The sequence below is a fragment of the Zeus faber genome (assembly GCF_960531495.2).
Source record: "Zeus faber genome assembly, chromosome: 2".
Taxonomy (NCBI): domain Eukaryota; kingdom Metazoa; phylum Chordata; class Actinopteri; order Zeiformes; family Zeidae; genus Zeus; species Zeus faber.
In genome coordinates this window covers 8934514-9005275 of record NC_137189.1, presented here as the reverse complement: position 1 = coordinate 9005275, position 70762 = coordinate 8934514, and the positions used below count along the sequence as shown (strand labels likewise).

Genomic DNA, 70762 nt, shown 5'->3' with positions numbered 1-70762 from the left:
TATTATTTAATTTTTCCAAAAAATTCTGGAAAAATTGTAGGTTTATTGTATACTGCCAGTTTTTCCTAGATGTTTTTTTTTGTTGTTGTTAAGGTGTATTGCATATTGCATATTTCCTTTTTTCTGTTTGTGTGTTTCTCCCTCTTTTATTATTCTATTTTTTTGGGGGGGGGGTTTTTTGCTCCTGTGCATGTGCAATACCACTTGCCGTAAAGCATTGCCGTCCGTCCGTCGCAATGGCGTTTGCTTGCGACGGCACTTTCCGGCAGCAGGGAAATCGAGGAGAAAGCGCCGACAAAACGTCACAAGGAAAAGCAGCGTAACCTCTGCAATTCTCCCGTCTCCACGCTCCTCGGCGCGGCAGCGTATATATGTTGTGGAAAAGCTTTTTAACGTCGTGAAAGAAAACGCCTTTTGACGTTTTCCCCAAGCGCGAATCCCCACCTTAATGCGGTGGGATGGCTACGGTGCCGCCCGGGCCTAGTAGTTCGCTACCCGCATCCCCGGCTCAGAGTGCCGCTCTCCCCGGGGGAAGGAGCGCGGAGCGGCGTGGGGAGGAGGAGCCGGGTCGCGGCGGCAAGGCGGCGGATCCCGTCGCCGCTGAGAACGCGAAGGAGTCGCGGGTCGCCGAGGTCAAACGGTCGATCCAGAAGAAGCAGAAAAACATGCTGGTGCACCTCAACATGCAGCACCGGGGGCCGCCGCAGCTCAACGGCTCGGCCGGTCCCTCGGAAGAGGCTGACAGCCGGCCCGACGACCCCGCACCGTCCGTGGAGAGCGGTGACAGTTGCGACGAGGGGCTCACCGACAATGGCGAGCTGTGCCAAAACCCAGGCCACGAACCCTTTTCAAACACCAGCAGCATGAACGGAATGCTGAGCATCACAAGAACTGGGGCTCCCCAAAACCAAAAGCGCCCCGAGTCCCCCGGAGATCACCCGGAGGACGGAAGGCCGTCGGGTGACACCCTTAGTGGCGAGGATCTGGACGCGGTGGTGGTGCTGGCCGCGGGTAACGAGAGTCTGGGCCCGGCCCCCCGGCCCCCCGTGACGGACCTGGCCCGGCTGGATCCGTTCCCCCAGCCCCCCGTGACGGAGCTGGCCCGGCTGGACCTCACGGTGTCCGAAGAGAGCCACGGGATCCACTACGTCCGCTACGAGTCCGAGTTGCAGATGCCGTGGATCATGAGACTGATCACCAAGGACTTATCTGAGCCTTATTCCATTTATACTTACAGGTACTTCATCCACAACTGGCCGCAGCTTTGTTTTCTGGTGAGTCTCACATTTTTATGTAACAGATACTAATCTTTATTTTGTGTGGAGACAAGACTGGTTTATCTATTCGGTTATATACTATGATAATGTCAACATACAACCATGTGCACAACATGTGTAGTTGTGCACTGTGACCATGTGTGTGACCAGGTCTCCTTTGCAGAAGACATCCGTAACAAACCTAGCCCCATGTTGGAGAAACCGATTAAAAAAATGAAGTTTCCTCCAGGATGTTACCCCGGTCATTTAATCTGCTTCTTCTAGGCTTTAACAAGGACACCATGGAGCGATAGCCCATGGGGTACCTGCAGCAAGCCCCGGGCTGCACTGTTGCTTTTGAGCAAGGTTGCATACCGATAAATCACCTGTCAGAAGCAGCTGAACATAGTTTTGATGCCTCCCAAACGCATTTAGCCTACACACACTTTTAGCTTACACACACACACACACATACACACACAAATATCCTGCGGTTGACGATATGGTTTGGGGGTTTAAAGCCTCGCACTGTCGCGGAGTAGTAGTGCAGAGTAGTGGAGTCCTCGATCGTTTAAAACAAAATGAAACATGTTATTTTTACTTTTAACAAATACAGTGTAGTCCTAATAGTCTTGTTTGATGTTTATCCTTCTTGCTCTTCGAATGGAAACTTCCTCTTCCAGTTTGTCTAGAATGCTGGGTTTTGACGCAAGAGGAAGAGGTCAAAAGTCAGCTCCTACCACCGTTTACCTTAATCAGTGTGTGTGTGTGTGTGTGTGTGTGTGTGTGTGTGTGTGTGTGTGTGTGTGTGTGTGTTCCGTCCCAGGCCATGGTGGAGCAGGAGTGTGTTGGAGCCATTGTTTGTAAACTGGATATGCACAAGAAGATGTTTCGCCGCGGCTACATCGCCATGTTGGCTGTCGACTCCAAGCACCGGAGGAAAAGCATCGGTAAGAGCTGAGCGCGCCTGTGTCTCAGAAGGAACAAACTGACACGACGCCGAAATCCCGCCCAAGGACTCAAAGCCGGGGTCACTCCCTCAGATGTACTGTATGCTTCTGAATTTTTACTGCTTCCTCTGACTGAAAACTAAATATGTTTATGGAAATTTGGCGGCTATGTAATGCACACACTAGAGATATTACAATACCAGAAATAAATGGGGTTGTCAATTAACAATTCCATGTCAAATTCCACGTTTCGCCATACCAAACCCCTTGAAAAAACAACTACTTTTTTTTTTTTTTGCGTACGCTTTATACTCTCTACACACTGAAACACTTTTGTGTAAACTTGTATGGGTGGTTCAAAAAAACTGGAACGGTGACATTTCCTTCCAGCATTATGTCATGTGAAAACGAAATGGCTACAGTAACTTTAAAATGTATATATCCTTTAATAATTAACATACCATAATTCTTGTTTACTCTAACCAACAGTGCAAATATACTGACATTGTGACAGACATTTATCGGAAATATTTATTATAAAAGTTATAGACACCTGACTGAGTAATGAAGGGGGTGCTTTACTTTGGGCCGTGGTTAGTTAAGTCATTTTGATACTTGTTTCTTTTAGGAACATTGTCGGTCAGACAGCAATAATGGGTATGGAGTAATGCACATTTCAGGATAAGAACAATTTGATTCGTTATGAGAGTTGTCAATGTAACGTTTGCATACGTTGAAACTAACAGACGCCTGCTTGAAGTCAGAATAATTTGTGGTGTCATTCCGTCAGGTCAGTGGTTTGAGCATCTTTGATCATAACTTCGTCATCTGCCTCAAACTACTTCCGTACGTCTTTCTGTTTTTTTCCAAAGTCTTAGTTTCCCACGTTCATGTGGTCTTATCTCTCTTTTTTTTTTTTTTTGAATTGGTTGCCACTGCTGTGTGATCTGCTAGATAGCCATCAAGTACCCAGCACTACTTTACTGTACAATAAAAAGAATGAGAACTGTCAATTTTTTCAGAAGTTTGGCATCGAGTTGGGACCAAAATATCATCTCTTGTGACATTCCTCGTGCCCATATTATGTCAGGCTTTCCGACTTCACTCTGCAATCGCAGCCTTTCTGCGTCTAGTTTGCCTGTTCTGCGTGACGTGAAGCCGGGAATAGAAAGCTAGAAATAGAATGGAAGTATAACAAAAAAAATCGAATGGCTTCCATTTTTGGTCCTTATTGTTTTGCTCCTCTGCTCACTGTGGCTGAATGTTGCCATCCCTGCTCTAGGTACTAACCTGGTGAAGAAGGCCATTTATGCCATGGTGGAGGGCGACTGTGATGAGGTAAGACAACCTTCCCCCTTTTCACTGTAGGACAGACAGTGGACCGCATGGGCACCAACAGGCCTCCACCTCAAATTACCCAGGGTCCCATTGGCATCTTTTGTCACGGGAGGGCCACTGAACTACATGAATGACCAGTGAAATTGGCAAATTGGAGATTACAAACTAGACAACCAAAACAAAGACGATGATCAGAACAGTGAAGATCATATGCACAATACCTTTCTATTTAAAGTTTAAAAAACGTTGAGTTCACGTTTGGGGGCCTTGATTCAGCTTGAAGGGCCATATCTGAGCTGTAGGAAAGATGTTTTGGACCCCTGCTACCTGCAGTCGTTTTTCATCATGACATAGTTCTTCATCATGATTCCCGAACACCGTAGCTCATTGCATTCAGGTGCGTTTTGATGTGGTTTTTATTTTATTTTTATTTTTTTCAACAGCAGATCTTCTTAAAAACATTTTTAGCCTTTTTAAAGAATGGGTTATTTATTTTTTTTTTTTTAGGGTTTTAGGTAAAACGTTACACAGGGACCATATTCTTATTGATGGTTGAGGTTATCCGAATTGTACCGTTATCTGTATCATACAGTAAACTACGAGAAGTATATTAATGCTTAAATCAAAAAGTAATTTTCTTAACTTGTCTAAAGTGAGCTTATATGAAAAGATTTACTTGCGGTTCCGTGAACTGGAAGACCTGTTTACTGGAATCCAAAAAATCAGAAATTATGTTGAACCACTGCAAATAGTATCTCGAAGGCAGCTGTACCAGGAGCTGAGAAGGTAGCAGCATAATTACACCCTTACTATTATAGCTTTTGGTGAAGACGTGGTGTTGTGTGTCACTCTAGTGAATGAATTTACACAGAACGTTGGTCGGAGGGAGCGCGGCTCTTTTCCTTTTACGGTCGTCTGAAGCAACAGTTCAGACTCTGGTGTGACGTTCTTCCTCCTAACCCTTCCTTCCTCGTCTGTGTTCAGCGGTAACCTTGGGTAGACCCTCACCAGCTCCAATTCATGGAGTTTGTTACAGTGCCCGATTTCTTTCCTAGGCTCAGTTTCCTCCTTGGTTCCTGACCCTTCCACACCAGACAAACCATTCATGAACCTGCTCCTTGACGACTGATATGGCTGAATGCAAATCCCTAAATAGAGCAGCTTTATGAGCTATAGGATCCTATGTACAGATGTGTTTGGTTCTTTTGTTTATTTTACTCTCTGTGATTCATAGTTATTTTAAGTTAACCACATCACTAATAGTTACACACAGTGATGAACAAGGGAACATTTTCATCACAACCAATCATCTCAGTGCACCTCATATATATGTCATTATTTGCTGTAGGGGCACAATGGATCACAGAACCCACTGTTCGGATCGGATCACGTTTTTCAGTCACTGACAAATATAACTTTGCTTTCCATTTATTCCATAAAACACTGAAAGTAAGGTACTTTTGCCTATGATCTTAAATGAAAACATTTAAACATTTAAGATGTCCAGTGCTTAAATAAAATCTTACTTAAATTACTTCTCACGTATTTAAGTAAGATTTTATTTAAACACTGAAACATTTTATTCAAACACAAAATTAAATGTTAAATTAAAATGCAAAATGAGACCCGCATGATGCCCTCTTCCTTTAAACATGGTAGCGAATGGAAAAAATGATTGGATCTGCCCCCAGCAACTGAATTTAATTCCAAAGAAACCACTATCATGTTCAATTTCTCACGTTTGTAACACACCAAATTTAATGAGAATTGGTTCAGAATTAAGCGAGTTACACTGGATTTAGTAAAAAAGTTTGCATCTCTCAAACCACATCGTATTTTATTTTCTAGAGGATCTTGACCACTCCAACATGGCCGACAAGCAAACGCATAGTGGCGACATACATGTACAGCAGCTCATTCACCACATGTCGTAAAGTAGCAGCAACATCGTGCTACTTACCGTAAACCAATCATTGCGCTTCAAAGTAAAACAGCACACATTTGCCGTGTCTCTTCTTTTCACTGCAACTCTGCATCACGATTTATGGAATTGTCACTCTAAAAAGTAACAGCAGCAGTAAAACTGTATTTCACTATGATGGTTAAATTTTGCAACTGATCCGCGGTTCACATGCGAGCCGAGCCGTGGGGGTGGGGCGATCACGTAGCGGTGTAACGGAACGTACTTCCCACTTGCTGAAATGCATGACTTGGAGTCAGGCTGGGCATTATTGTCAAAATCCAATATCACAATCATCTTTGACAGATGCCTCAATATGGATAACTTTATGCTTTTGGCAAAAATAAATTCCCATGACTATTGCTACTTTTGTTCAATATTTCCGCAAGTTGTTTTTACTAAATGTAAGGTAGACTTATAAGATAACGCTTTATTAATCCAGAGCGGGACATTCAGGTGTTACAGCAGCAAAAACAGTGCAGTCAAGAAAGAGATAAAACGTATAAAAAAAACACGAAGACACATGACCATCGCAATATTACCATAACCAAAATCCTGACAATATCTATTCTCATATCGCAATATGAAAATTTGTTTATGTAGTTCATCTCTTTCATCACAACAGCACACAAGTAGGAAGAGCGTATGCCGTAAAATCACCATTAATCGGCTGAAAGCCAAACCTAAAATGAGGAAAAACATCCCTTTCCCTCCATCCTTCCACTGACACGGTGCTCTGCCCCCCACAGGTGGTGTTGGAGACGGAGATCACCAACAAGTCGGCTCTGAAGCTATATGAGAACCTGGGCTTTGTCAGAGACAAGCGGCTGTTTAGATACTACCTGAATGGCGTGGATGCTCTGCGGCTCAAACTGTGGCTCCGCTAGAGGCCGAGACACCGGGATCCCGGGAAAGGGACAATGTGTGCTGCTCAACTCTCGCGCTATCAGCTCGACGGCCTCCTTTCTCGCCCAGTCATTTCACTTTTAGAAACACAACACACATACACACACACACACACACACACACACACAACACACACAGTACATTTACGCCTGTGTACAAACGATACTATGCATATCAGTATGCATAGACACACTCAAACACACACACACACATACACACACTCTTGTTTTGTCCTAACCTCTTTTTAAGCAACTTTATTTTTCTTTTGAGGCCCAGTTTGGATTGAAATCGCACCAAAAGTTGTTTTGTTTCTTTCTGCGAAGAGATCCCTGAGTACCGTCTGACCACTTCATCATCAGAGAGATGGGAGTGGTCAAGTGGGGGCGAGGTGGTGTTGCGAAGGAGGGCAGTGTCTCTGAAGTGACCTGGACTTGGACTCAATGACCTTTGACCCTCAAGCTGTCGCCTCCATGTCTATTCGGGATCGGAGGCGGCGGCCAGCCGGGTGGACGGACAGGCTGCAGAACACAGGACAATAGAAAACATAAATACACTCGAGTCAAATGAGGAAGGTGTGGAGGGAGAAATAGCGAAAATCTGGAAGAAAATATTTGTGGAGTTTATTTTTGTGTTCATTCTTTATTTTATTTTTTAAATCTTATGAGTTTGATGGGGTGACGGGAGAGCTCTAGTGCGGCTGCTCATTGTACTGCCTTGTGTGTGTGTGTGTGTGTGTGTGTGTGTGTGTGTGTGTGTGTGTGTGTGTGTGTGTGTGTGTGTGTGTGTGTGTGTGTGTGTGTGTGTGTGTGTGTGTGTGTGTGTGTGTGAGTGAGAGATCGTCTTTTTTTTTTTTTCTCTCTCACCCGATTTTCCCGTTGCCCACATCCTGGGCGCCACCGTCACATGACTCAGCCTCGCGGCCCTGACGCCTGTAAAGACATGCATGCATTTATTTTTATCGTGAGTGCGGAAATGAGCGTGCGGAGTATGTATGTATGTACGTATGTTCATTAACGTGGCCCAGACTGTGGCTCAACCCTCCTGTTCCCCTCGTCTTCTCCTCCTCCCCCAACCGTTGTGTCGCTGGTGTTTGTGTAAAGCGGATGGTCTAAACAACTCTCTCTCTTTAGAAGCTTCCAACTTTGCCCGACTGCTTGATCCGCCGCCATATTGATTTAACGTCTCACTAAATCTCCAGTTCCCTAAACCCAAGGAGTGTGGGGGAGTAGTGTTTATATATATATATATATATATATATATATATATATATATATATATATATAAAATCATCCCCTCTTTCTGTTTGCAGATCAAAGCTTACCCTTCCCTCCCTCCTCCCAAATGCACTGCCAATTGCTGCAGCACTGCGAGAGTCCCCACAGCAGAACAAAAATCAGCTGGTTTAGAACCATTCAAAGGCTGGTGTGGAGCAGGGCACTCTAGCTATTTGTTCAATCAGATTATTGAGAGTTCCCCTCCCTCGCTCCCCACCCCACTCGGCAGCGCTCGCGGGGACGGTGCCTCCTGGCGTCTTAGTATTTAAACGACGAGGCGCTCTTTCAAGGCGTTTGTTCCATCCGTCACAAAAGAACAAGTATTCTTCTAGATCACATTTCAATCTATTTTTTTATTTTTAATTTAATTGTTTCTTCGCGTGGATTTTGATTTAGGTCGCCTGCTATACAACGTGCAATGCTTCTCTCTCTCTCTCTCTCTCTCTCTCTCTCTCTCTGTCTGTCTGTCTGACGCTCGACCAACTTTCACCATCGTTATTGCGATCTCCTTACCAGGTGCTGCGGCTCGATTCCACCTCCACCGCAGCAACGATCACCTGCATCACGCAGCTTTATTTTTTACCAAGTAAAATGAACAAAGGTCAGATGCGCTTGTTTTTGGCTATAGCTACGGTGTGGTGTGTATGTGTACGCGTCTGAATGTGTATTTGTGTGTGTGTGTGTTTTACAGTGTGTTAGTTTGATAGCAGTGTGGAATCAGTTATGTTTTAAGTTGTGGCGCTACTTTCACGAAAGCAGGAAAGCATAACTTTCTTTATGGTGCAGTTTTGTTCCAACCCGCTGCAAAATTTAGGGAAAGGCTGGAACAAAAAGTAAAAAATGAGTAATGTAGATCTCCTGCAGTAGGACTAACTGCGTTTGTGATCCAACACAACGCAACAAGACAGAACAAGAGGCGGCAACGTCGTTGACGTTCTAGAAAGAGGATAAAGCGGAGGTTGGAGTTATGTGGTGGGTGGAAGTCTATGCAGTTTGATCTGGCGCTATAATTCCCACAGGTCACTACGTCAGGACTCGGCTCGCGGCTAAAATACACGTGAGGGGTAGGAGGCTCGTTGTCGCACTGCGATGCGGCCTCACCTCAAAGACGACTGAATATCGCAACCTCAGCGACCACCTGACGGTCGTTTCCACTGAAACCGCTGAAAAAGGCGTCAGAGCGGCGACGGTCACGCGGTTTCTACATTTCGCTGCATGAAGGATGTGACTAAAGGAACAGAACTCGCAGCGCTGACCTTTCGTTATGCTTTTGTGAATGCCATCCCGGGACCCTCGTTCAGTATTTGGGTCACCCCCCCCCCCCCCCCCTTGTGAGTTTGGTTCAAATTGGGGACGGAAGGGAGAGTAGTTGTTTACGGACTCGCCACCCGCGCAGCAGCCCGTCTCTCTTGAAGGCGACCAAAAAAAAAAATCAGATAACCCTTTTCCAGATTTGTATGTGATTGTTTGTTGGTTCTATTGAGAGCACCTTTTGTGATTCGTTTCGGGGACTTTGATTGATTTCAAATCGGTTTCAATTTCATTCGTTTTCCAATCCACCCAGAGGTTTGACTAAATTGATGAGGATTGAAAAGATTTCACCTATAACCTTTAATCGCTCCTATATATGAAAGTATAGCAGCAGTTCAGCTGTGGCTAATTTGATTTCTATATGTTCTGCGGTCACAATATGTGGCTTCTCAAACAAACTATTATCTTCAGTTTTAGGATCTCATTTTCTTTCTTGTCTTTTTTTTTTTTTTTTTTTTTTTGCCTTGGAACTGTCTGGCTCTTTCTCTGTTTTTTCATTGACTACTTGTGGATAAAAGGACTTGACACGAATTTAAAGAGTATCCAAGCTATCGTGTTCTTTTCCAACTAGTTGCCAGGATGATAAAAGGGTTATTATCCAGCGAAAGGCGCCCGTTTCTCTGGTTTGGCCTTGAGTGAATCGGTCAGTTCCCACCGCCCCGCCCCGGCCTTCTTTTTGATTTCTATCTCAAGTGAAACTCAGGCAGCGGTATGCAACATCCCAGCATCACATCCATTATCAACAACAACAACAACAACCAAACAGCTTAGCCTGGAGGACTCTCCTAAAAATGGGAGGTGGGCGTTGGGGGGGGGGGTCGAGCTATACTTTTTTTCAACCTTTTTGTTTTTTTTAGACAACAGCACATCAACACCAACTGAAGGGCTTTGTCATCAATCCCAGTTTGGAGCCATCGCCTGTGGTGTCGCTCAAGATTCACTGCTCCATTTATTCTCTCTCTCTCTCCTCTCTGTCCGTCTCTCTCTCTCTCTCTCTCTCTCTCTCTCCCCTCCAGCCAAATAAACAGGGTTTCACCACTAAAGAACTCGACATTTCTCTATCTCTGATGGATACCGTTCCACAGGTACCTTACACTAACCGCCTCCAGAACCAACACTCCTGTTTCACTCTCCACCATGAAGACGTCTGTCCACCTGCGTTTACTTTCTCATATATCCCGATTGTATGACGTTGATAATCAATTCACACATCCAAATTCGGGGGCGTCCTGCAGTCCTGGGGGCAGCAGCACTTGCGCCCGCCCCAAGCCGCCATCCCTAAGTGATGCTGACAGTAGAGAAAAGGGGAACTTTGCATGTTTATTTTTATTTTTTTCCCCCAAACCCCCATCCCCGGATCGGCGTCTCTGATATTAATTTTGATCTGAAAATGTCCAACGATAGCTTTTATTTAATGTGGAAAAAGAACACAGAAATAAATTATTTGAATTTTTTAATGCTGTAAGCTGGATTTTCTCATCTGTTGGTTGTCTCTACTTGTCCTCATTGGTGTTTAAGGGTTTTCCTCATTGAGACTGGACAATGGGTGACAAGCTGTTTTGGTGCTTTAAGGAAGTCACTGCGATGTAGAAACGGTTGACAAGTGTTTATTTGGGATTACATGGTATTTATTTTTTATTTCTTTCATATTTACAAAGAGACCAAAATGTATGCACTATATTACAGCACAATGAACCAGGGACATTATTGCATTTTCACAAGCAATGTTGTCTTATAAACCATGTAGGAGAACTGTGACCATTACAAAGAAGGATGTAGCTCATTCACATATCCATATGGGTTTCAGTGGTTTTTCTTAAATTCACTAGATGGGACATATTATGAAAACACGGCTCCACTCTCATTTTCCCCATCAACCCTGTTATTGTTTCACTTGAGAGCTGTGACTGGCCTCTGTTCAGCCGAGCCTACCCTGTTGACCCTGGTCTGGATAGAATCACAAACACACACACACACACACACACACACACACACACACACACAAAAATTCACCATTGTGCAAAAAAACAAAAAGATCATATCTCCCGCATCAGCGTTCACAAAGGCTGCAGAAGGCCAGTGAAAGGAAACGCATGAATCTCACCCAAACTGCTGAAGCAATGTTTGTTCAAGCCTTTCCTTTCTTTCAGCTGAATAAGTAAGTTAAACTCGAAAAATTTGTTATTTACAAAGGAAAGATTGAAATATGGGTCAGCAAACAGATATATACTGTAACCCCCAGAGGCGTCCTATTTTATATTACATGCTTATGGTGGGTGACAGTACACGTTTGACCATATTCCAGAAATGCCCATTACAGCAATTGAAATGCACAATTTGTCGATGTCTGTCTTATTGTTTTCGGAGCAGATTACTGTACATGGAACTCTGTGAGGAGCTGAGAAGGAAACCATATCTACACACAATACCGACGACTCTTAAGTCACCTACATACAATATGTACAGTGTTTGAATGATATCTATATGAAATGTGTTACGACCCGTCATTTTGCAGATAATCCTCGTACCCTGCTCAGCCACGTCATTTAACCTTTTATGTGAGAATTTTTCTGGTTTTTTTTCCAAACACACCAGCCTCCTTTTATGTACATTGGTTTGTCGCTTCATGGTCACCCCCATTGCACTGTATGTCACGCGACCGCGTTGTCTCAGAAACACATTTTCATGAACACCACCTTTTTCATTGTGAGATGCAAGGCAGGGCTTTGAAAAATGGGGCCCGACTCCTGTCAGGATTTGAAAATCGGATGAGTCACTGCCAAACAGCCCAGGGTGATTGAAGCTGCGGTCGTCATAGCAATGGTGATGCTCGCTGCGGTTCAATTACGGGAGCGTCAGCTGTTGGTCACTGACACGGACGTCTTGATGGTTGTCGTCAGAACTCATCCTCGGAGCTGTCGGCCAATAGCATGGCTTGATCCTGACGGCTGGTTCCAGTCTCTCTGGGTTGCTGAGGATTAAACCACCGGAAATATGCCAAGAACAATTAAAGATGTCAAGACACATCGTTTACATCATTCCTTTGACCTTCGTTGACAAACAAAGTGTATAAACAGCTTGGTGTGTAATTTAAGTGGTAACGTGTCAGACATCTTGGGTTCCGATCAAGGTGTGACGTTGATATTCCTCATAAAAGCCCCGCTGACAACTTTTAACACACCATAAATCTAATAAATAGTCTTAGAATCCTTCAGACATATTTCAAACAGCCTAACAGGAACTGCAAGTCACTCAGCAAAACCACAGATGAATTAGGAAACCAAAACACAACCTCGGGCCAATCTAAATTATTTGCAATTTTACCATCAGGGAGAGAGGAGGGCCTCGACTGTGCGACATTCAAGTTGAAGTGGGTCTTCTGTCATGAGTCATCTTTGACAGTATTCACTCAACCACTATAGTATGTACCCAAACTAATAAGCCATTATTTTAGATGGAGGAAGGATGAGTGTGGCATATTGACCTCTGGCTGCCTGACCTTCCTCCTCTGATGTTTGAAGCTGTTCCTTCTCTTGCGATGGATCAGCCGGATGCTGTAGAGGGCCCCTACGATCAGCAGAGCCCCCGCAATCCCAATACCCACAGGGGCCAGCATCCCAGACACATAGCCGGCCTACGGGGTGGGAAGCGGATTACCAGTTAGTATCAATTCACAAATAATTTGGGAAACAACTTATTTTCACAGATTTCAAGAAATGGGCTCAACACTTTTTTATGGCGATTGGAAAGATATTTTACAAGGATATTTTACATCCAGCAGGGGGCAGTCTTACCTTTTCCCTGATCAGCTCCATCCAGCTACGCACTGGAAAAGAAGAGAAGAGACTAGAAAACTGTGTGTGTGTGTGTGTGTGTGTGTGTGTGTGTGTGTGTGTGTGTGTGTGTGTGTGTGTGTGTGTGTGTGTGTGTGTGTGTGATGTATTCTTACTCAGCCCCTGGTTGCGCTGCACCCAGACGGGGGGCGGAGGGATGAGGCTGTAGGGAGGCCGTGTTGACGCCGGCTCAGGCATCTCTGTCAGGTCCTCGTCACTTTCCTCCTCCTCCTCCTCCTCCTCCTCCTCCTCCTCCTCTTCTTCCTCCTCCTCCTCCGATTCCTCTGTGTTCTCATCCTCCTCATCTTCATCGGGCTCCTCTGCAGCCGACAAAGCATAGCTGCAGCTGCTCGCTCCATTCCTCCTCTGCCCATTTCCCACCAATTCCAAATAGTTTTGCCGTCAGCGTGCCCTTCCATGGGTCAGACTGGAGCTGAATTTCTATCAGCTCTTGCAAAATGATGAACTGTACAAGCATCGGGTGATAATTATCATAGTGTCTGTGGTATTAGAGGGAGTGTTTTGAGCGGATATCATACTTTAAAATACAATATAGTTAAAAACAATGAATCTGAATTCTATCTTTGAAAAATTGAATTTTCCATATATTACAGAAGTTATTGTGATATAGAGAGGGGCAGGCAAAGTATCAATACACCACATGGAAAGGTGATTAACTTTGAAGGAACTAAATCCCAATCATATAAGCAGCTGTATGGATGAGTTAAAACAAAATATGCAGAATTGTCAAAATGTTCTAATTAATCATCTCAACAAAGACAAAATGTTGTGAGGTTGAATATGATGGATTGCTGCTGTTCTGAGGGCAAATGGAGGCTTATTAGGTCCTTGATATGAATATGTTATGAGGCGTTTCTGTTATTCTGTTCTCCTGTATATCATGCTGCAGGTACATTTTCCGATCACCATCATGATCATTTATTCTCTCATGTCACAGATATCCCCAGATATATATTGGTGATCCCTCGAGGTAATCAAACATTATCTAGGTATGCATTACTTACACTTTTTTCAAATTACAGACATTTTTAACTTGTGTGATTGTCCGGTTCACAATTTGCTGTGTAAGAAGGTGTGATTGTATTGACCCGATGCTTGGAAATCGCTAAAATGGGAGAAACATGATCTTAAATCATCCACCGAACAACTTCCACAGTCAAGGAAAAAACCATCCTCACCCTCTGACTCCATCGCCTCCAAGCCCGAGGTGGATTTGGACGTGTAGCGATGGGTCGCCTCCGTCGCCGCCGTCAGGGACGACGTGGAAGGTCCTGATGTCGCGCGGGTCTCCTCACCGAGATTCTCCGTCCTGTCCGAACCTTCACACCAATGGAGCCGCATCGCAGGGGAAAGCAGTGAGGGCGACGTTTCGCCAAAAATCAATAACCTACATTCTTCTTTGGAATGGGATATTATCTATCTGCATCACATTTTACACAGATTCAGGTTTTTGAGACTTGGTTTGTGGAAGGAATGGAGGTCAATGGACGGTGGAATAAAGACGATCTTCATTCTTCACACAGCCGCCACAGAAGCTATCAATGAAGATGAATTGCAGCATATGGTCTTATATCGAGGTAACATATAAAGTCAAAAAGATTATTATTATTATTATTATTATTATTATTATTATTATATTGCTTTGAAGGAAAACTCAATGGGATAATTGCAACCATGCTCCTCGGCATCCTCCTCGTCGGCTGAAGCTATTCTCTCAATGACGGATCAATTTAAAAAGTAAGGTTTTGGTTAAAATATACCAGGTTTTTTCCTGAAAGTCTGCTATCATAATTTGAGTTACCTCTCTCTGTTTGGTCCTCTGAGGGTCCCAGCTCCGCCCCGGCCAGTGTCGGGGAGACGGACGGACTAGAGGGCCTGATTGGCTGGAGCAGCTCGGAGGCAGATGTCAGCCAAGGTGACGTCCAGTCTGGCGGCAGGAGGGGTGTGGGGTGCAAGGGATCATCGCTGTCTGTCTCCACGGTGACCAGCGGGTCAAAAGCTGCCTCCGACAGGAGCATTCCTCCCGTTGCCATAGCAGCGGTGAGGGGCCGAGCGCCACCCGGTGCCGTGGTGACTCCCGCCGCCGCCCCCTGTGGTGCCACATCGTCGAACGGATCAAAGATGAGGGGAAGGGCCTCCGAAGACATGGTTCCCTCCGTGGCCTCGTCCTGGTTCAGAACGCCCTCCGTGTCCACTGGGAAGTACAGGAGAATGGTCAATACAAGCACGGAAACATGAGAACCTGTCTCCCAAAGGTTGGGTTTTGAAGGGGACTTGCATTTCCGGAGGCAACAGGACGGATAAAGAATAGGGTTGAAGGTGTGATTTCCGTCAGCAACTGCATCATGACTTTTAAGCTCCATTCTGTACCTCACGCGTGGGCTCTGCAGAGAGTTCTGATCAAAATAGAAAGCATAAACGCAGCCTCGATAAATATATTCACCGTAGGGAGCAATTCTCTTCAATAGGTATGTCTTTGGACAACTTATTTTGAATATCTGCGATCCAAGTTCACACTGAAACGAGGCGCGTTTGAAAACGGCCTCATTTCAGATGAGAGGTTAACACAGAGAAGCTGTCACAGGGGAGAGTGTTCACGCTTAAAAGCATATCTATCAGGCATTCCCTTTAGTCCAAAGTATTTTCAAAAGCTGGTCTTGAAGACGGCAATCCTTTTACATAATACCCTTTTGGGAATTTAGTTTTTTTTTTTTTTTTCTCCTCTCCGTTGGGGAAAACTTCATCAAACAGACAATCCCCCTCAGGATGCCAGGAACACATATTGGCTCAGACAGGCTCTTAATCCACTTCCCTCCACTGCAGAACTGAATAATAACCTGCCCCACTCTTCACAATGTTCTGGAAGGGAAGTGGATGATGATAGTGTGTGTGGGTGGGGGTGGGCTGTGTGTGTTTATCCTCATCTATCTCCACAAGTTTTTTGCATGCATGTGTGTACATGTATGAGTTTCCTGCCGTGTGTGTGTGTGTCTGTGTGTGTGTGTGTGTGTGTGTGTGTGTGTGTGTGTTTGGTTCATGCAATCTCACATGCACGTGTGTGTGTGTGCGTGTATGTGTGTTAATTCTCTACTGTGTGTGTGTGTGTGTGTATGTATGTGTGTTAATTCTCTACTGTGTGTGTGTGTGGGGGGAGGGGGGGGGGCTGTCTCAGACGGAGTTGGGCTGCGTTCTGAACCTGCCACAGACGTGCGTGCCGGCACGCACCCCGCCGCCAGCCCTCCTGGAGCGTCCTTCATTTATTTTTCCCAACTCGAGTCAGGAATAGAAAGTAATTAGTGTGTCACGGTCCCCCGCTGGGGTTCAAAGTGGAGCGCGGAGGAGTGGGGGACTCTCTGCCGCCCCTCATCAAAGCCACTGCCTGTCACTCGATGTGTGGGTTTCATTCCCTCCCCAATTTCTAATTAAACCTTTTCCGCAAAATCTGCCCCGCCTCCCAGAGCACAGCTAACAAGGACTTTTTTTTTTCCACTCGTATTACTGTAGGTTGAGAACGACCAAAATGTGTGTGTTGCAACAAAACCCAAGGCCCCCTCGGGGTCTGTCCTGCACACGAATCTGTTTGTAGATGATTCTGCTGCACCTATAGCTGCAGCCATGTTTTGATCCACTTTGATGTGGTGTTTTTTCGTCAAGTTCACCATGAAAGCAAGAACACTCCAAGAGGGCAAAAACAGGGCGTTTTGGTGCAAAAGCAAGACCGTTTTGAGACAAACTGGTACTTCCTGATAGAATGTAAATCCCCAGATGATGTTGAAGGAATATACATTGTAACATTGTGACCAAAATCCATGATAGTGTTTGATTAAATTCCATGTTGGCTGAGCAAGCATTTAATCATAATCGTCTGTATGGGACAATATGATAAAATCAGTTTTTATCAATTCCACAGCAGCGTGTTTGCATACACAATAACTGGCTTTTACCAAAAGATTTCTGTGTCAAATTTAATCGTGGAAATTCAGCCAAATTGTTGGTCACATTTTGTAATTGTCCAATGTTTTATTAACCCCTTCCCCATCAACACTAGCCTCCTCTTAGCTTACCTCCACTCTCCCTTAGCGCCTCCGTCCAGAGGCTTTCCAGGCCGTCCTGTTTGGATGTCAGGCTGAGTCCGATTTCGGATAGGAGGAGATCCGGGAGGAGGCCCGTGGAATCCGTCGGCCCCTCCGGACTCCACTCGGACAGAGCGGTGGACGCTCGATAGGAGAGCGAGGATGAGGATGAGACGGAGCTGAGGAGGCGCGAGTCGCTGTCGGCCCAGGCTGTGGGACCGGGAGGTTTCGGGGACGATGGCGATGGCCCGCTAGAGAGAGAATCCACCAGGCCGGGGTCACTTTCCCTGGCGTCGGCGTTGACCCACGGCGTCTTCTCCAGGGTGATGTCCTTGGTCTGCCACGCTGTCACCCTCAGGCCGGGTCCATCTGAAGGTGAAGGTTGGGCTTGCATTGTGGACAATTCAGAGGAACCAAATCTCGGGGTGTTTGTGGCCCCGGTGGGTTCCTGTTTCCCCTCTGCAGAAGTTAACATCTCCTCACTCGTAACAGGTCCATCTCCTTGTGTGCCTTCGGCAGACGCTGGATTTACTTCTGAACCTACCTTCCACAGGCTCTGATCTTCTCCCTTCTCGGATGAGATCCCCAAGCTCGCCTGTGTCTCCACCTCACTCGTCTCACTGCTCCTGGCCCGCGCTTCATCTCCAGCCGCTCGTGGCCTAAATCTTCCGATGTGGGCGTCCCTGTTTTCCGCTCGTGTCACTGAAACTATCCCCCTAAGTCCTGCTGTGCGTCCATCTGGGCCAGTCCTTCCTTCTGCACTCGCACCCACGGAGAGGCCGGTCGAGTGTTCCCCGGAGCCCAAAGCAGACTTGTTTGTGTCTGAGGGTTTGGTTTGGAACACAACAGCAGGTGTCCCAGAGCCGGTACATTGTCCATCACACGCGTGGCCCTGTTTTAGGGATAGGTTTTGCTGGTGGAAATGGGCTGGAGTTCCATAGACACAGAAGCAGGTTCCAGCCAGGAGGAGGCGATGGAGTGCCAGAGATGTGAGCATCTCTACCTGTCTCAGTCCCTGGTTCAGTGGAAAGTGGTGATTGGTGGTATTCTATAAATAATAAGAATAATGGGGACGGGTAACCTAAGCAGTCCCTGCTGGCGACTCCTAAGCTCCATACAGCAGCATTTTTGCTGAGAGAAAGAAGAGGGGGGAGTGCTCGAAGGGTATTGGGCAATATGTGGTCGTGGAGCGCATTACATCTGTTTACCGTGTCTGCAGATAAAAGAGACAGAATTCAGAGAGAGAGACACACACACACACACAGAAAGAGAAAGAGAACGAGAGAGAGAGACACACAGATAGAGAAAGCAAGAAAGAGAGAGAGAGAGAGAAAGAGGTGGGGGCAAAGCTATCCTTTGCACCCTCCTGCACTTTCACAAACTATAAATAGCAGCCTTCTCTATTATCTCAGGTTGTAATCATTGGAATCCGATCGATAATGGCGTCCACTGACTCCTATATATATATATATATATATATATATATACACACACACACACACACACACACACACACACACACACACTAAGCTTCAGATAGTATTATAAACGTGCCACACAGATCCCAAGTATAAACGTTTAATCGCACGTTTAAATGTCATTGCTGACAGGGTGACACCCTTTTATTTTGCCCGATCCCAGCATCCCAACATGTTCCCAGCTGTGTCGATATGAATAAGCCAATATCAATAAAACGATCCCTCCTCTGATCGGCGTGATCGATGTCCTCAACAGGAGTAGCACAGCGCCCAGATAAAAGCAGATATGTGGATCACAGTGGGCAGTAAACAAAGACCCACTGCGGTGCTCAGTCCTAAAGTAAAATGGTTGCTTTACAACGCAACACAGACTCGTTGCCCTTTGCAAAAAACTCCAGTTTGCATATAATTTCCAAAATACATCTGTCATCTCACCCCGTTTTTCATATGCAGAATGCATCCGGCGACCGAGAAAGTCGCGGAAACGTGGCAACAAATAGACCGAGTCCACGTCCACCCCTCCCGAAAAAACAGATCGACGTTCCTCACCGGCCGGATGCGAGGCTGCTCCATTCCGCAGAATCCCTCCCGAGCACGAACATGTTGTGCATGTGCTGGGGTGCTGGGGTGCTGGGATGCTGGGGTGCTGGGGTGCTGGGGTGCTGGGATGCTGGGATGCTGGGGTGCTGGGGTGCAGCTGCAAAGCAGGACCTGCTTCACGGCGTCACGGAGGGGAACGGGCCGTCACGCGCACCTCGGCTCTCGGAGCCTTTTATGCATATTCACGTGCCGTGTGTGTGTGTGTGTGTGTGTGTGTGTGTGTGTGTGTGTGTGTGTGTGTGTGTGTGTGTGTGTGTGTGTGTGTGTTATTTATATATATATTTCGACCCTGTTGTTTGTGTTGTTTTTAAACCCTTTTCACTGTTTTCCCCACAGTGTTGACTGACTATGGGATGTGGTGCTGACTGGACAGCTCCCCAAAACATATAAAAAAAACATTCTTCTTCTCGATTTTGTTGTGTTGTTTTATCATTTATAATATGTCTGGTATTTTCTTTTGTCTGTTCATTATGTTTGCAGCTCATACCAAGTCAACCACATTTATTTAAATAAAGTTATGTTGCTTAGGGCAAAATTATTTATACAAGCTAAGTGTGTATATAAAAAAATAACCCATATAGATCTTTTTAAATCTAGATATGACTGCCTTTATTCAAAGTATTTGGAATCCCACGAACAAAAAGACAAAAATATATATAATAAATAAATAAATAGACTTGTGTAGTTGTGGGTGATACAGAGAGAACAACTGTTTCCCTTCAACTGATCGATCAATCGGCGAATCATCGGCGAAAGCAACAGTTATTAAAAATAAGAGCCTTTTCGAAACGTTCGTTCGATGTTCGATCGATTCAAACTTGACGTTGATTTTTTTTTTTTTTTTTTTTATGCTATGTTTTGTTTTTGTCATCGTTTTTGAATTCTTTTATTTATTTGGGTGAAACGTTTTTATTTCTTAATAAATCAATTCAGGCGAGTGTATATGACGTCACATCCCGAAGACCCAGCCCCAAGTCAACCGGAAGTGGACGTTTGTTTGTCTTTTTCCCCCCGGAGCCGGCCGTGCGGACTATTCTGTGGATAAGTCACTCGCATACGAATAAGATTAACAATAAAATGCCCTTGTTCGAAGGGTTGGGAAGCGGCGGAGAAAAGACTGCAGTCGTCATCGATTTGGGAGCAGCGTACACAAAGTAAGTAGCAGGGGTTAGCATTTGCTGCTAACCGACTCTTGACAGCGAGCCAGCGTTAGCTTATCTTCCTGCGCTCGGTCTGGTTCGGTACCCGAAGGCTGGTTTTAATGGCAACGTCTCTGTTGCTTCATTCAACCGAATAAACGTTGTAAATAATCCGTCTGATCGAGCGGTTTTGCCCTCTGTGGTCCGCCGTGTCCTGATTTCAATCATCGGGCTAAACAACGTTAGTACAAATCAGTGTTAGATAAATGGGCAGAGAATACAATAATAGAAAGAAGTAAATATGCAATAAACATAAACAATAAGTCTATGTAACAACAATTCACACTCTGTCAAAAATAGGCAATTGTGCAAGTTTGCATACATATATATATATATATAACATAAATTAAAAATCTGTACGTATACTGTGTATCAGGATTCAAAACAAAATAATTATGACAATAAGTGAAGTCCGTTATCAACATACTAATGTTATAGATTCATGTTAACGCCACATAAACTGTTTTCTTAAAGAAAGGACTTCTAGAGAAAGAAATGTAAATATCAGGGTTATTTAAGTACTGACCGTGTTTGGAGTTACAGTGTAGTAAAAGAACACTACCCCAAGGCAAGTCACATGGAAGTCAAGCGTTCACAAGGTTTTTCAGAATTACTTGCACTGTGCCGACACCCAACATCTCAAACAACATTTTTAGATATATTTATGAAAACTTGCACAATTTCCTACATTTGCCAGGGAGTGAGTTGTTGATACAGGTACATTTTTTGTATATTGAAAAAATATTTAGATTTTTCATTATTGTTACTTTATTATAAAAGCTATTGTTTTTGATGTGTGCTGCTGCAACACTGCAATTTCCCTCCAGAATGAATACAATATCTATCTATCTATCTGTCTATCTAAATATATGGAATGCGGTAAAACTACTTAGTCACATGAGTGTAACTGAAAATATGAGCAAATAAGTGCCTTTTTTTCTAGGTATCTATTTATAAAGCACCTTTCAAAACCAGCGTTACAAGGTGTCGTACAATCAACACAACATTAAAGAAAATAGAAGTAAAAAATTGAAAGTTTCGACAGAGAAATATAGAAAGTAACAATATGAAAACATAAAAAAATTGCACAGAAGGAAAAATACATGCAAATAAAGTGTTTATGATAAAGGTGAGTTTTTAACAGCTTCTTAAAGATCTCCACAGATTCTGCATTTTGAGGGAAGAGGGTTCCAGAGAGCGGGAGCTGTCACACTAAATGCTTGGTCACCCTTGGTTGGTTTTTAGCCTTCAGTTTGGGACAGCAAGAATGCTTTGGTCAGAAGACCTCAGAGATCTCATGGCCAGGGGACACAAAAGCTCAGAAAAATAGGGAAAGGCCAGCCCATTTAGTGCTTTGTTAGTAATTAAAATCAATTTAAAATCAATTTTGCAGTTGATGGGTAACCAATGAAGAGCAGCTAACACTGGAGTGATGTGACCTGTGTCGCGCCTTAGTTGAAGGCAACTAAGGCATTTTGGACCAACTGGAGCCAAGACACAGAAGAGCTAAACAGGGTGGTGAACAGTGCATTACAATTATTAAGACGGAAGGAAACAAAAACATGAATTGCTTTTTCCTGATTGTGAAAGTTACGTTTTTTTTTTAGTTGAAAGAAACAGGATTGGGCCACTTTCTTGACACGCAACTCAAAGTTCATGTGATGGTCCAAGAAGATTCCAAAGTTTTTTGAAGCTCGCTTAACATTTGCTGCCAAAGGATTATTACACTGCTGTACTTTATCAGAAATGCTTTCAGGGCCTATGAAAAGGACCTCAGTTTTATCAGGGTTAAGCTGGAGGAAGTTACGATTGTCACTTGATTGTCAACCCTGGTGGAAGAACATTTTCATTCGTAAGAAACAGCAAATCAACTAAATCAACAATGGCTACAACACTTGATCTTGCAAATAAGTTATAGCAAATTAGAATTTGGATTACAAGTGGTGAAGAGGCATTTTGGGAGCATGTTATTGCCAGGTGTGACGACAATCTGTCTAGGACACAAACTGAGCAGCTTTCTCTCGCAGATGTGGATTTGCGGGGGAAACGGGGCCCAGGTTCATCATTCCGAGCGAGATCCGAAAGCCGGGACAACAACAGGTCTGGTCCTATGGTTGGTTCTGCGTACGTAAAATATGGATTGTAAGGAGCTGTGGAAAAAGCAAACTGATGAGAATGTTGTTTGTCTCTCTTATAGGCCATCAAAGTGGTTCAGTACAACATCAACACAGAAGAACTATATCTCAACCTCAGAGAGTTTATCCATATGCTATACTTCAGGTGAGAAACCGCTGAGAATTACAGTCATGTCACAATAATGTTGCATGTATGAACATTTGAGATTCTGTGGAAAACAAGCATTTCTTGTCCTGCCATGTTGTACTTTTAACAGCAATATTTCAATAAAAAAAAATTTAAATGAGGAAATTATAATTAGCTAAATTACATGTATGAGAGTGACCTAATACTCGCCTCCCTGTTGAGGAAAACTGGTTCTGGCTCTAAAATGTGATCGTATTTCCTCCAACCAGACACCTGTTGGTGAACCCTCGCGACAGAAGAGTGGTCATCATCGAGTCCATCCTCTGCCCGTCCCACTTCAGAGAGACGCTCACCAAGGTCTTCTTCAAGCAGTTTGAGGTACTGCAGAGCAGATGCTTGCGGATTTATGTATGAGATGGCATCTCACAAAGTCAGGTGGTTCCTAAAAGGGAATGAATAGCATTAGCGTCCTTAATCCATGACCAATGTTTAAAGACTGGACAGTGTTTGCCAGTAACTCACATGACAAATCATCTAGGCAACATATAGAAACCACAGGGGCAATCATATAATATTTTACTAAACATATGCAACCCAGTAGGACATCAGAACTGACAACCTGAAAATGAAAAGTCAGTAGAGAGACAAGCTCCAGGCATTTGAGAGTAAAGAGAAAATTTCATTTACTACAATTTTAGGTTTCTTGGACTTGCAGCACAACTTATGCCAAAAAAATAAATTCGCTCAATATATTATAATTTTGCATATAAAAACTGCTTCGATATCGTGTCATCTTCTCATTGCAACATGCAATAAATTTACTGTAAATTGTTTGCATATCATGCAGCCCTGCATGAACTAAAGACACAGTAATCATCCAGTCCTCTCCAATCTGTAAGGAGAGCAGAGTGGCATGCTTTGTAAGTCTATAGTTCAGTTGAACTCAAGATTTAAGAGGTTTATTCGTCACATACATATACATACTTTCATACATATATGCAGTGAAATGTCAATGCAACGCACCCGGTGATTACACACAATATGTTCTAGACTGAACACAGTAGCTACCTAAGAATTTCTACTTAGCTACCTAAGAATTTCTACTTGACTATCTAACTGATTCCTAAAACTTAATGCAGTAAGTCAAATACTACAGAATAAAGTAAAATATATAGAATAAAATAAGAACTCAAAGGTAATGCAGGGTGGGGGTACAAAATGAAAGGCTTATATGTATGGGATAGACTTATGTATATGGGATAGGCTATTTATGTATATAGAGATTATGTGCATTAAATGTGATGTGAATAAAGGGAGGTATTGTTTGTGAGACATACAGCACAGTATACAACAGTACGGCGCAGCAATACGGTAACACCGAACAACCCAGAACAGTGACACAGTATGCGGTACAGTATGCTACATACAGTACAGTATTACAGTAAGGTAGTGGAGCCTATGTGTGTGTCTCAGTGGACCCCTGGTGAGGTCAGCATTGACAGTTCTTATGGCTTGCGGGAAGAAACTCCATCTCAGTCAGAACTGTGGCTATTTCTAAAAATAGCTCCACATGATATCCAATATTTATCACGTTTAAAACAGTCTCCTGGGGTCGTGTATTATCTGAAGGCACTTTTGGCTTCGGCCTGCTCCGTGTTTTCCTGAAAGGACATTTTTCACAGTTTTTTCAAAGACTTAAAAGAGTTTGTCCCTTTGAACTGCGGCTTGCTCGAAGAGGAGACTCATCTTTTTAACTCCCTTAATTGTGCTGCACTCCTTGAAAATATGGTCTGTACGCCTTTAGTTCATGCAAAACAATGTTTAAATGAGGTCCTGAATCTATGCTTTCAGTGCGCCCTGTGTCAAATGTCAAAGTTCTCTTTAAAATTTGTATTAGATAATTAACATTCTTGCAATTACTTGAGGGTTATTTAAGCCTTTGTGACTGAAAAGGTTTCATCTACATATGCAACTCAATGTGCTTAGTTGAGCATTAAATAGATTATTCTTGGCAAATGGCCATGGTCGAACGATGGTTCAATATTCAAATGCCATTTGAATCGTAAAAAAAAAAAAAGACGTTTGAATCTGAAAATCAATATTTGAAAAAACAATACGCAGTGTTTCAGCAGATATGTATTATTATTTATTAAGATGTTGCGCACATACGTCTTTGTGCGCGCAAGGGCACCCATCCGTATGCTCTGCTGCTCCGTCCGTCGCTCTGCGTCGTCTGTGTTTCGACACCCCCTCACCGCCAGCATATGTATAGGGGGAGTACCCAGTGGTGCCTCTGGATTTCCATCAACACTGCGGCCAAAGCAGGCACGAATGACCGCTTACATCGCGAGGACTACCAACTACCTTGTTTTTCTGCAAAGATATGTGGCCGATTAACATCTTGCATGGGTCTTGATTTAAAGATTCAATCCGTAGTCCAAAGATACAGTCCCGAGCCGCCCGACCATCAATGACAGCATTGGAATGTCCTTTATTGCAGAGGTTCCCAACCACCCAGCCTTTTGCCACCGGCCTGTGGGACGGAATTTGTTCAGAAGCGATCTGCTCAGTAGGAAGCGGAGTAAATTAAATACGTGTACAATAAAACCACTGTTTTTATTTGCTTTGTTTGGAGAAAAGATCACTCTGATCGGAGCTGCTGATCTCTGATACCCCTCCCCCACCACATACACACACACATACTGTAATTGTAAAACATGTTCGAATATATTCATAGTTAAGTGTTTTTTCGGAAGGAATATTCAAACGTGATTTTTTTGGTCAATATTGACAGTCCTATGGCCTACACATTTTTAAGAATATGCACTTTGAAGTACATCTACTCACATTATACGATTACTCGAATGTAGAACTGAAGATAAATAATATAAAACGTCTGCATGTTTCTCTGTACATTCATCCTCTGCATGGTTTGTTGGCTATAATATCTAAAGGTAATATTATCTGCTGGGGGTGTCCTAGGTGCCGTCAGTGCTGTTCTCTCCCAGTCACCTGATGTCCGTCATGACCCTGGGTATCAACTCTGCCCTGGTGATGGACTGCGGTTACACAGAGACGCTGGTGCTGCCTGTATCCGCTTCTTGTGGCCTTGGGTGGTGTTAAATATTAAGGCATAACTTATTTATTGACCATCTTACTTAGGTAGAACTTATTCTTGCACAGTATTTATATTAGTAGCTTTAAAATATAGTATAATTTGTTTTCTTTTCCCTTTATTGAACATTCACCTTCGTATCACAACATGCTGCCTACCAACTTAACTCTCACATCAGGTGTATGAGTGTACCCCTATTCTGCCAGCATGGGAGGCTTTGCCTTTGGGCGGAAAAGCCATCCACAAGTAAGTTGAGTTTTTAAAAAAATCTAAGATTTTGTGTGGAGCCTTTGCTTCCCAGTATGGGGCTCTTGGCCTCAGAACACTTATTTCAAAGTTGTTTATTTTTATCATTCATAATAACTAATTGGAAATCTGATGTGGTGATGGTGTTTGAGTCTCTCTTGAATGACATGCGTTCACCCACTGTGAATTCATCCGTTGATTTGTTTTTCTAGGGAATTGGACGGACTCCTTATGGAGCTGAGCACCTTGAACACCAGCAGTGGGCAGAGTGAACCTGGAGTCATGGGTAAGTTAGAGACACCAACAAGTGAAGTAGTTGTGATTGGTTCCTTTTATGCATTTTTAAACATGTAAAATAATTGTGGATAATGCATAAATTGATAATTCGACATCCGCTCTCATGTCTCTTACTAGTTAAAAGGCTGCAGATAGACGAGTGCTTTTTACTACATACTGTATGTGGCATTTACTAAGAAGTTTATTCTGTTTGACGCTCCGGTGCACCCCTCTCACTGTCTGAATTATACATATTCATGGCTCTTATTTCAGCCTTTCTGCTCTCACTTGCTTGTACTAGATTAATTATACTTTTCACCAGTCGGGTCTATAGTAGAAGGCGACCAAAACAAGCTTCATGTATTCACTAATGAGTGGGTTTGGTCAAATTATGAAATGTAGTCAGTAACGGAATGCAAACTTCATGGCAATATTTTTAGATGTGTTTCATGGGTCACCAAAAATAGTGTAATATATTTAGAATGTCTGGTTTACGTACTTGTCCAATAAGTCTAAATTTGAATTTTACACAATTTTAAGATCGAAGTTAACCAAAACATACCAAAAATGTAATTTACAAAAAGTTATTGTAATGGTAAAAAAAAAACATTTGCTGTATATGTAGTCCTCTAATATTGAAGGTAAAATTCTAAAATGTATGAAACCTTGGCGTTGACAGTGTTGAGGTCTCAGTGTTTTCGGTGCCTTCTAAGGAGACGTTTCCATCACCAGGGAAATGAGACAGTGATGGATGATCTAATCAGATTCAGCTCCGTCTCACTCTGTTATTCATTAAGCATGAGAGCACTGATATTCTGATTCTGAGAACTTCAGTCTTACAGTCTAAAAGAATCGAAAACTCAAACGATGTGTAAACAACTTTAAATGTTCACGGACGCAGCCAGCACTGTCACCTGCCGTCTGTGGCTTAACCACGCCTCCTCGTCTACCACATATCCCCACCGCCAGACTTCGCCCCACCCCTGTCAACCTCATCATCGACCTCCCCAACCTGTCGTGTGACGTGTCGTCCTGTGCGAAGGGGCAAGGGCCCTTCGACGTAGGGAGCAACATTAACACCTCATCTCCTGGTGCAAATTGTCTGAGTCGCGTCACTCTGTCATAAAACCGGTGCTGACGTCCTGGGCCTGGAGCAAATTCTCCAACTGCCCAGCGTGTGTATCTTTGCTCACAGATCCATAACATACTGAACTTAGTTCTTACTGGTGAAAGGGAGAACATCCCATGGAGGCCCGAGATACCTCCCGCACCACACACACCAGAGTGTGCAACCATTTATCCCAATTACAGCCATCGTCATGGACAAACTTACGAGCTATGTTCTTCAGCAGTCTTATTGAGCTGCTCCACCAGGCTGTCAGTCTGGGGGTTGTACACGCTGGTCTGAATTGAGCGTACGCCCAATAGCTTGTAACGTTCCCGAAGTGTATGTGACATAAAGGAAGTGCCCTGGTTAGTCAGGATTTCCTTTGCAATCCTGACTCGGAACTGAAACAGTGACTGTGCCACACTCTTGTCTGTAATGCGATGCCTCGGCTAGGGGGAGGGGTCTCTATGGCGCGTTTGGTGGTGGATGACTAAGGACGTTTGACTAATTGGCGCTCAGGACGTGCGGCACACCACTGACGCACTTCTGTCTAAAAACCTGGCCCTTAGAAGCGGGCCATTATCCGCCGCAGTGTTTTAACGTGTCCGAGGTGACGGCCATCGGGTTATGGTGAACCGCCTGAAAAAGCATTTCCTGGAGTCTTTTTGGAACCCATAACTGGGCCATGTCCTCTCCTGACTGTCGCAGCTCACGCGATATAACCTGTCCCTAATCACCGAGAAATAGTAGTGAATGAAAATCATCTGTCGGGGAGACCACTGAGACTGGGGAAGACCCCACCAGGTACTCCTCCGCTCCCAACCCCACAGCAACCACGAACATCCCCTCAACGTCACCGCATGCCATGTCAGATTCACATTACCCAACCGACCTTGAGCCCACTCCCCCAGCCTCCCTCATTAAAGTGTCAAACACTGTCCAATCTGTATCCAAAATCAGGGAGTGCGACATGCGGAGCTAACCGCATCCCCCACCTTATCCTTTTACCCCTTGTTACAAATTTCAAGCTGCACCGTCGGATACATGTGGTATCCCCATGCACACACCGAATCTCCACCTCTGACGCTTACATCAAAGCCCCGGTCAACCAGATGTTACCGGACCATCTTCTGAGAAAAGCCAGAGTCCAGCAAAGCCTAAAGTCTACCTCCTTGTACTCTTACCGGTACATTGTAGGTCCCTTCCTGACCGGGGGAGGGCCTGGTGGACCAGCGACCCGAACCACCTGTCCGACCTCCATCATGGGGCAGTCCCGCCGAATGTGGTCAGGTCACCCGCAGAGTCAGCACCCCTGCTCAGGCATTTGCGCAGCTGGCGGTGCTGCCCTGGGAGCTGACAGGGGACAGAGAGAGGACAGTATGGGAAGGGGAGACCGTGGCACCACAGGCTGGTAGGCATCCGCCCTCCCCTGCGGAAAAGAAAAGGGGTGTCCCATGGCACCAATGAGCCGGGCAGAGTCCCGGTTGTTCTGCTCCAGGCCATCGGGAGGGGCTTGGGACCTGGTGAATCCTGCGTTGGTCCTGGGACCGGATGTGGGGCATGTCCTCCCCTGTCCCCTGGGCCAGGGGAGACCCAGTGTCAGGGGAGACCCGGGAGCTTTGCCGTCAGCCACGGGTCCACCCCGTCATCCCCGGGAGCTCATCCTGACAACGAAGCAGTCCAGCTTGCAGCAGAGGAAGTCGCGCTCCAGCTCGGAGCAAGCAGTTAGTTTGCCATGCTCCTTCCATCCTCCCGACTATGCCTCTTGTGGGCACTCTACCCCAGGTAGAGGTTTAGGTAGGGAGACGGAGACTTTGGGTCAGTGAGATGCCGACACGGCAGAAGTGGAAACAAAAAGGCTCGCTGGCAAAACGGGATCATATAACCGTAAGGAACTTATCGGTGCCAGGGTGTGTGGGTCACGGTCTGGTCCACAGGGTCTCCTCTCCTGCACCATGCGTCTTCCTCACTGTTAGATGAACATCACATGAAAACCTCTTCCAGGCTGAGTCGTTACAGCTGCGCTGATGCGGAACAAATCCAGCGCTGTCACCTGCCGACCGTGGCTTACCCACGCCCCCTCGTCTGCCACAATTACATATTTAAAATGTAATTATGATCAAATGACCCGAGTTTTATTTGATTAAATTGTATTTTATTGGGGTTTTTTTTTTTGTTTGTTTTTTTTATCATATTGGCCGATTATGACTTAAGTAGAAAGAAGGGATTATGTTTTCTTGAGGATCTGTGTGGATGAAGTGTCAAAGCGTGCCTTGGACTTCTGTTTAATTTATTTCCATACCCCATAGCGGATAGGATATGTGAGATGGATACATAGATTTGACACTTTGCAGAAATCTGTTACTTCGTATCTTCATAAAAAGAAAAAAAAAGTTTCACTTGTGTTTTCTATCTTTCCATCAGGGACTATCCCTGAGGATATAGTGGAGGACATAAAAGGTAGGTTTCAAACAGCTGCATTCTCAAGAGGCATCTTTCCTTGGACCTATGTTTATCTTTTCTTTCCCTTATTTTTCTCTTTCTTTCTTCCTCCGGGATCGCCTTTTGCCTCATTTTTTTTTTTTATAGTTGTGGGTTTTTTCCCCCTCTTCTAGTATGTGAAAATCAATGCATTATGTAATAAGATTGTATATGTGCCACAAAATCCTGAATAAGTAATGAGTTCCACAAAAAGAGCTAAATTTAATTGTATTTTCCTCTCCCTTTTCTGTCGTCTAGTAAACTGTTTACCCTTTTTACTCTCTTTTTTGCTGCTTACAGCACAGCCAAAACAGGAAAAATACAATCAATTTTTATTGAGGCTTATTATTGTTATTTATTTTTTACCATCATTACTGTTTGTTTCTTGTAACCACTGTGTTTGTTTATATCTTTCAGCCAGAACGTGCTTTGTCAGTGACCTGCAGAGAGGCCTCAAGATCCAAGAAGCCAAATTCAACCTGGAGGGCACGGCGGAAGTGAGTGAACTCTCATCCTCCTGAAGGAAGCTCACGGCTTCATGAATGTTCACTGAGGGCATCATCTTTGACTGCTGTTGTATCATATACAGCATTTTCTATGTAATATAAAGAACTCTTCTTTATTTTTCGATGTACCCATAGCGCCCAGCCGCTCCCCCTGACGTGGACTACCCACTGGACGGAGAGAAGATCCTGCATATCAAGGGATCCATCAGGTGCTCCATCAAACTCCTTAAATCTGCTGCAGATCTTACATGATGCTTCAACAAGCTCAACTCAAAAAATGTATCTTTCCAAGATTCAAATATCTGCTCTTGTTCATATTCTGGGGGAAAATACAACCATGTCATTCAAAGGGAAAGTAGATCTTTCAGTAAAATAATGTTGCCTGTGTCTTCTTGTGTAAGTGTACTCTTCTGTTTTGACCATCTACACAGAAATCATGATAATTCTTCCCGTTTTCAGCAATACTTTTCTGGTCAGTGTAGTAGATCTGGTGTGATTTAGGCTCTTTCTCCGCAGAGACTCTGTGATGGAGATGCTGTTTGAGCAGGACAACGAGGAGAAGAGCGTGGCTTCTCTCATCCTGGACGCTCTGGTTAAGGTAGCCAAAAAAACAATTTATATGATTGGTCACATGGTTGATTAATCCATGCGTTCTACGTTTTGGCTCAGCAAATGAATGCATTTTGCAGTGCTTATTTGTCGAGTAGCAGGATAGGATCGATTTTTAGAGAAGTGAGCCAGTAAATTGTTGTAAAATGTGGCAGTGGAATCCCAGTGTATATGTAGAATTAGAATAGACTCGTAGAATTACTTATGTTTATATGGTAACATTTAGCTGTTGTCACTCTGAGAAAACCAGAGCATGTGTGGTCCCTGGTAGGAAACGCACCAAAGCAGGACAGTGACAATAATCTCCTCAATGGGTGGGCATGCAGGTTTTTGAAGAGGTGGACGTATATGCGGCCAGTTTTGGATCTGGAGCCACCAGAAAAAATGTATAAATCTTCACATGCACGTGATCTAATCCCCCAAAAATTGTCTGCGTTCCCAATCCTCCAGTGCCCCATTGACACTCGCAAGGTGCTGTCAGAGAACCTGGTGGTGATCGGGGGCACGGCCATGCTGCCCGGCTTCCAGCACCGGCTTCTGGCTGAGATACGCCTCCTGGTGGAGAGGCCCAAGTACTGCGACGTCCTGGCCACCAAGAGCTTTCGCCTGCACACACTGCCGGTCAAACCCAACTGCGCCGCCTGGCTTGGGGGTCAGACACATTCACACTATACATCACTTAGACACCTGTCACCATGGTAACAGATGGAACCATTATGTAAAGGTATCTTATATCTGTTCAATGAAGAGGGTTCTCTTACGAGGACGATTGTGGTGAAATTGTACGTCGACAACAACAAAATGGAGAACTTTCCAGTGTCTTGTTTTTCCCAAATGAACATTGTGAATTAGTTATTGAATCCACTGTCTCACCTTAACGTTGTGTTTCTAAGTGTTATTTAGGGCTAAAAATGGGTTTGCGTCAAGGTTTAAATCTTCTCTTCGATTTTGTTCACCAGGTGCGATATTCGGAGCACTGCAGGATGTACTGGGCAGCAGGTCGGTGTCGCGGGACTACTACATGCAGACAGGCCGCATCCCAGACTGGTGCTGCCTGAGCACCCCGATCCCCGAGTCGGTGTACGAAACGAGGAAGACCCCTCCTCCGCTGATGAAGAGAGCCTTCTCTACAGAGAAATAGACCAAGAGCACACTGCAAACACCCCTCTTTCGCTTATTTATTGTTTTTAACTTTGCCATGTACATATATTATTGAAGCGACGAAGGAATTCCAACCACATGTTCCATCTGTCTCTGTTGCCGTTCAATTTGAAGATTGAACAAATAAATATTACTGAAATATCCAATTCAGTGTGGGCTGATTTTTTTAGATCGAATGGGAATTATTTGTACATTCCATCTTTCACCACCAGCCTACGATCCAATCAACTTTGTCTGCAGCCCCCTAGTGGTGGAGGAATCACAAAGAGTGCAGCATCAATACTTTTTTATGGTTTTAATTGTTTTGTATTATATTTTTCAATAGGGCATATTTCAAAAGATTTTCCAATTTCTTTTGATGTACTGACCGTCCCCCACCACACCCACTGGTTCCACTCTCTGAAGAAGTGCAGAACCCCACCTGCCTTACCCCAGAATTTTCCCTTCCCTTTTTTTTTTTTTTGTTTTTTTTTGTTTTGTTCTCACTTCTGCCAAGAACAAATCCTTCACATCCTTGGTTATTCTGTGTTTCATGTACCGAGGGAATGCACGTCTCTGTTGTGGAGATATTTCTGGGCATCAGCATCTCCCATACAAGTGTATTTTGCTATTAAGCAAACTTACATTCTGCTCTCTGGGTGTTTATTTGACTGTTTTCCTTTCTCCTGGAGTGGAACTGTTTCTGTTTGGCCTCATGGGTCACATTCATCACATAATGTTTGGTTCATTTGTCTGGCTTCTGTGTGCTCGGGAACCAGGGACATTACCCACGATGCACCTGGAGCAAAGATTGACAAAGTGTCTTGAAAATTGGGCAGTTTGTCTTCAACTTTCACTGAAAGACAACTAGGGCTTTTATCTGCATAAGACATATTGCCCTAATGTGGTACATTAGGGTGTAACTCTGTGCCTTGTTTTTACATCCTATATCTCTTGCTTTCTGTCTCTTGTTTTCTCTGACCTCCAACCTGCCTCCTAAAGGCCTTCTTTGGGGTTTCCCATAGGTCTTAATATCCATAAGTCTATCCCTCCACACTTTGTATCCAAACAAATGCAGCTGGAATATTGTAATGTAGGTTTCCAACCCTGGAAGTCATGCAAGTCATGGAATATGTGAAAATTTCCCGCACAATATTGATTTTAGAATGAATAGATTCCAGATTTATTTATAATATGTAAACCTATGTCTTTGTTTTGTAAACTTGTTTTTACACCTCTAGACATTTAATTTCTGCCTCCCTCCTCTTCTCCATTCTTTGAATGCCCATGGGACCAGGCGGGTGCCATTCATCTCCAACAGTTTTCATAAACATCATCCAGCATGTATAGCTCTGAGCAAGTTAAGTAAGTTGTTTGTCATTTATAAATTAGTCATACTCATGCAGGGGGTAAATTTGGAAAACACCCACCATTCCTTGGTTTTCTCCCCGCAGACAGAGAACTGGGCCTATAAATTGAACCAGGACTTCTGTGGGTGGGTAGGGTGTCAATCCAGGTACCACACCATTAGCCATTTCTGTAAAAGCCAGAAAGTAAGCCACATGTTTGAGATACCCGAGATCATTTCCGTATTTGATCACACGCAGACATTTCAGAAGATCAGCTGACATTACGTCAGATCATACAAACTGCCCCTTAACAAAAGACCACAAATGACAGCAGAAGTGTTTTAAGGCTACAACTCAGGTGGCTCCCGAGAGGAGTAACAGGCTAATAAACTCTGAGCCAGATCTCAAATTTGTTCAGCTACTGCTGCTGGAACGTCTTCTTTCGTAACCTCTGACCTGAAACTCAAAGCCAGAGAGTGGGGTTTGTTTGACATGATTGATGAGTACTCATACTTATTCATTAGTGACGAGTACTAATGAAAAAGTACTAGTATTCATCATGCCGTTTCTTGCTGTTACTAGTAACCTTTTTATTTTCACTAGTAACATTTGAAATTAAACTTTCAACAAGCTGTTTTCTAGTCATTTCTCATGATGGGTGTTTTTTACCCATCATGACAAATGACTAGAAAACAGCTGATGATGATACTGGTAAAACAAAAATTGTACGAGTAACAGCAAGAAAAGGCATTAGTCACTAATGAGTAAGTACTAGTACTCAATTCATAGTGATGAGTAAAATTGCAATAGATACCAGTAGCAATGGGAATAAATACTAGAAACAATAAGAATAGATATGATCTAGCCACTGGGGTGCACAAGCCAGTGTATCATCAGTGCCGGTCCCAAGCCCGGATGAGTAGAGAGGGTTGTGTCAGGAAGGGCATCCGGTGTAAAAACCATGCCAAATCAAATATACGGGCAACAAATCTGATTTCCATACCGGATCGGTCGAGGCCAGGGTTAACAACGACCACCACTGGTGCCGTTAGCCAACAGGGTGCCAGTGGAAATTGTGCTACTGTCGGCTGAAAAAGAAGAAGAGGGGAAGGCCTGTCCAGAGATAGCAGGAGAGCAAGAAGGGTAGGAGAGAAGAGTTGAGAGTAGGAACTTTGAACGTTGGCACTATGAAGGGTAAAGAGAGAGAGCTGGCTGACATGATGGAGAGAGGGAAGGTAGATGTACTTTGTGTACAAGAGACCAGGTGGAAGGGGAGTAATGCCAGGAGTATCGGAGCCGGGTACAAACTGTTCTGCCATGGAGTGGATGGCAGGAGAAATGGGGTAGGGATAGTCTTGAAGGAAGAATATGTCAAGAGTGTTTTGGAGGTGACGAGAGTGACGCACAGTGTGATGAGCATGAAGCTGGAAATTGATGGGGTGATAATTAATGTGGTCAGTGCATATGCTCCCAAAGTTGGGTGTGAGATGGAAGAGAAAGAAGAATTCTTTAGTGAGTTGGATGTAGTGGTGGGGAGTGTCCCTAAGGGAGAGAGAGTGGTCGTTGGAGCAGATCTCAATGGGCATGTTGGCCAAGGGATCAGAGACATAGGTGACGAGAAGGTGATGGGTAGGTATGGTGTGGGTAGGACAGATGGTGGTGGATTTTGCCAAAAGGATGGAATTGGCTGTTGTGAATACGTATTTCAAGAAGAGGGAGGAAAACAGGGTGCCATTCAAGAGTGGAGGAAGGTGCACACAGGTGGACTACATCTAATGCAGGAGGTGCAATCTGAACGAGATTAGTGACTGCAAAGTGATGGTAGGGGAGTGTGTTGCTAGGCAGCATGGGATGGTGGTCTGTAGGATGACTCTGGAGGCCAAGAAGAGGAAGAGAGTGAAATAAGAGCCAAAGATAAAATGGTGGAAGTTGAAAAAGGAGGAGTGTTGCATGCAATTTAGGGAAGAGGTAAGGCAGGCAATAGGTGGGAATGAACGAACCAGATGACTGAGAAACAACTGCAGAGGTGGTGAGGGAGACAGCCAAGAAGGTACTCGGTGTATCAAGTGGGAAGAGGAAGGAAGACAAGGACTCTTGGGGGTGGAATGAGGAAGTACAGGAGAGCATAGAGCAGAAGATGTTGGCAAGGAAGAAAGTAGACAGGAGTACAAGCTGATGCATGGCAAGGTGAAGAGAGAAGTGGCAAAGGCAAAGGAAAAAGCATACGACAAGTTGTATGAGAGGTTGGACAGTAAGGAAGGAGAAAAGGACTTGTGCCGATTGGCAAAACAAAGGGACCAAGCTGAGAAGGATGTCGAGCAGGTTAGGGTGATGAAGGATAATGATGGGAATGTGCTGACTAGTGAGGAGAGTGTGTTGAGAAGGTGGAAGGAATACTTTGAGGAGTTGATGAATGAAGAAAATGAGAAGAGTGGATGATGTGGGGATAGTGGATCAAGAAGTGCAGCAAATTAGCAAGGATGAAGATTGCATTAAAGATGAACAATGGAAAAGGGAGTTGGCCCAGATGACGTACCTGGGGAAGCATGGAAATGTTTAGGTGAGATGGCAGTGGCATTCCTGTTTAACACCATCCTGGAAAGGGAGAGGATGCCGGAGGAGTGGAAAAGAAGTGTTCTGGTACACATCTTCAAGAATAAGAGAGACGTACAGAGCTGTAGTAACTACAGGGGAATAAAGTTGATCAGCCACAGCATGAAGCTGTGGGAAAGGGTAGTGGAGGCTAGGTTAAGAGGAGAGGTGGGGATCAGCGAGCAGCAGTATCGTGACTTTGCATGGGCCGAGGTCTTGCTCCCTTGCTGTGTCACTGAAGGTGATGTTGAGGTGGTGGTTGACCTCCTCTACAGAGCAAATGAAGTTGTCACTTTTGCTTCTGCCCCAGTAGTTTCGGATGACACCTCAGTACAGAAGGGTGGAGTCCCAGGAGTACTTGGATGCCTAGAGCACAGGGGGGTACTGACTCAGCTGATCCGAGAGGCACGGGAAAGCAGAGGAGACCTTGCAGCACTCTGGCTGGACCTAACCAACACCTATGGATCCATTCCACACAAGCTCATAGAAACACTACTGACAAGACATCATGTGCCAGAGGCGATCCGAAAAGTCATTCTGGACTAATCAAAAACTTCAGATTGAGAGTCTCTTCAGGATCATCAACATCGGAATGGCAGCAGCTGGAGAAGGGCATAAACACCGGTTGTACAATCTCGGTGCAACTCTTCTCACTGGCCATGAACATGATTGTCAAATCATGGTTGCAGATGGCTCCTTCGGGGGTTTGAACGAATCATCTCATGGAGAAGAATGAGTTACAAGCCAGCCAAGTCCATGTCTCTGGTCCTGAAGAAAGGTAAAGTGGCTGACCGGTTCTGCTTTACCGTGGGAGGGACACAGATTCCATCAGTCACAGAGAGACCAGTCAAGAGCCTAGGGAAGATCTTTGATAGCTCCCTGAGGGATACAGCCGCACTCCAACAAACCAGGAGTGACCAGGCAAACTGGCTCATTGCAATCGACAAGTCGGGGCTCCCAGGGAAATGCAAAGCCTGGATGTACCAACATGCAGTCCTGCTGAGGTTACTCTGGCCCCTTCTTGTTTATGAGGTGCCTATGACAACTGTGGAGGCGCTGGAGAAGACCATTAGCCAGTTTCTGCGGAGGTGGTTGGGGCTCCCTCGGTCCCTATGCAGCCTCGCCCTGTATGGGAATTACACCAAGCTGCAGCTTCCCTTCAGCGGTTTGACAGAGGAATTCCAGGTCACACGCGCCAGGGAGGTGACGATGTACAGAGATTCCTCTGATGTTAAAGTTGCCACAGCAGGAATCTGTGTGAAGACTGGTAGGAAGTGGCGGGCACAGGAAGCAGTCGACAGAGCTTCGGCACAGCCTCGGCACAGCACTTTGGTCAGCAATGTGGCAGTGGGGCGGGCAGGACTGGACAGTTTTCCCAAGCCACGCTATGACAAAGCCAGGGGGAGGGAGAAGCGTCAACTGGTTCAGGATGAGATACGAGCAGAGGTGGAGGAAGACCGCCAAACCCAGATGGTCGGCATGTACTGACAAGGCGCCTGGACTAGGTGGGAACATGCAGAACAGCGTAAGATCACCTGGTCAGAGCTCTGGAGAGTCGAACCAATGCACATAAAGTTCCTCATCCAATCAGTGTTTGATGTTCTCCCAAGCCCAGCCTGGCTGACATGCCGGCATGCAAACTGTGCCAAAAAAGCGGCACCCTGGAGCATATCCTGAGCTGCTGTTCGAAGGCATTAGGGGATGGGCAGTACCGCTGGCGCCAAGACCAGGTCCTTAGGGCTTTGGCAGACACAATCAGCGCAGCAGTTCAGAACAGAAAGAATCAGCACAACCCCAAGCAGTCCCTCACCTTCGTCAGAGCTGGGGAGAAGGTACAACATCAGCCATGCTCCTTGGGCTTCTTGCCACTGCAAGGGAATGGCACCTCCAAGTCGATCTGGGAAAGCAGCTCAAGTTCCCAGAACACATCTGCACCACTTCACTCCGCCCAGATATGGTGTTAACATCGGAATCTACAAAGCAAGTGGTCATAGTGGAACTTACTGTCCCCTGGCAAGACCAAATTGAAGAGGCATTAGGAATAGATACTAGTAAAGATAGGAAAATATTAGCAACATTAGGAAGAGATACTAGTAATAATGGGGGTAGATAATAGTTACAATGGGAATATACAGTATACTAGAAACAATAGGAATAGATACTAGTTACAATGGGAATAAATACTAGTAACAATGGGAATTGATACTAGTAACAATAGGAAAAGATAATAGTAACAATGGGAATAAATACTAGTAACAATAGCAATAGACACTAGTAACAATAGGAATTGATACTAGTTACAATGGGAATAGTTACTCATAACGATAGGAATAGATACTAGTAACAATGGTAATAGATACTAGTAACAATAGGAATAGATGCTAGTAACAATGGCAATATATACTAGTAACAATGACAATACATCCTAGTAACAATGGGTATAGATACTAGTAACAATGGGAATAGATACTAGTAACAATAGGAATATATCAAGAGAAAGTTCAAGTTCTCAGGAGATTATTTGTCACATATATATACATACGGTCATACATACTAGTAACAATAGGAATAGATACTAGTAACAATGGGAATATATACTATTTACAATAGGAATAGATACTAGTAACAATGGGAATAGATACTAGTAACGTTTGGAATAAATACTAGTAACAATGCGAATAGATACTAGTTACAATAGGAATAGATACTCATAACAATGGGAATAGATACTAGTAACAATAGGAAAAGATACTAGTAACAATGGGAATAGATACTAGTAACAATTAGAAGGTATTAGTAAAATTAGGAATAGAAACTAGTAACAATAAGAAGATATAAGTCACATTAGGAATAGATACTAGTAACAATAAGAAGATATAAGTCACATTAGGAATAGATACTAGTAACAATAGGAAGATATTAGTAATATTAGGAATAGATACTGGTAACAATAGGAAGATATTAGTGACATTAGGAATAGATACTAGTCTGAAGCAAATATTTAATATCTCAATGGAGCCCAACAGGATCCAATGACAAAAATGTCCAAATTGTTGTTGAAACATCACAATATTTACTAGTAACAATTGTAATAGTTACTAGTATCTAATAAATAAAAACTAGTAACTTATACATTTTGACTAGTATAACAAATAAAGTTAATATTAACTGTCAGAATAATAACTAAAATCGAAGTCCGAGTAACATTTATAAAGTGTCTAGCTGGTCCGATGGATTAATAGTATGGCTTCCATAACAATTTGCCCACAGCCCTGACCAGGAAAGAAAAGTGTGAATATAAAAGATATTTAACTGTATGTGTGGAAAATGACCCCACTGTATGTCGAGAGAGAGAAAGGGAGGGAGAGGACATTTCTTAATGCTTCCCATTTCCTTCTGCAGTAACTGTAACTCCCCTAGATCTAACTCCATCTGCATCATCTGTTCATGTATAATCATCATGTATAAATCCCTCTTCGGTCTCTTTTAAGGATTGTTTTAGGTTCTGTCAGACTGGCCCGACGGCGTCTCGCCTCGCATCTTCTCACGCTATTTCTGCTTCAACTGATTCCTGTGGAGGTCAATAGGCACGATAAATGAGTTCAGTTTCATTTGTTGTTGTTGTTGTTTTGTTGTTGTTGTTTTTTTTAATTTTTAGGACACTGGCTTGAATCCGGCACTGTCTTGTTATAAACCTTTGCATTAAAAACGTTGACGTATTTGATGCAAGGTCAGGGGTTTCACAATCTGGGGTCTGCGGCCCCGTGGGAGGTCCGTTAAAGGAATTAAAATAGTTAAAATATCTATACTTTTTTGGTTGGATTAATTGTTTTTGTTTTAGTTGTTTTGGTATGTGTGTGTGGTGCTTGCTCCCAGAGGCAAGATGATGTGAATGTAATTATTCAGATTGACAGATGTGTGTGTGTGTGTGTGTGTGTGTGTGTGTGTGTGTGTGTGTGTGTGTGTGTGTGTGTGTGTGTGTGTGTGTGTGTGTGTGTCTGTGTGTGTGTGTGTGTGTGTGTGTGTGTGTGTCTGTGTGTGTGTGTGTGTGTGTGTGTGTGGGGGGGGGGGGTCTAAGGTGTTAATTCCATTTCTGCCACTAGATGGCCGCACAAACTAATTCGTCTCCAAGCCGCCCTCCAGTTGTACGGCCACATTGGGCACAGGATCTTCCACGAATAAATGAAAAATAAAAACCCGATCAACATCGTAATGACACGTCGTTGAGCAGAATCGCCAATAAATGTGGCGATTTTGTGACGTGTCAGCCCGTATACCGTAAGAAGCAGGCCCGTATACCGCCAGGTGGACCAGGCTGACTAAGACCAGCACCAAGACCAGACAGAAGGATTCCAGATTCAATATTCAAGATTTTTTATTTGTCACATACATATACATACTTTCATACATATATGCAGTGAAATGTAATACATGAAACTGTGACTATGAGCTATGAGCTGACTACTTCTCCATTACCTTAGTCTAGAACTTCCTAGTCTAGAACTAATTCATCTTAATTTAAGCAACGACTCAGATAAGCATTTTTAAATTCTGGATCAATTGTCGTTGGGTCCCGAGTCAGATTAGACCCTGGATGTGAAACTGTAAAAAAGAAAAAAAGATATTCGACTTAAAGTGATTCTTTATAATTATTGAATAAATGATAAGGAATAATTTGAGATACTTATATGATTTATATTCCTTCTATTATTCCCCTCTGGGTGACACAGGCGCTCACAGTTTGACCTTCATGTGCGAAGAGGGGATTTATTTTTAACACTGTGTCCATCATGTGCGGTGGGTATAAAAAGCAACAATGATTCCATTTCAGTTCCTTGTTCCCTGTCCTGGCTCAGGTGCTGAGGATCTGAGTGGCTGAGGGGCTGAGGGGCTGAGGGTGACCCCCCAGGGATCCGACCTCTCCCGGAGCTTTCCTTCCTGGAGCACCTGGACCATCCAGAGCATTTGGAGGCACAGTGTTCCAACACCAACCAGTGGAGGAATCTTTGTTTGGACAAACCTCTGTCTGTCTATCTTTCTGCCTGTCTGTAGGTCGGTCGGTCTGTCTGTCTGTCTGTATTTTTGTCCGTCTGTCTGTCTATCTTTGTCTCTCTGTCTTTCTGTCTGTCTGTGCATCCACACACACACACACACACACACACACACACACACACACACTGAATAAGAGAAAGAGAGAGATCGAGTGGTAGACAGATACTTCATTCATCCCTGGAAAATGTACCGACAAACAGACAATGATAATTAAGTCATAGAGAAAAAAACGGAAGAAATTGTCAATATAAAAAATAAAAGACATTTGGCAATACAATAAAATACAATAATATACAATAAACCTAAACTCTATGTTAAGGTTTAGGTTTAACACTAAACCATCAACCTCTGAATCAACAATTCACAATCTGACAAAAGTAGGAAATTGTGCAAGTTTGCACAAATTTATATAAGATCTGTATATTGTGTATAACGGGGAAAGCAAACGGTTGTAACAATATATATATATATACATATATATATATATTTATAAATTGAATAACTAAAAAGCATGGGGAAAGTTTTTAACTTTCCTCTGTCTGGATCGGGTCACACAGGTCAATCGTTGTCCTTCCACTGGCGCCCAAATCCAACTGTCTGTGTTTAATATTTAATGTCGCGACGGCATCGATCCACACGCAGGGAAGAAAGGTAGATAGATAGATAGATAGATAGATAGATAGATAGATAGATAGATAGATAGATAGATAGATAGATAGATAGACAGATAGACAGACAGACAGATAGATAGATAGATAGATAGATAGATAGATAGATAGATAGATAGATAGATAGATAGATACTTCATTCATCCCTGGAGGACTTGCAGTCTTACAGCAATACACATCACAAAAACAAGTAATAATAAAACAGTAATACAAAAAATGTATTGAGAAAAATGGCAAAAAAAGGAGAAAAAAGGTAAAACACATAAAACTCTTGTTAACTGTAAAATACATAATAAAACTCAGTTAACTGTACACAAAAACATATGGCAGGATAATAGAGAATACAATTGAATCATTGAGGAAAAGCTGATTCTAACTAAGATGCACGTCAATAGAAACATGACCCATGAGATGAGTTCACTAATAAAACCTGACAAAACGGTTGAGTTTCTTCGTGTCTGTGGGGTGTTTTTATTGCAAAACGTTAAAACCACTCGGGGAAAACGGTCCTTGGGGTCAGAGTCTCCGGTTTTCCAGTATTGCCGCCTGGCCCGCTCCAAAGATATCTTGGGCAAAACATTTGGGACGGCTTGCGAAACCATCTCACAGTCTCTATCAACTGCTGTAAAGACAAAGAGCCGCAGACTCATTTAAACCTTGAATCTTTAAATTTGTCTGGATGTGTTTAGGAGGACCCAGGAGATAAGGGACGTAATTCCTCCTCCATGGCAACGGCCTCCATGCGCCTCTTGGACTTTGCGGAATGACTCACTTTGTTACACATTTGCTCGGTGGCGTCAACCTTTTCAATGTGCTTCGTGGGTTTGTGGAGAATGATGACGTGATGCACGGAGACATCAGGAGTTGCCGTGAACGGGAACGTGTTATTTGTACCGTTTCTCTTTTCTCGCTTCCCCAATGGACGTGCCGTGGCACCAATGAAATAACTTATTTCGACGTGTGCGACAAGAAGTAAAATGCAATTCAAATGAAGGTTTTCTCTTACTATGTGTGTGTCTGTACGTGTATGTATGTATGTATGTATGTATGTATATGTGTGTCTATGGATGTGTGCATATGCATGTGTGTGTGATCCGCGCACGACGTGCGTGTTCTTTTGGGGGAACTTCACATCGTGGGGAAGGTGCAGCGATCAGGTGTCAGAGGTTTTGCGAAGCACGTGAGAACGGCATGTCCAGAGGAGCGGCGGCTTGTGTTTACTACCGCGCGTCGACTCGGGGACGACCAGACCGCACACGCCCCGCACCGCACAATCTCAGCCGAAAGCGAACACAATGTTCTCGGCTCGCCACGCACACGGCGGCCGATCACGTTTTCTGGCTCGGCGCCGACGCGCCAGCCAATCAGCAACGAGAGAAAACACACAAGTGGGCGGGACCGACCGCCCCGGGAACTGTGACGTACTGCTGCGTTCCAGTGCGACGGGAACTCGGAAAAAAACAACAACAAAAAAAACCAACAAATCCGTTCTCCTTTCTTGGAAAAAGCGGAATGGAACGGACACTTCGGGGCCAGATCGCTTCGCGCCCCGATTTCCCCCCGGGGGCAGCTCACCCCGCCGCCGCGGCCGCACGGCGGGAGACACCGTCAACAGCTCACGGGGGTCGCGGTACGCGGGGCCTTCTTTGAGAGCGCGTCGAAGTTCGAGTGGACGACCCTGGCCGCTTCGAACGTTGCGCCAAGCACACGTTCTGGAGCGGGTCGAGGCCGCAGTCCGCGCCACATAAACAGCCATTCGCTGCCCGCTGTTCCGGTGTGTTGGCTGTGCTCCCCCCGAACGGGCTCGTGTTCGAGGTGGGGGCTTGTGCGGGGCCTCGAACCGCCGAGCTTCACCCTCCCCAACGGAGCGCAGGCGCGGCGGCTGCTCCGCGCTGGGCCACGCCCAGAGGGACGCGCGTGGACGACCGAAGGACACCCTGTCCTCGTGCGCCCCCGCGTGCCACTTCCACAGAACCGAGGACATTGGACGTCGTCGCTGTTTGTTTTGGGTGGAGGTGGGTGGGGGTTTGTGGGGGGGGGGGGGACCGGGACCCCGCTGCGCCGGGCTTCGAGCCCCGTCCGGGAAGCCGGGGGCGGCGGGGCGGGTAGGGTACTGCCGGGCGGAGCGCTGCGGCCCGCGTGCGGTCAGCCTGACGGGGGGGGGGCGGGGCGTGGCCGCGGGAGAGGTCTCGTGCGCCGCGCCGTGGAAGGGAACACCGAGTCCCGTCGCGCTTCCGTCCGCACGCGGAAGAACCGGAGACGACGCCGAGCGCGGATTCGCAGCGTCCAGACGGTGGGTCACACTGCGGACTGTTCGGCTCTTTGCAACTGGATTTAATGGGTTTTCGGTTGGGTTTTTTTGGGGGGGGGGGGTTTATCACGGTCCGCTTTGTTTTGGCTGGAGTCTGTCGCTCTCCGTTTACATTGTTATGATTGTTATTCTTCTTCTCACCTCGTAGTTGCCTCTCTTGGGATCACTATGGCCGTTTAAGTGTCGTGCGTACATCACAAACGAGCTAAAATGAACCGTCTCCATCTATTGGGTCTACAGATCGGCCGGCGGTGTTTAACATGAAGTCCAAAACTAGTTAAGAGTTAAAAGGCTGCGGTTGTACGGCTGCTAATATATGTAAGCAGGAATATGAATGGGATATTCTGCACAGGATTAATAAATGTGTTAAATAATAAAGTGGGTGGGTTGGGTTGTTTTTCTTCGGTTATTATTTATTCTATATGTAATTTTAAAATGTGAGATGCAATATGTTTACTGTGCTATATTGTCCTAGTCCTTTTTAGTTTTTAGTTTTTAGTTTGTATATTGCTATTGTTTAGTATTTATTTTAATTCTTATGACTGTATTGTTTTTTTTTAATGTTTATTGTCTGTGTATCCGTCTGTCCGTCTACCTTTTGTCTCCATATCAGATCGTTATCAGCCACACAGTCAGTTGAGCTCCTCCGGCATGTTTGGATTCCTAGGTGTGGCCCTGGCGATGCCGGTGTAGATCTGTCGCGGATTTGAAGAGCGAGGACTTAGCCGCACGTCGCACCACAACAATGAGCACTGTGCCCAAGGCGGAGGGTCACCCCCGGGCGGCCGCAAAGCTGCGCACCGTGAAGTCGGGCGGCTCCAGGGCGGAATGGGAGAGGGACTCCGGGTTCTCAGGTCGGGCTTCTACTCCCCAAAGTCTTCCTTCCGTTGTCTCTGAGAAGCAGGATTGGACGGCGCAGTAACTGCTTTCCTACTTCTCCCTCCCTGTCGTGTAGATGCAAGCTCCGAGCACGCCGGCGCGATAGACACCACCGACTCTGAGGACACCCCGGGCCCCACCGCGCGGCAGGGGACACCGAGGCCCCTGACGTCTCGACTGGCGGTGGTGGGAGGCTCTTACTCCGGCCTTTCCCCCATGATCATCATGAACAATGTGTTACTCGACCAGGTACGGTGTTTTTTAATGCTGCCCCGTGATAAGGAAAATGTGAACATCAGAGTGTACTAGGCCTGTTCTCTCGATTCGATGTCTATTAAGTGTGTGCATGTGTGTGTTAATTTCGGGCTAATCATACTGTGCAGGGTGCAACAAGGCACTTTCTGTTCCTGCTTGCTGCAGCTGGAATGCCGGCTTCGCTTTCTAGTCACACTTGCTTTGAATTTGGCACATTGATTAAAAGGACTGATTCGGACTGGAGATCTTAATAAACATCTCCGTGCTGTGGTTGGTGTCCAGCGGCTTGAAGTGCCATGATATGGAAATCATTATCCACAATCAATTTGTTCAGATTCTAAAAAACGAAGCACTGTATTGGTCTTGGGTGAAATTAAAATTTTACAGCAGTTGAGATAGAAAACATCTGCGAAAGAAGGTCGATATGAAGGATGATGGAGATAAAATAAAAAAAAACCACCACCACACAATCCTGTGTGTGTTATCTTTCATCATTTAGGGCGTTATTTATTTATTAGGGAGGTATTATTTACAAGGGGCGTATGGTTATCAGGTTTAATCATTTTGTTTAATGATAATTAAGTTTAATGATTTAGTGATGAAAAGCTTGCTATTTACCTCCCACATTAAAGGAAACTTCCATTCTGGTCAGTCTTTCATGTATGAGAAGGAAAGTTGGCTCCCTGTGCAATACAATGAACTCTCAACCAGGTTTCTACTTGCAGAAATATAACCCCTAACTACCATGAAGTACCAGCAAGGCATAGCTGCTGTGCAATCAAGCTTAACACCCATTATAGTTTTTCTAGGCTGTGCGGGGATTAAGTTATAACTCATTCTGATGGAAAAACAAATATACTTTTCTCCTGCTTTTAGTGCTTTGACTCATCAGATTTGTCTCGGTCTGTTTGTTGTGAGTGTAATGTTGCTTTGAAATTATATCCCTCTTTTGGACCCTCACTTTCTCACCCCAGCAGCCTGCTGACAATACCCCTGCGCTAAAGCCCTGGGGGTTCAGGCCGGCGGTGGAGGTGGTCAAGCCGGTGGTCAAGCAGCCTCAGGTGGTCTTCCTTCAGCCGGTGGTCTCCCGCCGACCTTCCTCCAAAGACGCCTCCCCTCGACACCGACGCCCCAAGAAATACCTGCCCCTCCTCAAGTCATACCCCAAAATCGCCCCCCATCCTGGAGACGGCTCCAGTTCCTCGGGAAGGGGGACTGCTTCTTCCTCCTTGTCGTCATCGTTGTCATATTCCTCGTCCTCATCTTCCTCGGTCTCCGAGCGATGCAGCGTTTTGACATCGAGCCACCGGCAGCGGCACCAGAGAGACAAGAAGAAGCATAAGACTCCGTCCCGCAGCCTTTCCACCTCTACCACCACCACCACCGCGCTGAGCGTCTCAGGACCCCCCGGGGAGAGGCTCTTTACGGCTGCCACACAGGGCGAGTTTAGGCCCTCCGTCCCCAGGTCTGACTGTGTGGCCGACGCCTCCAAAGTCCAGGCGCTGTCGCTTCCCGCGCCGCAGGCCCAGGAAGGCGGCTGCCACGGCGAGGGCGATGGCCCCGAGAACAAGAGGAAGAGGTTCTGTAACACCTACAACATCCTGAGCAAGTCGGGCCTGCTGGACATTGCGCTGCGGACCAAGGAGCTGCTGCGGCAGAACTGGCGCACGCAGAGCGACCTGGAGCACCTGCAGGAGAACACAGAGCTGTTCCTGCAGGCGCTGCAGAGCGGCGATGCCAGCATCTGCCTCAAGCTGCAGAGCCGCCTTCAGGAGGAGGAGGAGGAGAAGGAGAAGGAGAGAGGTCCCCAAAACAGCATGAGGGCAGATTAGGTTTAGACTAGTCCAGCCCCTGATCCTTTAGACTGAGTTGGGACGAACGTGGGCGGCGGAGAGACAGCTGGACAGGAAGTGACTCTCCCCACAATAAACCCCCACGCGCCAGCTCTGACCTATATTCTGACGGTCGTTCGCCAAAGGCCGATTTAGGACGCAATCACAGCTCTGTCAAACCCCGCCCCGAGTATTTCTTCCAGTCAAAACTGCCTTTTTATAAAATAAACAAACAAAACCAACAACAAAAAGGCAAATTGGCAATGTTGCTTTCACTTTAATTTCTGGAAGGATTTTTAACACTCCAAGTCTCAAAATATGAACATATTGTGTATAAATAACAATTAAGTGTGAATTTTTTCACCCTGCCACCCACCCAGATATGGGGAAAAAAAACTGTTTTTACACAAGCTGAAACCACTTGGATCCGAAACTGCTGTGTCACCAAACGTCCACCAATCAAAACTAAAATGCGGCTCAACTCAAAGCAACTTAAAGGAGGTTCCTCATACACAGTCCTTAAAATAAACTGGCGAGTTTGGTTTATAATGTAATTGCTGTTATTGGCAATAACGGTTATTTCCGTGTTAATCCAAATGTTTCCTTTTGAGTGGGTCTTCAGATCGATCTGCATCTTGAATCTGAGGAGCATGTGCCTAAGGAGTGTTTGCGTTTCTGCTGTATTTCCAAACTTCATGTGCTGGAGTTGACACAGTTCGATTTAAAAAGAAGAAAAGAAAGATTTGTGGTCTGGGGGATAAGGAAGGGTTGATATAAACCTCTTGAATTTTCACGAATCATCAGGAATTTTATACTTGTCTCATGTTGCAGAGTCAAACTGAGGTCCTTCACATTGTATGTTGTATCACATGTTAAAATAATGTATATCAGACCAAAACAAAAAAAAAAAAGTATCCAGACCCATTGGGAGACGTTTTAGGCACATTTTAGTGTCTACAAAGAGTGACTCCACGCACTTCCCAGCCCTGTAACATTGACCTGAGGAAAAATGTGCTTCCAACAGCTCATAACAAACCTTATTTATTAGTGGCTCGATGTGTTCTAGCGTTTTCTGTGCTTGCTTGTGTATTTTTATTTTTTAATAACTAGGAATATTGTTGAACGTTTTTCAACCTGGCAATCCAGCCTGTCTTAAAAAAGATAAAGGTTGGGGGGTAATTTCAGTTTTTTCTTTCTGTATGGGATTATTCATTTAATTTTGGGGGGGGGGGGGGGGGGTGTAACTTGAGAATACAGTATAACAGACATTTCTGCTTGTAGTGTGTGCTATAGGAGCATGGACCGAGGGGCTTATTGCACATTCGTCCGCAAAGTTAGAGAATTAACTTTTACGGCAGACAAAAATCCAATGCAAGACTTTTTTTTTTTTTTTGTTTTTTTTTCTCCCCCCTCCTTTTCTCCCGTCATTATTTTCGGACTAGGGGTCACGGCCTTAATCTAGGAGCGGATGTTTGTTTTAAAAATCCTGCGTTTGCACTAGCGCTCCGAAACTATCTGCGAGAGCAACTCCGAGGCAGCTAAGGCGGCCCATTTGAAACACGATCTGCAAAGATATCTCCAGTGACTCGACGCAAGCATTAAATACGAGTGGTGTTTTACGTTTTGGTCATGTATGAAATTGACTGATCACAGCGCGAGACCCGTTGCACTCGTGATGATTCCTGGAGGCTTCTTGGAATTTGGATCTTGGTATAATATAAATAAAGCTTTGTTCTAAGCAAGGGTTTGAAATGCAAACAGGACATTTTCAAAACGAAACCCAAATTGTCACTTAAGACCACAAGACTGAGTTCATATGACAACTTAAAATGTATAGTTTTTGTATGTGGGCGCTTTATGTTTTGTCTTGAGCCCAAAAAAAACATGCCGGTGTGTTGTGCTTTGCCTCAGATTAATGGCATGTATCTGACCGATCATTTACAGTCACAGTCACCTCCATATACTACTTGGAACCTAAAATGACATTCTCCGTTGCTAAAGTGACCGTAGCGGTCATAGTCACACAAATCAACATCACCAGTTATTTTTCTCTCCGTCAAATAGCTGAACGGTACACTGCTGAACACCTGGACTCCCTAGCCCCTGTTTCACACGTTCAAGCTGTTTCGTGAAGAATAACGTTTAATATTCAGACGAAGAAGTGCGTGGGATCAGAGAACATGCTTTTTGCTGTGCCGACCTGTACACCTGTCGTTCGTTGTGTACTTCATGGCGTCGACAGAGCCGCAGCACATTTGCTTGTTTGAGTATTAACTTTTGGGCACACTGGAGTCACTTGTTGGACCCTTAGCAGCTGTTTTTGTATATCGGTGTATTTCAGTCTGCTCTCTCGTGACTTAATGTTTAAATGTGTGGATCGTGATTTTTTTTTAATTTTTTTATTTTTATACCAATGTTGATGTACTGTACCAGCAGGAGTGATGGACAACTTGATCATTACCCTAAATACATGATTGTGAATCAAATGATATCCTGTTTCTGTAGTTATTCATGCCACCAATTGAGGGCTATGAAACTTTGGCAATAACTGCCAAGTCAATAAATACAATTTTCCTGTTAAGTAGGTATACTTAACTTTGTTTTATGATTCATTCACCATCATAGCGATCAGCGAGTGCTCAAAAGTAGACTTTTGTAATATGAGACGCTCTAATAGTTTAAATGTTTCACTTTAAACAACACTGCAGCTGTTCAGTCAGTTTTGGTAAGTGTGTACAGAATCTGGTGTAACCACAAGAAACTTTTAATTATCAAAAGAAAAAATAAGGGAGCCATATATACTTCAGATAATAATAATAATATAATAAAATAAAACTTAAGTAATTGCATTCATGAGCATAGTATTATAAATAAGAGCAATTTATTTCATTTAAATCTTGTGGTTATGACACCTATTATGGCTATTACGGTAATTCCCAACAGGACAAGTACCGCCTGATCACCACTAGGTGGCAGGATCAGCGCTCGGTTTAATGCCAATGATGAAACGCGGAAGTGGTTGAACGCTTTGGTCCTTTCGGGGCGCCGTAGAGCAACCCGACCATTGGCATTTTTGGGACGTTTGTGTTTTCCTACACGTTCCCTTCAGGACACACGGCACAAGGTGAACGGCGTGGGCCGCGACGGGTCACAAACCAGTGACGACGCGTGGAACGGCGGCCGGTAGAACGCGTTTGCCGTGCGGCGTCACCGGTGGGGGCGTTGGGCTGTTTTACAATAACAAGCTAACACCTGACCGAGCTAGCTAGCCGGTAGCCACCAAACAGCTAACTCACCTGGTGGCATGAGAAGCTCCCTGCCTCAGGGAAAAGATGGTGTTGAATCTGTGCAGAGGTTCTGTTTAGACCTCGTTACACTCCATGGTTTGGACATTAAGGTTGTGGTTGTACTGATATCTGAGTGTGTTATGATATAGGCAAGGAAAGTTTGTTTGCATGGTTGAATGGATGGATGGATAGAAATAAATGGCAACAGGCAATAAACGTAAAAAAACTGGCAATATATAATTCATATAGAAATGAACCAAATAACATCGAAATAATTATGCAATCAACCTAAAAGCAGAACATTTGAGAAAGAAACTAAAAAACAAAAAAACCCAGTCTGTATAAACAATTCACTGTCAAAACTAGGAAATGGTGCATACATTTGAAGCCGTGATCGAGGTCTCTTTCCTCCTCTCTCAAATCCTCCCTTCCCATAGATATTGTGTGATGGTGTGGAGCAGGGGATCCTTGACACTGGAAGCGCACACATCTCTCCTCCGACAGGGAAACTTGGGGTAAGAACTATTTTTAAAATGGTCCATTTACATGATTCCGTCCAAACTCCTGCGGGTGACGCTGATCTGTCGGTGGTATTCCACATTTTATTCCTCTAGATTTCCCAAAGTGTGACCCATGCTTTCCGATGAGCTTGACTCCAAACCCGAGGTAAAACATCTCTCCAGTTCAAAATGTGCCTTCGTTGTTATGACAACACTCAAATCATGGTGTCAACTGGTCATTAAAAGCCTAAAAATGTCATAAATTTGAAATTACAAGGGAATTATTTAAACATAAACATTAATGTCTAATTTATTTTATTTACTTGCCTGTCCTGTAGCACTGTCCTGTTCCAAATATAGTAGTACTTGTATATTTGTACTATACTTGTATAATTATCGTAATAATTTGTCTTATTTTTTTAAGTATTAAAACTAAAGTAACCTTACATCTGCATAAACCCAGCCTCTATCATCCACTATCCCAAAATAAGTGTTGAACTTTCAGTATTTTAAATTCTTTACAATTACTTGTTAAGTAAAATAATATATAATAATATTTTAATTGTAAAATAACAACACATTTTAATGTTGTCTTTTTGAGCCCTTCTTTCACCCAGAGGTGCCAATATGAAAGTTGCCAAATCTGATATATTGCAATGTTTTTTAATTAAGTATTTACTCTTAATACTACACAATAGGCATACACAGGGTCTTCAACAAGTATTTCATTTATCAAGGTCTCTCCGATGAGGTCCGATCAGCGTGTTCTGCTCTGAGACCTCTCTGTATGTGTCTTCCTTTCCCAGCTGCTGGTGCAGTTTGTGCAGAACGCGTCTATCCCTCTGGTGCATGGTCTGGAGGATGCGGAGTCCAATACCTGCCTACCCCTGCTGGCTCCCACCGAGAGCTCCTTATGCAGCCACCTGGAGCTCACAGGTTCCAGCCTATTGACCCCTAGTAGCCTTTTACACAGATATTAAGATGAGATGGTACTTTTTTGAAGGGGGGAAAAATGTCACGCAACTTGTTAATTGTTTCATTATATTATCACTGATCGAGTCTCAATACTTCAATCCAAAACTGACGGGGCATCAAATCTGTAAATGGCATACACGTCGTCGTCCTTTAGGTTCTGTCTTTGCTAATTTACCGTTACTGTACTGAATTATGTAGTCTTAAGATAACAGGTTATGAAAAGCCCTTTTTTATTGAAATGTTTTAAACAATCCATAATTCAAAAAGAGGCGTTGATGGTCACAGTTCCACTTTGTTGATTATTTGTTTCTCTTTAAAAGGTTCCATTAAATACATGAAGGCGGTGACAAAATACAGTCCCTCATGATCAATTTTATACTTTCAGTGTTGTATTTTATATTTTTTAGAATTTATGTCGAAGTTTAAGATCAAGATAACTGTTTTCGCCATCTAACCCAAACGGGCACTTTTGTCAAAAGTCAAAATGAAATTTCGACCTGAGAAATACAACAATTTTGTGTCAGAATTGCTGAGGGTGAATGCTATGTCCACTGTAAGGCTTGCATACAATTTAAAATTTTATGAGTTGTCTATGACCCGTTTCTGCTATAAGTGGGAGTGGTGGTTCTTGAACTGCGTAAAATGGGTTTGTTCTCCACAGCCAAGAGTCCCCATTTGTCACTTTGGAATGAAACTGGAATCTCGCTCAGATTCATTTGGGAAACGTTTCAGGCGACTGAACATGAAGCTAACATTTGCTCCTCAGGTGGTGGTCTCAGCCAGGAGCCCGAGAGCCCTCCCACCCTGTCAGAGTTCGGGGGGGCGTCGGCGCACAGCCCCCTTGTGGTCCAGACACACCCCCACCCCCACGGCCCCCTCAGCCCCCCGCCCATACTGCACGACCTGCAGCAGTCTGACAGCACCTCCTATGTCCTGCTGAACCTCGCTAAGGGTACGAGCACCAAACAGGGAGAAATCCTCAGTTGGAGTAAAAACAAATGAACCAGTCGATTAAAACCTAGGATCATGACGTTTATGATTGATTTGAGAGATAAGTAATTGTGACTCACAATTTATAGGTATTTTTTATTTTCATTTGATGCCACGGGTGTCATCAATTTAAAACTTGTAATAATACACATCTACCTATTGCAGAAAAGCCATTTATTGCCATTGAAGATTGGAACAAACATCTGGGTCCATGGTTAAATTTCTTCAACTAAACTGATGGCGATGCAGCTAATTCACTTTCTGTTTATTGTGACATTTCTATCATTGGTGTAAAATTCCACTTAGATTTGAGGAAATACATACAATAGTGGACTTAAATGATTTACGGCTCCAGTTAAACCCTCTAAAGGGGTGTTTTTTTCAGACACCGATTAGGACTAAATCACACTTTTATTCTGGACTAACTGAAATGGCCTTTCTCAGTCATAGTTCAAAATTGTCTTAGACTTTCCCCAGTCTTGGTTCAAACAAATTGATTTCCATCAGGAAGATTAGAGCTAATCTATGTCTAAGTAAAGTCTTAAATGAAACTGGCCAAAGGCAGGTTTATCTTTGGATGAGTGGGTTTGGGTAGTCCAGGTGTCCAGGTCAACCTTGAAAAGAGAGAAAATGGATCATCTGGACTAAGACCAAGACCACCTAGTCTAGAACTAATCAATCTTGAACTAAGCAATGTCTCAGAAAGGCATCTTAAATTCTGGGTGAGTTTAAGTAGAATTATCTTAGTCCTAATTTAGATCAAACTCCGTCTGTGAAACCGCCCCCATGTGTTTGTGTTGAATGGATCCATGGTCCTCTCTCATTCCCAGGCATCACAGCGTCCTCGGAGTCCCTGATCTTCTCGGAGGATGCGGCCGGGGAGGATGATGATGAGGGCGTGTCGTCGGGGGACTATGGCATCGACGGCAGTGCTCCGTGGTACCTGCGTGTGCAGGAGCTGGCACACGACAGTCTGATCGCTGCCACGCGGGCTCAGCTCGCCAGGGACGCCAAGGCCAGCCAGGATGCCCGGGCCCCAGGTGCCAGTATCTATGATGTCATATTGTCATGATCCATACGTTCTTAATCAGTACAGTCCTGATTGATACATGCAAAACCACCAATGTTCTGTTTATTAGAATTAATTTAATACTATATTCCACTCAGTATTTTATATAGCACCAGATGAAAATGAGATGTAAATTTGTAGTTATCCCGTTTAATTTTGATGAGAATTTTGTTCCAAGAAATGCAAATGTGGTGTTTTTGAGCACACAACATTATGGGGTAAATAAAGACATAGCTACAAACGTCCTATCTTATATAAAATCGTGTGCGCGTGTGTGTGTGTGTGTGTGTGTGTGTGTGTGTGTGTGTGTGTGTGTGTGTGTGTGTGTGTGTGTGTGTGTGTGTGTGTGTGTGTGTGTGTGTGTGTGTGTGTGTGTGTGTGTGTGTGTGTGTCATGAAAGTAGGGCATTTAAGTAGAAGCATGCAATAGTGATTTCCTCATCTCAAACAATTTATTGAAACAAAAGCCAACAACAGTGGTGGGTTTACCACAACAAAAAATGTCAACATCTCAATAACTTGTCATGTGCCCTTGAGCATCAATTACAGCTTGACAACGACGTCTCATGCTGTTCACAAGTTGACTTATTGTCTGCTGAGGCCTGGCCCCCCACTCTTCTTGAAGGGCGGCCCTCAGGTCATTGAGGTTCTGGGGTACAGAGTTACGAGCCTCTACACGGCAACTCAGCTGATCCCATAGGTTTTCTATGGGATTCAGGTCTGGAGAAAGTGCAGGCCACTCCATTTGAGGTACCCCAGTCTCCAGCAGCCGTTCCTAATGATGCCACCTCCATGAGCTGGAGCATTGTTGTCCATGAAGATGAAATGAGGCCTGTGTTGTTCATGCAGGGGCACAATGACTGGATTAATGATGTTATTCAGGTAGTATGGGCTTGTCACTGTACCATTCACAAAGTGTAGGGCAGTTCTGTATTGACTAGACACACCTGCCCACACTGTAACACCACCACCAGCAAAGGTTCATCTGGTGACAACAGTGGCTGATGCATAGCGCTCTCCTTGACGTCTCCAACATCGTTGGCGGCCATCATTTCTGCTCAACGTGAATCGACTTTCATCATATAACAGCACTGAGGCCACTGGTCCCTCGTCCAGTGTAAATGCTCGCTGGCCCGTGCAAGACGATGATGCCTGTGCCTGGTGGGTGGTCAGGTACCCTTGCAGGTCGTCTAGCACGCAGAGCACACTGATGTAAACGGTTTTGAATGGTCTGACGTGACACTTGGATGCCTCTCACCTCCCTTAAATGTGCCTGGAGTTGAGTGGCATTCATTATCCGGTTCCGCAGGGCACTGTTCACAATGAAGCTATCATCAGTGTGGGATGTGGCCAAAGGACGTCCACTTCTATGCCTTTCTGTGAATCTTCCAGTCTCTGTCTCTCTGTTGCAACCTCCTGATGACACTCTGTGACACTCTAAGCTCAGTGGCCACTTCCCCCTGAGAACATCCTGTTTGAAGCCTCACAATGGCGAGGTACTGTTGATCAATTGTTAGGTGTCGTCTTGGTCTCATGATGTCAAAATGTGAACAGCATGATGAAGAGGACTGTTTAAATACCAATTCTAATTGAACCAGGAAATGTATTGGTCGATTCATGGATCAAACACCTGTTGTGAATTTTGCCGTTGGACATGTGCATTTAAAAGTTTAGAAAAGGTCAAATTAAGTTCACCTGTAAAGGTTATAGTGCATTTTAGGTTCATCCTGAAATTTCACCCGACAGCCGAATCTCTCTCTCTCTCTCTCTCTCTCTCTCTCTCTCTCTCTCTCTCTCTCTCTCTCTCTCTCTCTCTCTCTCTCTCTCTCTCTCTCTCTCTCTCTCTCTCTCTCTCTCTCTCTCTCTCTCTCTCTCTCTCTCTCTCTCTCTCTCTCTCTCTCTCTCTCTCTCTCTCTCTCTCTCTCTCTCTCTCTCTCTCTCTCTCTCTCTCTCTCTCTCTCTCTCTCTCTCTCTGTGTGTGTGTGTTAAAAAAATAATGTTGTGTTTATGAACTGATGGGATACATATTTCCCTTGTCTCCAAACACCAAAACCCTGTGCTGTGCATACCAAAATCTCTCAAATCAATTTGAGAATATAGTACACTGTGCCTTAAAGTGGTTATGACCATAGAATAAAATATCATAGATATGATCCAGAATAAAATTTCCATACAACTTAGTTCCCTGCTTTGCTAGAATTCAGTATAGCTCCATTCCCTGTGGAATAACACGTCAAGACCCAGAGCTTATGAAACAGGGAAAAGAAAGAAATAATGGCCTTTGTTTGATTATTCATTACATTATAATGCGTCTCTTTGGCAACGCAGCCAGTTAAATGCACATTACGGCTGGCAGCTGCAAGGCAGATTGAAAGATTTACAATGATAAATGCATTGACAGCAGGGGTGCCCGGGCAGGTTAAAAATGACTGATTGCATTCTGATGCTCCCTCGGCTTGTTTTATTCGTGCCACAACACTTGAGTCGGTCTCAGTTGGCCCCTGATGATTACCTCCTATATGCCCGGGCTCCAGAGGCCCGCCATCCGACAATCCGGGGTCATTTTGCTCACGCACTTAACCACTCTGTCCTCCGGTTGCCTAGGTGACCACACACACTGTTTCCCCTCAGACGTCGATAAGCGAGAGTTGCCGTGTCGAACGAGCCGCTCGCTCTCCAAGCAGATCCTGCGCTGCTCTTTTGAAGGCTGCTGCCGGACCTTCACCTGGCCGGCACACCTCAAGTACCACCTCAAAACACACAGGTGAGCGTTCACAGCCGCCCGCTTGCCACAAAGTAGTAATGTCAGACCTGAATTCTAGTTTTTGCTATTCATCTTTTTTTTTTTTCTCTCTAACTCCTTCCTGTTTTCTTTTTTCCTATCTTATCTGCTGGGGGGCAGCGATCGCCATTTGACGATTTTATGGGGGGGGTGCTGGCACGTGCATGGAACGAAATGTAATGTGGCAAATGTGGTCTCCCTATTACAGAAGTGCAGGATTTATTATTTACAAGAAAAGTATTTACATTATTTAAGTTACAGTCTAAAATAAAAAAATATATAATAGAAATAATAATTAAAGTAAATGAAGTCTATAGCAACGGAAAGAAATGGGGAGACGTACGTGATATGGAACGGCACAGCGTTTTTTGGAATGAGTTGTGTTTTAAAAAATAAATAAATAGATAGATAGAAAGATAGATAAAAATCTATTTTATACATGAAGGAAACAAACGGAAATAAATAGATCTGAAATAAAAACACAGGCACAGGAGTCGGGAACCAGCGCACAGTGCACCGCTGTTTGGAGGAGAAATAAAAAAAAAAAAATAACTCCGCTCCAATTCTCTTGAGTTAGGTTTATGTTTTCCATTTTCCATAAAAGTAAGAAACTAAGGAAACAAAATCAATCAAAATCTTTCGTATATTGCTATGTTATAATCACAACATTTGCATATAGAGCAGGGAAGTGAGATCCGGTCACAAGTGGTTACAGCTCTGAGCAGAGAGGGCGAGAGCCTCCTATCTCTCTCTGCTTCAGTTTCAGAACACAGTAAACTGCACCTACACCGTTTTAAATGTGCAGATTTTTCCTGGTGGCTAACAAAAAATCCTGTCATCAATGTCGAATGACGATTTAATCAATCTGCCCAAGCCTAATACACAAAAAATGGCGAGTTGAGCCAATTCCATGCAGTGGAAAAATGGCAATAGTGGTATGGAAAGCCAAACTGACAAGGAAGTATTGAATTTCATGTAGAAGAATATATTTAGGATACCTTATTTAGGATACCTGTCCAGTAAATGTCATTGATGACATGGACATTTAGCAGTTTTCAGCAAGTACCATTTCAAAATAGATCACTGAAGGGAAACATTTTTAATGTAATGCGAAAGACATTTTCTTAAGCACCCAAACCTCTTATCGGTTAGAATAAAACCTTGCAAGGTGATAAACTTGGCTGGGTTCAGGTTATGCCGACCGCAGGTATTTCTTAGTTATTTGTCTGCACGACAGGTATTGATGTTGTATAAGTCAGTGGAAACGTTGTTGTTGACCAGCATAATGCTGTTCTTGGCTGCAAATAAATAAGCTTGTGCACTGCAGGAGCAAATAAGCATTGTTCCATTGTTTATTTTTGTTGTTGGGTTTATTTTTGGCCTTCAGGAACGACCGTACGTTCAGGTGTGGCGCCGAGGGCTGCGGCAAGAGCTTCTACGTTCTGCAGAGACTGCAGGTTCACATGAGGACTCACAACGGTGAGAAGCCTTTCATCTGCAAAGAGAAGAACTGTGGCAAGAAGTTCACCACCGCTGGAAACTTGAAGAACCACCGGCGCACGCACACAGGTCATAGTCCAAAGCATTCTGGGAACGATATCTGACGCAACCTCTTTGAAGCTGCTGTAGTAAGATTTGAAAGCTCAGCCGTATCAGAGCCTGCTTCCCTCCCATCGCCGTGGATAATGCAACTGTCACTTTTTTATTTAGGGTGACAAAAAAAGTGGGCCCTCAAAGTGAGCCTACATTACCTACCTGGGATTACAGTTGTTCAGAGCTTTTCTCTCGAGAACAAATGAGTTGTTGACACAGCAAAAAAAAAAAAAAAAAAAAAAAAAAAGAAACCATGCATTTCAAATCGAATGTCTCGTTCATTGTATATTTTTATTTTCAAGAGACATTAACATCTGATTTGAAATGGGTTCCAGGTTGATGCATCAGATTAGACAAAGCTATATTCTATCAACCAAACTTTAAAAACTCAACAGCTGTGCTTAAAGGACCACCGCCAGTGCCTAATTGAGTTTTGACTTGTTTACTAGTCGGCACACACATTTTCACTTTTACCTATTTGTTTCCGGTATTGTGAAATAGCTACCATAAAATGATCCCCTGGTCCCACTGACAATCATGGTAACATGTATTTTTGTCACATTATTCTCAGGGGAGAAGCCTTTTCTGTGCGAAGCAGATGATTGTGGGCGATCCTTTGCCGAATACTCCAGTCTACGAAAACACATGCTTGTACATTCTGGTGAGTAGGACAAAATGAAAGCTTCACAACTTCGGGGTTTCTACTGATTCCATTTACTATGCAGAACACCCCACGACTTGAATGTACAGACCTGTCCTGTTTTCACAAAAGAGTGTGAGGAAAGCGCGTGTCCTTTCCAGGTGAGAAGCCGCATCAGTGTGGGATTTGTGGGAAGACCTTCTCTCAGTCTGGAAGCAGAAATGTCCACATGAGGAAGCGGCACGGGGAGGAGGGACACTGCAGCGAGGGCAGGGAAACAGGTATTCCTATATCTATAGTTTTAGGTCGAGGCTCAGTCAAATACTGTTGCGCTCTCACATAGATGGATTTAAGGTCACCATCTGAATTGTTAATTAATTTTGGTACTGATGAGACGGATCAATTTTTCAATCTCTACTAGTAATTTGTGCTTTATCTTTCCTTGTTGCAAAAATATTCATTTTGGCAGTGGGATTAACCTCCTAATAGTATTTTTCAAAAGTTTTTTTTCCCAGATAAGTGTTTAGGCCTCACTTCACCCATCACTTCATATCGCAGACCTGCCAACGTGCACGCATTTTGTGCACCAACGACGCAACTCTTAGTAAAAAATAAAATAATCGATCTATGTACATAATTCACGAGGTGTAACGCTGCATTTCTGAGGTAAAAGGGGAAGTAGGGGAGTTATAATAAAGCACATCAAATGTGACCGTAATGGTAACATATAAAACATGAGGTGCACCGACTGATCGGCCATGATCGGAATTGGTTGGTTTTCACCGGCCAATCAGTGTCAGATATATTTTCCGATTCTGTGCTGGTCAAATGAACACGCCCTATTCTGTGCTCATGTACTATATTCATAAAAATGCTCCAATACTCAAACCCAATACCAACGTAATGTTGCATAGTTGACGCTCAAAAAAGAGAGCGAAAGAAAGAAAATGTGGGCTGTTTGGTGGTACTTTAAGGTAAACAAAGAAGATTAGATAAATAATTTATCCATCACCTGACAATATCCCAACATTGTGCAGACTGCTTCTATCGCTGTCACAGCGGAACAACGATCTTAATGTACGGTTCAACTTTTTTTTTTTCCGTTCCATTTGATTCAGTTGGTTTAATGCACGGTGAGAGGACTTCAGTGAACGAGAGTGAGAAGATTGCCATTTATTTTTTATTTTTGTAATGATTGCAATTTATTTGCATAGTACCATATAAATGTATATTTGCACTTAAGGTTAAAGAGACTTTCATTTGAAGTTTGAACTGGACATTTCCATGTTATATGTTGTGTCCGACTAAAACTAAGTGAGAGTTACAGGTTGAATTATACTGGAACTTGGGGACCATCCCATATTCTATTTTGCTAGAACTCAGTGACTGGTCCATGTTGTATTTTATTTTATTGGAACTGTGTGAGATTTCATGTTCTGTTATTGTTCCATCGTGAATAATGAACAATAATTAACACACAGTATCAATAATGTCAGCAATCTCACTATTGTGTTAACTGGAAATTGCAGTGGTAGTCCATATGTGCAGCTGTCCTGTGACATGAGTGTGATCAGATCACAGGATGTATTTGTCATCAACGTACAGCAGATCGGAAATCAGAATCTGCAGGTCAGAATTTAAAAAATAATAATAAAAAAAATCAGAAATAGGAAGCGGCCAAGAAAATTTAAATCGGTGCATCTCTAGTTGGTTAACATGTTCGGGAACTTTACGAGATGATGGATTTCAATGGGTATGTCCTAATGAGATGAATTTGTATACTGTGTGTAGTCAGCCGTAGTAGCTCGCATACAATGTAATTAGCCTTGTTACGAGAAGGCTACAGTGTGAATAACTGATGGAGTAATTTAGCTGAAATAAATCAAATGCCACGGAGACCCCCTGTTCCACTGTTGTGGTACTCAAAATATTTTCCCAAGGTTAGCAGGTCCGATTGAATTTGTGCTAAAGCGTTATTCGTATGTATGACGTTTGGAGCAGCACTCAGAGGCACTAATGGCACAATTTGTTAGTTGTCTGGTACGGGAACATTACACGTGTGTATGTGTTTGACAGGAGAGGCCCTCACCCACAGCAGTCTCCTGGAAGACGATGGGGAGACGGGAAATGGTATGGTCACCATGACAACTGCATTGGAGCCCATGAATCTTCATCATGCTATGCTGAGAGCTCAAGGTAGTCCAGCAGTATGATACAAAACCTTGTCTCACACATTGTAATAACATGCAGGGATCGATATGTCTTATCTGATAGCAGTTTGTCTTCTTCCACAAAGTAAGTAAGCGAGGTCCTGGCTCTTGAAAGAGTTACCCTGTGCTTGTCATTCAGCATCAAGACTGCAAGTTCAATCCTTTTCTTTCTTGACTAAAATACCATTATGTTGAAGCTAATATGTCATATGCATAGTTCTGTTTAATTCCGTCCTGACTCCCGGTGCAGTGACCAGAGTGGATATTACTCCTTGTTCTTTGTGTTTATAGACACGGTACCCCCAGAGTTCTCCCAGGTTTTCAAGACCTATTTTATTTCCCCAAATACCACTTAGAATGAAATGTAATGCCAACTTCACAGCTGTAGTGGCAAAAGTATGAAGGATAGAATGGAAAATCTGTATGGATTTTAAGCCCTAGAAAATAATTGTTTTCCAAGTGCTTGAATTTAATAAAACATTTTATTATAAGTCTCATTCAATACACAATGGCTTTGAGGTCTGTGTACTCTAATAACACAAAATGAAAAATATTGGATTTGTTGCATTAAGACCCCCCCCCCCCCCCCCCTCTCCATGGCCTCACATAGCACCTTTTTGTCACAAAAGTTCCAATTTGAACTGAAGCTAATTGGCACAAACTGTTTTTGGTAAAAAATAAAATGAAATAAATATAGCTGCAGGCAGCGATACACAGTGCCCAGTTTAGCCACCTGCGTGTAGCTGTAAACCAGGGTTTGTCATTGTGATGCTTGTGGTAATACAACTAATCTCAGCGTCTGTTATCCAGACTGTGACACAAGGTCTGTACAGTGCTGTAACGGTCACCGTCCAGTCCACTGTGAGGTCGGGCGGACACTGTTGTTATTTTTATTTTTTCAAGTAGATTTAAATGTTTCTGAAATAAATTAGGTATAAATAATGACATGCTTACATTTAATTAAGAATCTTATTTCTCCATGTGTGTTTTTACACATGAGCATTTCTCATGCTCGGTGTTTGACCAATCACCGTGCACTTACGTCACTGAATGTTTCTCTTGTGTCGTTTAGTTTAAGTGTCCCTCAGGAACGGTATTTTTGTTTTTATTTTTTTACAATTACGATCGTTCCTTGATCGTGCAGTGCAGACACAAAAACGGACGGTTCCTCCAAAGGTTCTCAGATTATAGTTTGAGTTTCCATTAATCACAGCATCTGTTCAGGTTGTCTGTCTACGCTGTGCAGTCCACAGGGCGCAAGTCGCTGAAGGCGAATGACTTTTGAGAGATGCCACGTTGCCGTGTTTGATACTTTTAGCCCGAAAAACTGAGAATATTAAATTAATTTTTATTTTATTTTTTTTAAATACTTTTAAGACCCTCCAGGTACGCTGTATATAACTGTATCTTGACCTGTGTGAGGACTAATGTTGTACCCAGGCCCCTTGTGGCAGAGTCAAGTCCCTGTTTACACTGTACTAACTGCCTCTAACATGCTGCCATTTATTGTTTCTTCCTGAAGGTCCTGCAGATTCTGTGGTGGTGTTGTCTCAACCACATGAACTGGGGACTATGACGAGCGGGGGACATTCGTATGGAGAGGATGTGGTGGCGCTGCTGTAGTTCTTCTTTTTTTTTTTTTTTTAAACCTCAATTTCTTAGTGTCCTACTGCCGGTTTGGACAGCTCTCCTCACGTAATTCACAGAATGGAGTGGTCTAAATGGGGGAGGAAAGTTTGTAAATACTTATTCGTTACCGTTAAGCCCTGTAGATATTTGTATCTAGCCAGTTAAGATTTTGTTTTGAAAAAAAAAATGTAAAATGCAAATGTTTGTACAACCGGTTTTTCCTCAAGTCTTTGAAAATAAATAGTCCCAAAGAAACGCTTAAGACGGGTGTAGATACAAAAACCATGAAAAAAAAAAAAAGGATGGAGCATTGTCGTTTCAACAGGTTTAAATGCAGGCATCTCTTTCACTTTGATAAAACAGCGAGTGTTCATTTTATTTTTACCCACAACTTTAATGGCTGGCATTGTTCTGTACACAAATTTCCTCTTCACTCATTAACAAAACTATTTTGCCCTAAGAATCGCAAGCTAAGGGACAGTCCATGTCGAACTGTTAAAATGACTTTGCACAGCAAACCCATATTATATCAGAAGTAGAAAAGTGGTCAATTCTAACAAAGTTATCGGCCATGTGATCGCCAAAGCTCAATGTAAGATTAGTAATAACGTCCAGTCGCTCACTGGTCCACAGTGCCCTGACTGGTCCACAGTGCCCTGACTGGTCTAAAGGCTGTGCGAGGGCGACATGTTGCTCAATGTTTTAGTCATTTCTTTAAAAGAGCATGAAATATCCCTCAAGTCCTCGTTAAATAAACAGTAAATATATTAGTTACAGAGAACCACCTCAGCCAGCTGTTTTTGTTTCCTGACGCTCAGCGGATCTTCAGGTTGTAGAAGTGGTCAAACGTTGCGCCCAAAGCCCAGCTTGCCTCTGCGTTATTCACTTTCTTGTTCAACTGGCAGGGGAGGATCAAAGCGGGATTAGACCAAACCAAATCACTGAATTGCCTTTTTGTATCTACTGAAATAAAAAAAATAATAATTCAAAGTAATCATCTTACTGTTCTGCATTCTTTCTTTGCACATTTTGTACAGGCAGTTACTTTGCGAGGTGGCGTTACTTTTACAGAGTCATCACAATTGTAACACTTTAGAGATTTCAGCAGAAAGATTTATGAAAAATGGCTTTGTTTCTGTATGATTATCTATATATAAAAACGTAGGTTCTATTAATGTACGTTTTGCTGAGGAGACAAAAGTTATCTGTATTTTAATGATGCAACATTGCAGAAATAAAGTATTAAGTCTACATATTTAGGCTTTGCAGATCCGTAGGGATTGTTCACGGTTCGTTCTCAAATTAAAAACCTAAACTGCAATTTCTTCCATAATATAGTTTGCATTGAATGTTGAAACTTTTATTGTATGCAAGACAGGATTATTATTTTTTTTTCCCCCTCCCAAATATGAATGTAGGAGCAAATATCAGACAAACGTTTTCTAATTAAAATCTGAAACTTCTAAGTTACTTTTCCAACTTGAAACATTTGTAATTTTATCATTTAGATCTGAAACTTGAAATTCAAAACGCTGCGATTTGCATTCGAGACATAATATACATACTCATACTACATTTACAAACTCAAGCTGCATTTGTGACCAGTTACAGACCTTGTTTGGTCCTGACGTGTGAGCTCCAGAACAATAACCATTACCTGCAGCACGGTGCTCTCCTTGAAGCCGAAGCCGTCCTTGAGTAGACAGGTGATATAGGTTAGGTCCATACAGAGGAACGGGCTGACGGGACGGTACTTGGTCATCTTGTTGCACACTGAGCAGACAATAGAGGAACCATGTCTATTGTTAGGTTCAGCAATTAGTCTTCTGTATGCTGCTGCTGCGGGGGAGAGGGCTAGGCACAGGGAAGGACGGATGAAGGAGTGGACAGAGAGAGAGCGGACCCCCGAGTCCAGACTTGAAGTATGGGGAGAATTCAGATCAGTCATAGTAACGATGTATGGCCAGGTGTTTGACTCACCCTCTTTAGCACTCTTCTTGAAGTCTCTGACCTCCAGCGTTCCTCCCCGGGTTGCGTCTACAACAGGGAGGGGGTGAGTCGTCGTAAATTGCCATACCATTTATTGCAACAAGAGAGGGAGAGCGGGTCCGCTCGCACATTTCCATAAAACACCTAGAATAGAGCCGATGGCCTTTCAACTTGGCCCTTTCCCTAATAACCACACGCCAATATCTTGTCAGACCCGCGGAGACGCGAGCCGATGACTCACGCTTCCCTGGTTCCCTTCTCAAATTAGAATGGGGAGCACCATTCCTCTGTGTAATTATGTAAGGTGTCCGCAGGGAGTGTTTGTGTAGGTGTTGAGCGTATACGAACCGATAAGGCCAGCGTCGACGGCCCTGTCAAGGTAATAGGAAAAGGCGTAGAAGACGCTGCCGTCTTTGAGCTCGTAGGGCTGATGGATAATCCCCCTCACGACAGCAAGCACCTCCTGATAACACGGCTTGTATCCCGCGTAACCTGGAGAGGAGATGCCATTGTGAATCACTTGTCATATTTTCAAAATGCCGCCTGGTTTGTGTGTTGAAAAGTAATTAAGCAGGCTTTGACAACTTTTTCACTTGATTTGTTGATGTTGCGATGGGCGGCGATTTGTTGTGTCATTTGTTCAACTAAGGTCAGAACTTGCCAGTTGGCGCCGTGTTATTCTGGCAGCTTGTATGCTGTTGACAGCAATTCCCAATCCAGGGTGCTAGACCCCCAAAAGGGGTCACCAGGCCTCAGACAATTTGAAGCATGTTTTCCAATAGTCAAATATTCGTTAGAAAATCCACACAAGGGTCAGTTTCAATAAAAAAAAAAAAGTAATGTATAAAAATTATGTATTTGAAACAGGGGGATCTCAGATTGAATCAGGTTCGATTTGGGGGATCTCGGAGGGTGAATGTATCTTGAGAATAAGTTTTACAGTAATAAGGAGTTTAAATCACACAGTGGTAACAAATCCATGTGAATATTGAACTCAGATCTTGTGTTAACATATCCGCAGCATGCCAGGTCTCACCATCTGGGATCCCACTGACTTGGTAGGTGATTCCCCCGAAGCTCCACCCGTCTCTGAACTTCTTAGGTAGACAGGAGCTACGAAACACCCGCCACTCCAGACCTACAAATTATTTGTCATAGTATAAGCTTTGTATTTTGTAGTTTGTAATTGTAAAAAAAAAAAAAAATTGTTGTTTGTTTAAACTTAAGTCACTTCATTCATCCCTGGGGTAAAATTCTAGATTGGTTATTCGTTGCAAAATTTCTCACATTGTGGAAAAAAAACTAAAAACCCTCAATTGATAGATTGAGAATTGATTGTAGAATATAACCATTTCACAAAATGGCCGTGATTACCTCAAATAATTACGATGTCATTGTATTAGGCAATAATCATGACAGCTCTAATAGCCACAGAATTGATGAGTCTTCCTGAATTTCAGCCGTGGGGGGGTTATAAAATGTTATCTTTTTCGAGTCAAAATCAAGCTAGAATTTCATAGACAATTTTTCTGTAAAGTCGAGGAAAGGCGATTTAAAATGTGCACGAATCCCCCCCCCAGCAGCCTAGTTAGGATTGTTGATTACAAAACCCGACCTTCAGTCCACCCCCAAAACATTTCCCTCAGTTATGTCCCACTCTTCCTTCCTTTCAAAAAAATGAAGCATCACAAAAAAAACCCCAAAAAATAAATCTCACCGTTATGTCAATTATTTTCAACCAATCTGGCGTTTTAGGCCCAGGCCCAACAATTTTTGGCCCGGGGCCACAGCTAATTGTTACACAATACATTTAAATGAAGTACCTTCTGCTCCCAAAGCGCCCAGCGTGGCGAGGCGGGCCACCATCAGTCCATTCCCCAGGTAACTGGAGGGAGTCACAGCATTGTCACGCGGTTACAAAACCAACTGGGAAATCTCAGGAGGTTCACGTTAAGTGGGCCAAACAAACCCTCTGCGCCGGGTACCCACATCCCCATAACTATACAAACAGATTAAGTTTTTATGATGAAAATCTTCCAGCGGAGAGTCCTCAGTTGCTTATCCCAAAAATAGCTGCAAAAACCAGGTCGGTCCCCTCCGAAAAAAGTGATTTCATTTGGCGTCAACAAGTCATCCTACTGGTGTATTCCATAGGAACAATTAAAACGCTGTTGCTGGAAGAGTCTGTTTGTCACTACTTCATTTGGAAAGTTTGTAAACGATGTCACATTGAGAGAATTAAAATGGCTCTGGAGCATGAGATCAAGCTGATCTGTTGAAAACATATAGTTTGACATCTTTTAGTGTGCTTTATTACTTCATCAACAAATACAATTACCTGTGACTGTACAGCTCATGAGTTGAGTTGAACATGTCGAATCTGGCGACATAGTCGCCAGCAGGGGCGCTTTCGATGGTTTTCTACGGAGGGGAAATGGAGTTTGATTTGTTTGAAATAACGTATACTGGATACAATAAAATAAAAACAAACGTGCAAACCACCTACGCTCAATTTTGGGAGGAAAGTGATCTGTGTCGATCCTCCTCCCAAATCCAGGATCCCCACCGTCTTCTTGATTTGTGCATTCAGGTGACCTAGAAATTTCACATGGCGCCTATTTTAATCCACTATTTCACTTTGAAGGCGGGGGCGGGGGTTTAACTTTGTGCGTTCACAAAAGTTGCATTTCGTATCATAACCAAACATATGGAATTTCAGTGCAGTGATCCATCTCAACCTTTTTCCACATCAAGGACCCCCAATTTGATACAGACCCGGTTGGATAATATTTTGTCTCGGGGGCCCGAATCTGAGAAGATTTTTATGGTTAGATATGATTTGCTGTAGGATTCTGCACCGAATATAGTCAGGGAGAGAACAGTGTAACTAGGATCAAAACAGTCATCATCGTACATTCTCCTTGTGCTGACGTCTTATAAATGAAATAATGAAGTTTGTCTATTAATCATTTTACTGGGGACCCCCTGGAACCTTGTTGAGAACCACTTGAAAGGATGAACAAGCACTAATTCCCCATACTGCTGTGTGTGTGTGTGTGTGTGTATGTATATATATATATATATATATATATATATAAATAAAATTAAACAAACCTGTCAGAAAGTTCACAGTTATCCAGGCCAGGACTCCTGTTGTACGGAAATTAGCAAACCAAAAAATAGAAGAAAAAAAAAAAAAGGTAATTTCAGGAAATACTTAAGTTTCATTAACGATAACCTCATAACTCCTTATGAATTATAATGGTTATCGCATAATATAACACAAATAGATTTGCAGAGTTGAGAGCAATAATCCGGATAGCAAAACGCTGACAAATCAAATCCCACTGTGACACAACATGCGGCCCTGGCGAACGTAAAATCTTTTCCACCACATAATTACAGGGTTTTCAGGTCACAACAAACTTTGCAGCCAAAACAAATTATATTTTCCCCTGTCATCATAATTATTATTTTTTTTTGTTGCAATAATCGCCTGCAATTTTGCTAAATGTCTTTGGTAAACAAAATGTTGGGCACGCAGAAACGAAGGGAGGAGGAGACGGACTGATGCCACCCGCAAACAATCCAGCTACGTGATGTGCGGCGTTACCTTCGTTGGTACCATCCATTATGCTGACGCCACCGTCTGGGACAAAAAAAGGAGATTCGTCAAACACGTCCTTAACCTGAGAAAGACGGGGGAGGGGCGGCAGAGGGGCGAGAGTGAGAGAGAGAGGGAATCAAGAGCCGGTGAGAAAAAAAGTGCGAGAGAGTAAAAAAAAAAAAAAGGAAAAGGCAGCCAAAGACAGAACGATGGAGCGATAAAAAAAGGCCCCAAAACAGAGAGGATTGGACTTAATGTTATCTGCTGCAATGGAAGCTCATTCAGAGCTGCCCTCTGAAATGGGGGATTAATTCATTCCCCCGGGGGCGGGGAGGTAATAGAGCTTCATTTATCTTGCACGCCGCCTCGGGGCAATTCGTCGTCGCTGAATTCCTTCCCCACTAAGATCACTCCACCGCTGCGGTGACGAAGCTTTCTCATCGGCACCGGTCGGAACAGAACTCCAGTCCGTCCCATACCTGGTCCAGCAGAGCCAGAGCCTTCTCCGGCTGCAGCAGGCGGAGTCCGGCGGTGGCTCTGAGGACCGCGGGCGTCCTCTTCCACTCCAGACGGGGGACGGTCTTTTTGGCCACCTTCAGCAGCAACCTCACCGTGTCTCCAACCTGTCGCACACACACAGACACACAGACACTCAGAGCCTTGCCGCAGACTCAACAGAAAACGCCTGGGTTGGTGTCTCTCATAACTGAAGCCTCGTTTTCCCCATCGCCGGGCGTCGACCCGAGTGACTGGCATCACAGTCTTTTTTTATTGATCCGGCTGAATTGTGAAGCAGTTCTCTCTGTACTGGACCAGTTTCACTTAAGACTCCCGATCAGGAACAAACAAGGTTTAAGTAAAAAGAAAAACACAAAAGAGTTCATGTTCACAATCACAATTCATTCTGATTAACTTCTTTCATTTATCAAAGCGAGCCGCTGAAGAGTGTTAGTGTCGATATTACTATTGATTTATTATGACAATTGACTCACCATTTCTGGAAAGTCAGCGTACGCCGACAAGCCGGGCTTTATGGAATGAAACATCTCGTTGTCCAAAACCGGAAGCTCTGCTAAAAAAACAAAAATCAAGGACCGAATACGCTCTGAATCGAATTCCTTAAAAATAGATATGAAATCATGCATTATAAATGTCCTCCGGGAGTAAATTAGCAGTTTCACAGGAGCGATAAGGAGAAAGTGGGTAAACGGAATTAAAACGGTATTGAAGATAAAAATGATTCAAAGGCCCGTCCTGCCTTCCTGTGAGACAAGTAACACAGCTCACAAAGATTACCGGTTGTGTGGTTTAAAAAATATAAACCTTTTAAACTGTTGTTGCCATCAGAGTATCCATCATGACGACTCCCGTGGGATTACTACGTGATGTAAACGGACGGTCTGCCGGAACCTAGGAAGCGGAGCAAAGCCTGTCGGAACAGAACGAAACTAAAAACCTGATTCCTTGTGGATGAAGGTGTAGACGTGGATGCGCGTCCCGGTGCTTCCGGCATCAAACATCACGGCGTAGAAGATGCGGCTGGAGTTGGCGGGGCGACTCAGGCAGGGCAGGACGCTCGCCGCGCCGCTGGACAGTTCCCGGAGGGAGGCGTCGGCCTGTGCACGGCCCGGCTCCACCGCCGCCAGCAGCAGCAGCAGCAGCGAGAGCGGGAGCACCAGGGGCAGCGGGGGCAGCATCCTCACTCTGCAGAGTCAGCACAACCTCCCGGCAATGAGTCTTCCTGACACGGGGCTCTTGGGGTTAAGGGTGAAACTCATAGAAGAGCGACACTAAACGGTTTTAAACTACTCCGAGCACTGTCACGCCGCGCTCCCGGGGCGAGAGGCGACAGGGGAATAAGGAGCAATTACAGGGAGTTGTTACCTCAGTGCTCGACCACACCCTCTACATGACTCTATCCAACCACAAGTCACTGCAACCTGCTAAGAACATACTGCAGTACCACCTGTATTAACAAATGCATATACAATAGATAGATAGATAGATATATAGATAGATAGATAGATAGATACCGTTGCTGACTTCCTTAAAACACTTAAATAGTTTCCTTTTCCCCTTTCTAGGATATTAGACATTTAACATGGGCATTTGTGGGTGTATGACGCCTTAAAAGGATGGAGTGTGGAACTGCGGGAACAGTGACAGCTCCTGCTTTCCGCAGCCACCACGCCACCCCCGCAGTTAAGGTGATTTATTAAGCTCAGGGCTCAACAGCAGAGCTTGCCACGCCCGAATCCCCCGGGCTGCGAGACGCAACTCTTTTCTGTTTAACTTCAAATTGCATACGAATCGTCTGAACGGCACCGGCATGCGTTCGGCGTCAGTGAAGATCTTTCAGTCTTTAAATCACCGTCCATCAGTCAAAGATCCACTGTAAAACATATCGCTAGACAATAGATATGTTCCCTATGTACTTTCAGCAGTTTATTTCTGAAAGACAGCAATTGCAGAACTCTGTTTATTACCAAACTAACAAGACATAATCCTACATCACTTGCAGCCAGCGTACGATCCTATTAACACGCTGTTAGATTGTTAGATCCATTTTTTAGACTTTATTCTCCCCCGCAGGGTAATTGCAATGTCCCAGC

The 70762-nt window shown here is 43.9% G+C and overlaps 5 protein-coding genes across 8 annotated transcripts; 4 read left to right on the top strand and 1 right to left on the bottom strand.

Moving 5' to 3' along the window:
* Positions 1-458: 458 nt before the first annotated feature.
* Positions 459-6935, top strand: naa30 (N-alpha-acetyltransferase 30, NatC catalytic subunit; the record flags this gene model as incomplete). Its single annotated transcript, XM_079996625.1, has 4 exons — positions 459-1274; positions 2083-2206; positions 3489-3544; positions 6254-6935. The coding sequence occupies 4 exons, from the start codon at positions 459-461 to the stop codon at positions 6389-6391; spliced, it is 1134 nt and encodes a 377-aa protein (XP_079852751.1). The 3' UTR covers positions 6392-6935.
* Positions 6936-19985: 13050 nt separating this feature from the next.
* On the top strand, positions 19986-32102 carry actr10 (actin related protein 10). The gene is made up of 13 exons (XM_079996843.1): positions 19986-20154; positions 22227-22299; positions 22397-22479; positions 22731-22839; positions 25444-25551; positions 25755-25822; positions 26035-26108; positions 29631-29666; positions 30105-30184; positions 30329-30402; positions 30710-30791; positions 31253-31454; positions 31762-32102. Exons 1-13 carry the CDS (start codon positions 20078-20080, stop codon positions 31941-31943), a joined length of 1248 nt encoding a protein of 415 aa, XP_079852969.1. The 5' UTR covers positions 19986-20077; the 3' UTR covers positions 31944-32102.
* An 11414-nt stretch (positions 32103-43516) lies between these two features.
* Positions 43517-48072, top strand: cipcb (CLOCK-interacting pacemaker b). Of its 3 annotated transcripts, none has more exons than XM_080024162.1 (4): positions 43517-43618; positions 44528-44768; positions 44870-45042; positions 46023-48072. In XM_080024162.1, the coding sequence occupies exons 2-4, from the start codon at positions 44660-44662 to the stop codon at positions 46878-46880; spliced, it is 1140 nt and encodes a 379-aa protein (XP_079880288.1). In that variant the 5' UTR covers positions 43517-43618; positions 44528-44659; the 3' UTR covers positions 46881-48072. The 3 variants fall into 3 exon arrangements, with proteins under 3 accessions (XP_079880288.1, XP_079880289.1, XP_079880287.1); XM_080024163.1 differs by lacking the exon at positions 43517-43618 and adding an exon at positions 43785-43896 and having other exon boundaries at positions 46026-48072; XM_080024161.1 differs by lacking the exon at positions 43517-43618 and adding an exon at positions 43785-43896.
* Positions 48073-49902: 1830 nt separating this feature from the next.
* znf410 (zinc finger protein 410) lies at positions 49903-62578 on the top strand. 2 transcript variants are annotated; one of them, XM_080024159.1, is made up of 12 exons: positions 49903-50004; positions 50605-50682; positions 50782-50833; positions 51474-51603; positions 52409-52594; positions 53463-53672; positions 56305-56464; positions 57870-58051; positions 58647-58736; positions 58877-58996; positions 60792-60911; positions 62448-62578. In XM_080024159.1, exons 3-12 carry the CDS (start codon positions 50801-50803, stop codon positions 62546-62548), a joined length of 1332 nt encoding a protein of 443 aa, XP_079880285.1. In that variant the 5' UTR covers positions 49903-50004; positions 50605-50682; positions 50782-50800; the 3' UTR covers positions 62549-62578. The 2 variants fall into 2 exon arrangements, with proteins under 2 accessions (XP_079880285.1, XP_079880286.1); XM_080024160.1 differs by having other exon boundaries at positions 49934-50093.
* A 783-nt stretch (positions 62579-63361) lies between these two features.
* Positions 63362-69847, bottom strand: LOC307227345 (ectonucleoside triphosphate diphosphohydrolase 5-like; the record flags this gene model as incomplete). The annotated part of the gene is made up of 13 exons (XM_079996624.1): positions 63362-63452; positions 64212-64327; positions 64535-64591; positions 64892-65035; positions 65580-65681; positions 66367-66428; positions 66882-66964; positions 67050-67138; positions 67658-67693; positions 68157-68232; positions 68630-68773; positions 69143-69222; positions 69607-69847. The coding sequence occupies 13 exons, from the start codon at positions 69845-69847 to the stop codon at positions 63369-63371; spliced, it is 1314 nt and encodes a 437-aa protein (XP_079852750.1). The 3' UTR covers positions 63362-63368.
* Positions 69848-70762: the final 915 nt, after the last annotated feature.

What these genes read in the sequence shown, in the direction of transcription:
- actr10 (XM_079996843.1), top strand. Translation starts at nt 20,078, where the DNA reads ATGCCCTTGTTCGAAGGGTTGGGAAGCGGCGGAGAAAAGACTGCAGTC. An exon ending in GAAAGCCGGGACAACAACAG is followed by an intron (nt 22,300 to 22,396) that starts GTCTGGTCCTAT and finishes TCTCTCTTATAG; the next exon opens with GCCATCAAAGTGGTTCAGTA. An exon ending in ATCCATATGCTATACTTCAG is followed by an intron (nt 22,480 to 22,730) that starts GTGAGAAACCGC and finishes TCCTCCAACCAG; the next exon opens with ACACCTGTTGGTGAACCCTC.
- cipcb (XM_080024162.1), top strand. Translation starts at nt 44,660, where the DNA reads ATGAGCACTGTGCCCAAGGCGGAGGGTCACCCCCGGGCGGCCGCAAAG. An exon ending in GAGGGACTCCGGGTTCTCAG is followed by an intron (nt 44,769 to 44,869) that starts GTCGGGCTTCTA and finishes CCTGTCGTGTAG; the next exon opens with ATGCAAGCTCCGAGCACGCC. An exon ending in ACAATGTGTTACTCGACCAG is followed by an intron (nt 45,043 to 46,022) that starts GTACGGTGTTTT and finishes TTCTCACCCCAG; the next exon opens with CAGCCTGCTGACAATACCCC.
- znf410 (XM_080024159.1), top strand. Translation starts at nt 50,801, where the DNA reads ATGCTTTCCGATGAGCTTGACTCCAAACCCGAG. An exon ending in CAGCGAGGGCAGGGAAACAG is followed by an intron (nt 58,997 to 60,791) that starts GTATTCCTATAT and finishes TGTGTTTGACAG; the next exon opens with GAGAGGCCCTCACCCACAGC. An exon ending in TGCTATGCTGAGAGCTCAAG is followed by an intron (nt 60,912 to 62,447) that starts GTAGTCCAGCAG and finishes TTCTTCCTGAAG; the next exon opens with GTCCTGCAGATTCTGTGGTG.